The 72,089-nt window shown below is 38.8% G+C and overlaps 3 protein-coding genes across 3 annotated transcripts; 2 read left to right on the top strand and 1 right to left on the bottom strand.

The window, feature by feature from the left end:
- The first annotated feature begins 36,428 nt into the window (after positions 1 to 36,428).
- Positions 36,429 to 38,231, top strand: LOC131998411 (uncharacterized). The gene has a single exon (XM_059370701.1). The coding sequence runs from the start codon at positions 36,429 to 36,431 to the stop codon at positions 38,229 to 38,231; it is 1,803 nt and encodes a 600-aa protein (XP_059226684.1).
- A 6,978-nt stretch (positions 38,232 to 45,209) lies between these two features.
- LOC131998410 (uncharacterized) lies at positions 45,210 to 47,048 on the bottom strand. Its single transcript, XM_059370700.1, has one exon. It carries the CDS (start codon positions 47,046 to 47,048, stop codon positions 45,210 to 45,212), a length of 1,839 nt encoding a protein of 612 aa, XP_059226683.1.
- A 6,592-nt stretch (positions 47,049 to 53,640) lies between these two features.
- LOC131998409 (uncharacterized) lies at positions 53,641 to 64,911 on the top strand. The gene is made up of 5 exons (XM_059370699.1): positions 53,641 to 53,764; positions 61,167 to 61,869; positions 61,926 to 63,501; positions 63,613 to 64,162; positions 64,868 to 64,911. The coding sequence occupies exons 1-5, from the start codon at positions 53,641 to 53,643 to the stop codon at positions 64,909 to 64,911; spliced, it is 2,997 nt and encodes a 998-aa protein (XP_059226682.1).
- The last annotated feature ends 7,178 nt before the right edge of the window (positions 64,912 to 72,089 follow it).

Raw genomic sequence — 72,089 nt, 5'->3', positions numbered from 1 at the left:
GACCAATATGAGGGAAATTGAAGAGGAATGTCGAAGGGCCTAACACAACTCACTGCACCAAATTGCGGCAAAATCGGACAATAAATGTGCCTTGTATGGCCCCACAACCTAAAACCGAGAAATCGGTCTATATGGCAGCTATATCCAAATCTGAACCGATCTATGCCATAATGCAGAAGTATGTCAAGGGGCTTAACTTGACTCACTTTCCCAAATATCGGCGACATCGAACAATTAATGCACCTTTTATGGACCCAAAACTTTAAATCGAGGGATAGGTCTATATGGCAGCTATATCCAAATATGTTCCGATCAGGGCCAAATTAAAGAAAAGTGTCGAAGGGCCTAAGATAACTCACTATCCCACATTTCAACAAAATCGGATAATAAATGTGGCTTTTTGGGCCAAAGACCCGAAATCGGAGGATCGGTCTATATAGCAGCTATATCCAAATCTGATCCGATCAGGGCCCAATAAACGAAAGATGTCGACTGGCCTATTACAACTCACTGTCCCAAATTTCGGAGACATCGGATAATAAATGTGGGTTTTATGGGCCTAGGACCCAAAATCGGAAGATCGGTCTATATGGCAGCTATATCAAAATCTGGACCGATCTCGGCCAAATTGACGAAGGATGTCGAAGAGCCTAACACAACTCACTGTCCCAAATTTCAGCAAAATCGGATAATAAATGTGGCTTTTATAGGCCTAAGACCCTAAATCGGCGGATCGCTCTATATGACAGCTATATCAAGATATAGTCCGACATGAACTGATTTGGCCCATTTACAATACCAACCGACCTACACTAATAAAATGTATTTGTGCAAAATTTCAAACGGCTAGCTTTACTCCTTCGAAAGTTAGTGTACTATCGACAGACAGACGGACGGACAAACGGACGGACGGACGGACAGACGGACGGACAGACGGACGGACAGATGGACGGACAGACGGACGGACGGACGGACAAACGGACGGACAAAGCTAGTTCGACTTAAAATGAAGTGACGATCAAGAATATATATACTCTATGAGGTCTTGGACGAATATTTCGAGGAGTTACAAACAGAATGACGAAATTAGTATACCCCCATCCTATGGTATAGGGTATAAAAACCGTAAGGCATTGCACGCTTTCTCTTGCACTTTTTTGAATCTAAGCGCAGCTTGAAACATCTATCATACCAGTTTGTCTCAAAAAATTACATTCTGTGGGCCATTTGACTCCAAAGTGAGTGGAAGAAATTTCAGCGAATTCGGATAAGACATTCTCCCTTTATGGGCTCAAACCCTTAAATCCAAACTTGGTTTTATATTTCAGCTATATCTAAATATATCCATTCAAGAGTTTAACCTGCATATGGAAAATGGAATTTGTACAAAATTGGATTGCAAATAACAAGCATATGGACTTTGTCTTGAAAGATATACACCTACACTGTTGTAATAAGGACTGGCTAAAAGAATATACCCTCACAACAACAAAAGCTATCAACATTTGTTCTTCCTTTTGTAACCTCTACAAAAAATGGCTATACAACTTTGACAAGAAATTAGAAAACCTACATACACACTCACATCTTTTAATATCCAGTCAACAATTTGAACGATGGAGAAACATCAAAAATAGTTGCTCTTTTTTAAGACGGTTGTTAACTCTTATAACGTGACAGCTGCAGGCTTTAATGTGAAAATGAAAATGCCGCCCAAAGACCGAAAAAAAAATGAACTGGAAAAATGTTACATCGAAATACATGGAATTTGATAACGAGGGTGGAGTCAAGAAGTCGCAGCCTTATTTATGGTATGTTCGATACCATTTTTTAAGTTTTTTGCAAGATTTTTCTAACTAAACTGAAACAAGTAAAGACACGTAAAGCTTGGCCGAGTCCAACTGTGGGTCGCTTATGAACCCAAAGAAGGCTATAGAAGAAAAGTGTACAAGGGCTGCTATATAATATTATGGCCCAATAATTCAAATGATAATTTTTATCTTAAAAAAAGTTTTTATTTTATTTCAAGGTATCCTCCTGCTTGATTTCTAGATTTTGCCATATGCTCTAACCAATTCTCGAAGCACTTTTCACACTCCGATTGAGACACAGCCAAAACATGCTTATTAAACGCTTCAACAATATTTTCTGTCTACAAAAATCACTGATCACGCATTCTTATCTTAATGTGCGGGAAGAAAAAGAAGTCATTGGGTGCTATGTCAGGGCGGATAACCCATCAATTCGTTTTAGTCGGTCAAAAACGTGCTGTTTTGAGCTGATGTGTGAGAGGTCACATTGTCATGGTGAACAATGGTTCTTCTTCTTTCCTTCGTTTTTCGAACTCCTCCCAAGACTTCTGGCAATCAAATTGTCATGTACCGCTCAGAATTGACTGTGCAACGTTGCTCAAGTGGAACAGTCGCCACATGACCTGTTTTGCCGAGGAAACAAGTGTCCATTTGCTTCGAAGTACTGCATCCCCTAAAATCTTTCGTTGACTCTTCTTGGAAGACCCATGGTCGATTGTTGTTTTGTTTTGGGCTAATGCGCATAGATCCACGATTCGCCACCTGTGACGATCTTACGTGTCATAAAGCACTGCGAATTTTTCTACAATTCTTCGCACTAATCGACTGGAACCTTTTGTTGAGCGATTATCAAATTGTGCGAAATTCAACGAGAACAAACCTTTATTATGGCAAGGCGTTCATGCAATATCGAATGCATGCTGGAGAAAGAATCCATTCTACTTTTTTTCAAATTAATTTTTTAAAGTCACTGTAAAAAACACAAATGATGGTCGTATGTCAAAAAGTTCTTAGTATGATTACGCTACAAAATGACAAAGTTGCCAATGGAATTGTTAGATTGCACATGACTACACATAGTGTTACCTAGGCTGGAAATATATATAGCAGCCCTCGTGATAAAGTCCAACAATCTCTCTTTTTATACCCTCCACCATAAGATTGGGGGTGTACTAATTTCGTCATTCCATTTGTAAGATCCCGAAATATGCGTCTAAGACCCCATAAAGTATGCATATTCTTGATCGTCATGACATTTTAAGTCGATCTAGCCATGTTCGTCCGTCTGTCGGGAGCACACTAACTTTCGAAGAAGTCAAATTAGGCGCTTGAAATTTTGCACAAATACTTCTTATTAGTGTAGATCGGTTAGGATTGTAAATGGGCCAAATCGGCCCATGTTTTTATATAGCTGCCATATAAACCGACCTTGGGTCTTGATTTCTAGAGTTTCCAGAGGGCCCAATTCTTCTCCGATTGTGCTGAAATTTTGCATGAAGAGTTCTGGTATGACTTTCAATAACTGCGCTAAAAATCATTCCATAACCTGATATAGCCGCCATATACACCGATCTCCCAAATGGATTTCTTGAGCCTCTAGAGGGAGCAATTGCTATCCGATTTGGCTGAATTTGCATGACGTGTTTTGTTATAACTTCCAATAACTGTGCTAAGAATAGTTTAAATCTGTTCATAACCTGATACAGCTGCCAAATAAACCGAACTTGGTCCTTGACTTGATATCCATATCAAAATATGGACCGACATGGCTCATTTACAATACCAACCGACCTACACTAATAAGAAGTATTTGTGAAAGATTTCAAGCGGCTAGCTTTATTCCTTCGGAAGTTAGCGTGCTTTCGACAGACAGACGGACGGACGGACATGGCTAGATCGACATAAAATGTCGCGACGATCAAGAATATATGTACTTTATGGGGTCTCAAACGAATATTTCGAGTAGTTCCAAACAGAATGACGAAATTAGTATACCCCCCATCCTATGGTGGAGGGTATAAAAATCAATTTGTGTTTATTTGTTTGTTTGTGTGTTCCTTATAGACTCAGAAACAGCTGAAACGAATTTCTTGAAATTTTCACAGAAATAGGGTACTACAATAAATTTTTTGATATCTGAAAGGGGGGCGGACCTAATTTTCAGAAACGCCAGATCTCGGAGATGGGTGGTGCGATTTAAGCTAAATTTTGTGTGCTCTCATATAGTACCCTAAAAATAAAAAATTGTTATCCAAATTTCGGATTGGGTACCTAGGGGGGGCTGCCCCACCCTAAAACCTTCCAAACATATATTTACACTAATCACGACAATATGGGACTCAAATGAAAGGTATTTAGGATAAGAAAACGTATCCGATATCCATTTGTCGAACCAAGTGCTAGGGGGACCACCCCAAGTCCCAAAACACCCCTAAATCGGACATATTTACCGACCATGGCAATATGGAACTCAAATAAAAGGTATTTGCGAGTAGAATACGAATCTGATATCCAAATGTGGGTCCACGTTTCTGGGGGTCCACCCAAACCACCCCCCAAGGAGGACTTATTTACTGACCATGGGAATATGGCTCATAAATAAGAGGCATTTGAATGTAAAATACGAATCTGATATCCAAATATGGGACAAAGTGTTTGGTGGGCCGCCTTACAACAAAAACATCCCCCAAAAGGGACAAATTTACGACCATAGCAATATGGGACTCAAATGAAAGGTCTTTGGGAGTAAAGCACGAATTTGATATCAATATTCTGGAAAAGTGTCTATGGGGCCACGCCACCCCCACAATACCACCCAAATAGTAAGTATTTGCTGACTTTTGTAATATGAGGCTCAAATAAGAGGGTTTTTAAAGAGGAACACGATGCCGATATTTATTTTCAAGGCCAACTCACTGAGTGGCCGCCCGTCCCCCAAAACACCCCCCAAGCCAGTCATGTTTGCCGACTATGGAAATATGGGGTCCAAATTAAAGGTATGTGGGAGTAGACCACGTATCTGACATCAACATTAGGGACCTACTGTCTAGCGGACGTCCCACCACCATAACAACCCCCTAATAGGACATATTTTCTCACCAAGACAATTAGGGTCTTAAAGAGAGTGGAACTAAATATTCATAGTTTTTAGGGCCAATACCCCAAACCGAACATATTTGCTGACTTTTGCAATAAGGAGTTTAAATGAGATTAGAAAACGAATTTGATATCCAATTTTGAGGGCAATTGGGGTTAAAATAAATGATATATAGGTATATGAGAACAGAGCATGTTGCTGATATATTTTCCGGGCTAAGTGTTTGGGGGACCACCCCAATCCCCAAAACAATCCTAAATCGGGCAAATTTACCGACCATGTCAATGTGGAGCTTAAATGAAAGGAATTAGGGGGACCAACTTTCTGGGGGTCTACCCCATTTCCCAAAATACCTCACAAACAGCAATTTTTTACTGACCATCACAATATGGGGCTCAAATAATGGTATTTGGGAGTAGAATACGAATTTGATATCCAAATGTAGGACCATGTATTTAGGGCATCACCCCTTTCCGAAAACACACCCAAAAGTAAAACAAGTAAAAGCGTGCTAAGTTCGGCCGGGCCGAATCTTATATACCCTCCACCATGGATCGCATTTGTCGAGTTCTTTTCCCGGCATCTCTTCTTAGGCAAAAAAGGATATAAGAAAAGAGTTGCTCTGCTATTAAAACGATATCAAGATATGGTCCGGTTCGGACCACAATTAAATTATATGTTGGAGACCTGTGTAAAATTTCAGCCAATTCGTATAAGAATTGCGCCCATTGGGGCTCACGAAGTAAAATAGAGAGAACGATTTATATGGGATCTGTATCGGGCTATAGACCGATTCAGACCATAATAAACACGCTTGTTGATGGTCATGAGAGGATTCATCGTACAAAATTTCAGGCATATCGGATAATAATTGCGACCTCTAGGGGTCAAGAAGTCAAGATCCCAGATCGGTTTATATGGCAGCTATACCAGGTTATGAACCGATTTGAACCTTATTTGACACAGTTGTTGAAAGTAAAAATAAAATACGTCATGCAAAATTTCAGCCAAATCGGATAGGAATTGCGCCCTCTAGAAGCTCAAGAAGTCAAATCCCCAGATCTGTTTATATGACAGCTATATCAGGTTATGGACCGATTTCAACCATATTTGACACAGTTGTTGGATATCATAACGAAATACTTCGTGCAAAAATTCATTCAAATCGGATAAGAATTGTGCCCTCTAGAAGCTCAAGAAGTCAAGACCCAAGATCGGTTTATATGGCAGATATATCAGGTTATGGACCGATTTAAACCATACTTGGCACAGTTGTTGGGTATCATAACAAAACACGTCGTGCGAAATTCCATTCTGATCGGATAAGAATTGCGCCCTCTAGAGGCTCAAGAAGTCAAGACCCAAGATCGGTTTATATGGCAGCTATATCAGGTTATTGACCGATTTGCACCATACTTGGCACAGTTGTTGGATATCATAACAAAACACGTCGTGCAAAATTTCATTCTGATCGGATAAGAATTGCGCACGTTAGAGGCTCAAGAAGTCAAGACCCAAGATCGGTTTATATGGCAGATATATCAGGTTATGGACCGATTTAAACCATACTTGGCACAGTTGTTGGATATCATAACAAAACACGTCGTGCGAAATTCCATTCTGATCGGATAAGAATTGCGCCCTCTAGAGGCTCAAGAAGTCAAGACCCAAGATCGGTTTATATGGCAGCTATATCAGGTTATTGACCGATTTGCACCATACTTGGCACAGTTGTTGGATATCATAACAAAACACGTCGTGCAAAATTTCATTCTGATCGGATAAGAATTGCGCACGCTAGAGGCTCAAGAAATCAAGACCCAAGATCGGTTTATATGGCAGCTATATCAAAACATGGACCGATATGGCCCATTTACAATACCAACCGACCTACACTAATAAGAAGTATTTGTGCAAAATTTCAAGCGGCTAGCTTTACTCATTCGGAAGTTAGCGTGCTTTCGACAGACAGACGGACGGACGGACGGACGGACGGACAGACGGACGGACATGGCTAGATCGACATAAAATGTCACGACGATCAAGAATATATATACTTTATGGGGTCTCAGACGAATATTTCGGGTAGTTACAAACAGAATGACGAAATTAGTATACCCCCCATCTTATGGTGGAGGGTATAAAAATGTTCGACCATGCCAATATGTGGCTCAAATGAAAAGTATTTGAGATTAGAAAACGAATTTGATAACCTTTTTTGGGTCCATGTGTTAGGGGGACGCCTCATCCTGTAAACTCCTCTTAAGCCCATGCCAATATGGAGTTTAAATAAATTGTATTTAAGAGAAGAGCACGATGCTGATACTTTTTCAGGGCCAAGTATCTGGGGGACCATCTCTCCCCCGAAAACACCACTAAATCAGACATCATGAGAATATCGGGCTGAAATGATGTATTTTAAGAATGGAGTAAACCTTACATCCAAACTTAAATTCGTAGACCAATAAAAATAATATGGGATTTAGATAAAGGCACTTATATTGTTAAACTGTTAGTCAAGTTTGCATGGTATTTCACCAAAAGATCTTTAATTGTCGAAAATAAATATTCCAAGGAAACTTTTGTTCCATTTAAAGTAAAAGAAGGCGCAGCGGAGCGGGCCCGGGTCAGCTAATCTTCTATATATTCTCAATATTCACAATGGATCGCATTTATCAAGTTCTTCAAATGACTTTTTCGAAAAGAAAAACACTTTCTCCAAAATTTCTGGCAAATCGAGTAATAATTGCGCCCTTCAGAGGCTGAAAAAGTCAAACTGGCAGATTGGTTTATATGGCAGCTATATCAGGTTATATACCGATTTAGACCATACTTAGATCAGTTGTTGGAAGTCATACCAAAACGACAAATGTAAAATTTTAACCATATTGCATAAGAATTTCGCCCTCTAGAAACCCAAGAAGTCTAATCGGAAGATGGGTTTATATGGCGGCTATATCAGGATTTAGACTGATTTAGACAATAATTAAAACAGTTGTTGGAAGTCAAAGTAAGACACCTCATGCAAAATTTCATGTGTTAGCCCGATCGACATCCTTTTTATACCCAACACCATAGAGTGGGGGTATACTAACCTAGTGACACCTTGAAAAATTGTTCTAGGATCCCATAAAGTATATATATATATATTCTTGATCATCTCGACATTCTAAGTCGATCTAGCTATGTCCGTCCGCCTGTCGAAATCACGGTCGAACGCGTATGGCTAGCCGCTTGAAATTTTACACAGAAACTTTATATGGATGTATTGTAGGTCGTTAGAGATTGCAAATGCATCATAGCGGTTCAGATTTGGAAATAGACTTCTTGAGCTCCTGGAAGCCGCAAATTTTTGTCTGATTTAGCTGAAATCTTGCACATAGTATTCCGTTATGACTTCCAACAACTGTGCCAAGTTCGGTCTAAATCTGTGTATAACCTGATATAGCTCCCATATAAACCGATCTCCCGATTTGACTTCTCGACCCCTTGGAATCCTCAATTTGCATCCGATTTGGTTGAAATTTTGCAAACAGTGTTCCATTATGACTTCCAATAACTGTGCCAAGTACAGTTTATATCGGTCAAGAACTCGGCTATAAATCGGAGGCCCCTTATTATTGAGCTTAAACATGAATCGGACTGCATTCATTGATATGTGAGAAATTTGCCCCTGTTCCTTAGTGGGATGTTCACGGGCAAATTTTGCAATTCCAATTTGGTTTGTTAAGACTTCCAATATTTGTGCGGTCCAAAACGGTCAAGAACATGATATAGTTTCCATGTGAATCGATCTCCCGATTAGATTTCTTGAGCCCTTACAAGCTGCGATTTTTATCCGATTTAGCTTTTAATGGTCATTTAGGCCAAAAATGTATACAGCAGCTCTCGTATGTTCCAGAATGATCCATTGGGATGTATTCGGATAAGGGTGCCATATTGACCGATCTTCCAACACGGTATATGTATGAGGACCACACAGGTTGAGTTCCGATTTAAGTAGCTTAGCTAAAAACTACTCGTCGCGTCCACCGGTTGCGGATAGTGTTCTTCTTCGTATACGGAATAGCTGAAAATGTAGTATCCGCTCTTGCTTAAACTCTGACTGCTTGTCAAACGCGATACGACAAGGCAGTTAATTGAGCCTTTAAATAACTAATGGTCATGCCGTTACCGCAGCGAGCTTGGTTTCCTTTTAGAGTAGGACGAGGATCGCAAACTTTACCTGCGTATATGTGATTACACCAACAACAACAACCAATCTTCAAATTTTATATCTTCATCCCCTTAAAAGCACATTTATTACCCTATTTATTGCAGGTCAAAGTTGTATACGATAGGGCTTCAAGCAAATTTCATTTGCCAACCCTCGTTTATTGCAATTCATACATAAACTGTGGGCCCCACATAACTATACGTAAGCAGAGTGCATTTATTTTAAGACAGAACTAAATTTGACCATGCTTTTAAGTTGACCCGACCCCCTATCCTCAAGAAAGAAATAGTTGAATTTTTTTCTTTTTTTCTAAGTATGTTGTTGGCTGGAATCTCTATAAAGCAGCTAGTATGGTACAATATGAAAAGAATGTACAAAAAAACCTACACTTAAGAGCTAAAAGCGACCAACAAAAACTTTAATATCTGACATTTAACGATGGAAATATGCTAATTTGCATAATTGCAATTTGATATATTTCCGAAACTGGTTTACTAATACCAATTTCAGTCCAGAATGGGAGCAATGAAATTAATGAATTATATTTACTAGCGCAGATAAAAATAATAATAAAACGTTAAAAACGTTGATCATGCGTTAATAGAATGATATTTTTTCGCCATTATTAACGGAGAATACAACTGCCAAAATAAGTGTTGGGAATCATGTAGAGTAAATTAAAAACAAGTAAAAAGGCGTTAAGTTCGGCCGGGCCGAACTTTGGATACCCACCACCTCAGGTATATATGTAAAACACCTTTCATCAAAATTCGGTGAAAATATACTCATATAACTCATACCGATCTGAACTATATACGACACGGATGTCGAAAAGCCGATCATAAGTCACTGTGTCAAATTTCAGTGAAATCGGATTATAAATGCGCCTTTTATGGGGCCAAGACTTTAAATCGAGATATCGGTCTACATGGCAGCAATATCCAAATCTGGACCGATTTGGGCCAAGTTGCATAAACATGTCGAAGAGCCTAACACTAAGCACTGTCCCAAATTTCGGCGAAATCGGACAATAAATGCATCTTTTATGGGCCCTAAACCTTAAATCCAGAGATCGGTCTATATGGCAGCTATATGCAAATCTGGACCGATCTGGGCAAAATTGAAGAAGGACGTCGAAGAGCCTAACCAAACTCACTGTGTGAAATTTCAGCGACGTCGGACAATAAATGCGTCTTTTATGGCCCCAAAACCTAAAACCTAGATATCGGTCTATATGGCAGCTATATCCAAATCTGGACCAATCTGTGCGATATTGCAGAAGTTTGTCAAGGGGCTTAACTTAACTCACTGTTCCAAATTTCGGGGACATCGGGCAATAAATGAGCATTTTATGGGCCCAAAACCATAAATCAAGAAATCGGTCTATATGGCAGCTATATCCAAATTTGAAGCGATCTGGACCAAATTGAAGAAATATGTCAAAGGGCCTAACACATCTCATTGTCCCAAATTTCAGCAAAATCGGATAATGAATGTGGCTATTATGGGCCTTACACCTTAAATCGGAGGATCGATCTATATGGCAGCTATATCCAAATCTGAACCGATCTGAGCCAAATTAAAGAAACGTATCAAAAGGCCTAAGACAACTCACGGTCCCAAATTTCAGCGAAATCGGATAATAAATGTGGTTTTTATGGGCCTTAGACCCTAAATCGGAGGATCGGTCTATATGGCAGCTATATCCAAATCTGGACCGATCTGAGCCAAATTGACAAAAGATGTCGAAGGGCCTAACACAACTCACTGTCCCAAATTTCAACAAAATCGGATAATAAATGTGGCTTTTATGGGCCTAAGACCCTAAATCGGCGGATCGGTCTATATGGGGGCTATATCAAGATATAGTCCGATATAGCCCATCTTCGAACTTAACCTGCTTATGGACAAAAAAAGAATCTGTGCAAAATTTCAGCTCAATATCTCTATTTTTAAAGACTGTAGCGTGATTTCAACAGACAGACGGACAGACGGACAGACGGACGGACATGTCTAGATCGTCTTAGATTTTTACGCTGATCAAGAATATATATACTTTATAGGGTCGGAAATGGATATTTCGATGTGTTGCAAACGGAATGACAAAATGAATATGCCCCCATCCTTCGGTGGTGGGTATAAAAACAATAAGGATGAATAGAGAATTTCGGCTTATTCATTTAGATAGTTGCCATCAATAACATACACCATAACATACGAATAAGTAACAAGTAAAAAAGCGTTATGATCGACCGGGCTGAACTTTGGGTACCCACCACCTCGGGCATGTATGCAAACCACCTTTCATCAAAAACCGGTGAAAATTGCATACATTTCAGCGAAATCCAATTAAAAATGCGCCTTTTAAAGGGCCAAGACTTTAAATCGAGATATCGGTTTATAGGGCAGCTATATGCAAATCTTGATCGATCTATACCAAACTGCAGAAATATGTCTAGGGGCTTAACTCAACTCTCTGTCCCATATTTCGACAACATCGGACAATAAATGCGCCTTTCATAGGCCAAGAACATTAAATAGAGAGATCGGTCTATATGGCAGCTATATCCAAATCTGGACCAATATGAGGGAAATTGAAGAGGAATGTCGAAGGGCCTAACACAACTCACTGCACCAAATTGCGGCAAAATCGGACAATAAATGTGCCTTGTATGGCCCCACAACCTAAAACCGAGAAATCGGTCTATATGGCAGCTATATCCAAATCTGAACCGATCTATGCCATAATGCAGAAGTATGTCAAGGGGCTTAACTTGACTCACTTTCCCAAATATCGGCGACATCGAACAATTAATGCACCTTTTATGGACCCAAAACTTTAAATCGAGGGATAGGTCTATATGGCAGCTATATCCAAATATGTTCCGATCAGGGCCAAATTAAAGAAAAGTGTCGAAGGGCCTAAGATAACTCACTATCCCAAATTTCAGCGAAATCGGATAATAAATGTGGTTTTTATAGGCCTTAGACCCTAAATCGGAGGATCGGTCTATATGGCAGCAGTATCCAAATCTGGACCGATCTGGGCCAAATTGACAAAGGATGTCGAAGGGCCTAACACAACTCACTGTCCCAAATTTCAACAAAATCGGATAATAAATGTGGCTTTTATGGGCCTAAGACCCTAAATCGGCGGATCGGTCTATATGGGGGCTATATCAAGATATAGTCCGATATAGCCCATCTTCGAACTTAACCTGCTTATGGACAAAAAAAGAATCTGTGCAAAATTTCAGCTCAATATCTCTATTTTTAAAGACTGTAGCGTGATTTCAACAGACAGACGGACATACGGACAGACGGACGGACATGGCTAGATCATCTTAGATTTTTACGCTGATCAAGAATATACATATATACTTCATAGGGTCGGAAATGGATATTTCGATGTGTTGCAAACGGAATGACAAAATGAATATACCCCCATCCGTCGGTGGTGGGTATAAAAAATCTATCTATAAATAGATATTTGACAGAAGACTTTACATATTGTGTTGACCTAAACGAATTGGGTCAAGGCTTTATTAGGTTAAATGAGTATAACACAAGTAAAAGCGTGCTAAGTTCGGCCGGGCCGAATCTTATATACCCTCCACCATGGATCGCATTTGTCGAGTCCTTTTTCCGGCATCTCTTCTTAGGCAAAAAAGGATATAAGAAAAGAGTTGCTCTGCTATTAAAACGATATCAAGATATGGTCCTGTTCGGACCACAATTAAATTATATGTTGGAGACCTGTGTAAAATGTCAGCCAATTCGTATAAGAATTGCGCCCATTGGGGCTCACGAAGTAAAATAGAGAGAACGATTTATATGGGATCTGTATCGGGCTATGGACCGATTCAGACCATAATAAACACGTATGTTGATGGTCATGAGAGGATCCGTCGTACAAAATTTCAGCCAAATCGGATTATAATTGCGACCTCTACGGGTCAAGAAGTCAGGATCCCGGATCGGTTTATATGGCAGCTATATCAGGTTATTAACCGATTTGAACCTTATTTGACACAGTTGTTGAAAGTAAAAATAAAATACGTCATGCAAAATTTCATTCAAATCGGATAAGAATTGTGCCCTCTAGAGGCTCAAGAAGTCAAGACCCAAGATCGGTTTATATGGCAGCTATATCAGGTTATGGGCGGATTCGAACTATACTTGGCACACTTGTTGGGTATCATAACAAAACATGTCGTGCGAAATTCGATTCCAATCAGATAAGAATTGCGCACTCTAGAGGCTCAAGAAGTCAAGACCCAAGATCGGTTTATATGGCAGCTATATCAGGTTATAGACCGATTAGAACCATACTTGGCACAGTTGTTGGATATAATAACGAAACACGTCGTGCAAAATTTCATTCTGATCGGATAAGAATTGCGCACGCTAGAGGCTCAAGAAGTCAAGACCCAAGATCGGTTTATATGGCAGCTATATCAGGTTATGAACCGATTTGAACTATACTTGGCACAGTTGTTGGATATTATAGCAAAACACGTCGTGCAAAATTTCATCCCAATCGGATAAGAATTGCGCACTCTAGAGGCTCAAGAAGTCAAGACCCAAGATCGGTTTATATGGCAGCTTTATCAGGTTATGAACCGATTTGAACTATACTTGGCACAGTTGTTGGATATCATAACAAAACACGTCGTACAAAATGTCATCCCTATCGGATAAGAATTGCGCACTCTAGAGGCTCAAGAAGTCAAGACCCAAGATCGGTTTATATGGCAGCTATATCAAAACATGGACCGATATGGCCCATTTACAATACCAACCGACCTACACTAATAAGAAGTATTTGTGCAAAATTTCAAGCGGCTAGCTTTACTCCTTCGGAACTTAGCGTGCTTTCGACAGACAGACGGACGGACGGACGGACATGGCTAGATCGACATAAAATGTCGCGACGATCAAGAATATATATACTTTATGGGGTCTCAGACGAATATTTCGAGTAGTTACAAACAGAATGACGAAATTAGTATACCCCCCATCTTATGGTGGAGGGTATAAAAATAAGGCGGTAACTTTACGCCGATTATTGATCTTGACTTGCACTGAGAATTTACCAAGCATACCTCTTTATTTCGGCCACTAGGTGTGGCATATTAAATTTTTCTGAGAAGAATGAAAATAAATCATTAAGGTTATGGAGACCACCATAGCGCAGAGGTTAGCATGTCCGCGTATTACGCTGAACGCCTGGGTTCGAATCCAGGCGAGACCATCAGAAAAAATGTTTCGTGGTGGTTTTCCCCACCTAAGGCTGGCAACATATGTGAGGTATCATGCCAAGTAAAACTTCTCTCCAAAGGGGTGTTGCACTGCAGCACGCCGTTCGGACTCGGCTATAAAAAGGAGGCCCCTTATCATTGAGCTTAAGCTTTAATCGGACTGCACTCCTTGATATGTGAGAAGTTTCCCCCTGTTCCTTAGAGGAGCAAAATTTGCATTTGCAAGGTTTTGAATGGAGGAGAGTCCAGTATCTACAATTTATACAACTTCTGATAATGATTTTATTTTTTTTTTTAGAAAAAGAAGAAGAGATAGTCTTTTGAAAGTGACACTTCGATCCCCTGAACCCAATTCATGGGTGACATGGGCTTTTATACCCACCACCGTAGGATAGGGGGTATATTCATTTAATCATTCCATTTGCAACACATCAAAATATCTATTTGTGACCCTTCAAAATATATATATTTCGGATCGTCGTAAAATTCTAAGACGATGTAACGATGTCCGAGTGTCTGTCCGTCTATCCATCTGTCTGTCTGCCGGTCCGTCTGTTGTTATCACTCTAGAGCCTTAAAAAATTGAGATATTGAGCTGAAATTTGGCACAGACATGTCTTTTTGATGCACGCTGGTTAAGTTTTTGCACGGGCCGAATTGGACTATATTTGGATATAGCTGATAATAAAATTTGAAACCGTGAGTAGTTTGAGGCTTCCCGACAACTGACTAAATATGGTTCAGATTGGACTATATTTATATGCAGCTACCATGTAGACCGATCTCCCGATAAAGGGACTGAAGACCATAAAAGCTTTATTTATTACCGGATTTCACTGAAGTTTGCAACAGTGAAATCTGACCTAAATAAGGATTAGATCGGTCTTTATTTAGATATAGCTGCCATATAGACCGATCTCCCGATAAAGGGTCTGGAGCCCATAAAAGCTTTATTTATTACCTGATTTCGCTGAAATTTTAAACAGCTGGTTATTTTAAGCCTCCTGTTACCCGACCTAAATATGGTTCAGATCGGACTGTATTTAGATATAGCTGCCATATAGACCGATCTGCCGATATGGGGACTGAAGCCCATAAAAGCTTTATTTATTACCCGATTTCGCCGAAAATTTAAACTGTGAGTTTTTCTGAGCCTCACGATATCCGACCTTAGTATGGTTCAGATCGCTTTATAATTGGATATATCTGCCAAAAAGACCAATATTTTGTTCTACAAAATTGAATAAAGACATACATATTAGACCACTTAATGCCCATGCCGAATTTGGGTGCTTAAGTTATCCAATTTTCACCTGATTGTGACGAAATGGGATTTGCATATGTACTCGAGGTGGTGGGTATTCAAAGTTCGGCTCGGCCGAATTTAATGCCTTTTTACTTGTTTGGAAATCAAGAAACCACCTGTTTGAGATAGTGAGCTAAAATTCCCCACATTTAGGACGGTAAAATAATGGGTTGGGGCGTCGTGTTAGTAGCCCATCACCCGGAAAACTTGAAGAAATTACTGTGATAAAACCAAGAAGTTTGAAAACGCATCCTCCTATTTCGAAGACTCCCTTAAGGACAATAACTTGCATATCTACACATGGAATGTCCGAACTCTTTATAGAAACGGTGCAGTTTATGCACTGAAGTATATATTATAGAAGTACAAAGCAGATTACTTAGATTATTACGCCATACACCGAGAGATGATGCCCTATATAAAAGCTGCCATGAAAAGAGGCATTTGTGGATTTTTGGTTAGTCGGGGACTCAAGCACCTTGTCTCCAGCTTTATTCCGGTGAAAGAGAAGTAAGCCCATGAGCATAGAAAGATACCACCGTGGCGCAGAGGTTATCATGTCCGCCTGCGACGCCAAACGCCTGATTTCATGCATGAACATCAGCAAATTTTTCAAAGGTGGTTATTTCATTACGAATGCTAGCTACATTTGTGAAGTATTCTACCATTTTAAAACTTCTCCTCCAATTGGTGTTGCTACGCCATGCAGTTCGGATTTGGCTTAAAAAAGGAGGCTCCTTATCATTGGGCTTAAACTTTAATCGGACTGCACTCATTGGTGTGAGAGAAGTATCCCCTATTCCTTGATACAAAGTTCATGAAAAATTTAGTAGTTAGCGAAGAAAGAGAACTTGTTAAATGTAAAGGTTGAAAGGTTTCGACTCACAGTTTGGTGCGGTTTATGGGCTGGTGGCATCATAGGACCGTACTTCTTCAAAGATGATGCGAATCGAAACATAACTGAGAGTGTTGCGCGCTATCGTGAGATGATATCCAACTTTGTTTGTCCAAAATGAAAGATCTTGACTTGAATGACATGTGGTTTCAACAAGACGGTACAACATGCCACACAGCACGCGTAACAATGGACTTATTAAGAGGGGAGTTCGGTGAACATTTTATTTCACGTTCGGGACCGGTCAAATGGCCGCCTAGATCGTGCAATTAAGCCTTTAGGCTATTATTTGTGGGGCTATGTTAAAGCTAATGTCTATACAGACAAGTCCGCTTTAATTGAAGGATTGGAAGACAACATTAAAGCATTTATTCGTAAAATGCCGATCGAAATGTTGGAAAGAGTACGCCAAAATTGGACCTAGCGGATGGACCATTGGAGGCACAGTCAAGGTCAATATTGGCATGAAATAATCTTCAAACATTAAATTATATGAACCGTACTATTTGTATACCCACCACCGAAGGATGGGGGTATATTTATTTTGTCATTCCGTTTGCAACACATCGAAATATCCATTTCCGACTATATAAAGTATATATATTCTTGAACAGCGCAAAAATCTAAGACGATCTAGACATGTCCGTCTGTCTGTCCATCTGTCTTTTGAAATCACGCTTTACTTTACTTTAATTGGCTATGAAAGAATATTTCTTCCACTAGCCGAACGTAGAAATCTCTCTAAAATCTCTGACACCAAGTTTCGAGGTGTCTCCCACAACATGATCTTTCAATCGGGCTTTTGGTCTTCCCGGTTTGCGTGTACCACCGTGTTTGCCTTCAAAAGACTTCTTTGCTGGAGCTTCTTCATCCATTCTGACAAAATGACCTAGCCAACGCAGCCGTTGAATTTTGATGCGTGTTAGATAAAGTTACTGACTATCTCAAAGTTTCTCCATGTTCTTTATCTGCTCGGTTGTACAAGGCTTTTTGGGAGTGGAGACCATCCATATCGTCTTATCTCCATTTACTGCCAGACCCATTTTCACTGACTCTCTTTCGATTCTTTCAAAGGCTGCAGTTACTACTTCCGGTGACCGACCTATGATATCGATATCGTCGGCATAGGCAAGTAGCATGTGCTCTCTTGTGATTAGTGTGCCATATCTATTCACTTCTGCATCTCGTATAATCTTCTCCAGCAGGATATTAAAGAGATCACACGATAGGCTGTCTCCTTGTCTGAAACCTCGTTTGGTATTAAATGGTTCCAAGAGATTCTTTCCTATTCTTACTGCAATCAGCAGTATCAGCAAGTGTCATCCTGTAGAGTCTTATTAATTTTGCAGGGATACCAAACTCGGACATGGCTTGAAATACCTTTGAATGTAAAGGAGTATCGAAGGCGGCTTTGTAGTCAACAAAGAGATGGTAGGTGTTGATTTGTCCTTCTCGGGTCTTTTCCAGGATTTGACGCAGTGTGAATATCTGGTCTAGGGTGGATTTACCAGGTCTAAAACCGCATTGATAGGGCCCAATTATCTCATTGACTTTAGGTTTTAATCTTTCACACAGTGCGCTCGAGAGTATCTTGAATGCGATGGGGAGGAGACTTATTCCTCTGTAGTTGGCACTTTCCATCTTGTCTCCTTTCTTGTGTACGGGACATAGTATTCTGAGGTTCCAATCATCGGGTATGCGTTCTTCTAGCCAGATTGCGCAGATAAGTTGATGCATACGCCTTATCAGCATGTCGCCTCCGGTCTTAAATAGTTCAGCGGGTAACCCGTCGGCTCCTGCTGCCTTGTTGTTCTTTAGTCGGGTTACTGCTACTTGGACCTCATTCTGACTAGGAGGTAAACATTCTATACCATCATCAGGGATTGGTTCTGCGGTATCCTCTTCGCCGCCAACATCGGACACTAGCAGTTGGGTAAAAGGTTCTTTCCATATCCTCAGCATGTTGTCTGTGTCAGTTACCAGATTTCCTTCTTTGTCTCTGCAGGAGGATGTGCCTGCACCAAAGCCATCGGTTTGGTGTTTAATTCTTTGGTACAATTTTCCTGACTTCATTCTGACTTCTGTACATCTCAATTCGCTCGCACTTACGTCTTTCCATTTCCTTTTTCTTTCTGCGGAATAGACGTTTCTCCTCTCTCCTTTTCTCCCGATACCTCTCCTTCATCTGGCGCGTTGTTACTGATTGCAGGGTTGCTCTATATGCCGCATTCTTGGCGTCAGTAGCATCTCGACATTCTTGGTCGTACCATGGGTTTTTTGGAGGAGGCTTTCGGTATCCAAGTACGGATTTCGCGGCATTTTCCATGGAGTGGGCAATAGTTTGCCACTGCGCCATTATATCATCGGAACAAGGAGTGATTTCATCAAGCAGTTGCGTCAGTCGAGTGGAGTATGCCGCTGCCATTTGTTGTGTCTGCAGCTTTTCAATGTCCAGCTTCCGTGCAGTGTCAGATCGTCCTTTCCTCGCCATGTTCAAACGGGTGCGAACCTTTGCTGCAACAAGGTAATGATCCGAATCTATATTCGCTCCACGGATCGAACGTACATCTAACACGCTGGATGAATGCCTTCCGTCTATCACAACGTGATCAATTTGGTTTCTCGTGTTTTGATCGGGTGACAGCCATGCGGCTTTGTGAATATTTTTATGTTGAAATCTGGTACTACTAACTACCATATTTTTTGCCGCGGCTAAATCTATCAGCCTCAACCCATTACTGGGCGTTATCTCGTGAAGGCTAAACTTTCCGACTGTTGGACCAAAGAAGTCTTCATTCCCTATTTTCGCATTAAAATCTCCCAGAACGATTTTAATATCATGGGCGGGGCAGCGGTCATATTCTCTCTCTAGGCGCTCGTTGAAAATATCCTTGGTCTGCTCGTCTTTGTCTTCCGTCGGGGCATGGGCACAAATAAGACTGATGTTGAAGAATTTGGCTTTTATGCGGATTTTGGCTAGCCTCTCATCCACCGGAGTAAAGCTGGAGACTAGGTGTTTCAGTCTTCGACTAACCACAAATTCACAGCCAAATTCATGCCTCGTGTTATGACAGCTATAGTATAGTTCGTCACCGTTTGGTGTTGTAGTGACGCAATTCCCAGTCCATCGCACTTCCTGTAAGGCGGTTATGTCTGCCTTGTACTTCTCTAATACATCCGCCAGCGCGTATACTGCACCTTCTCTATAAAGAGTGCGGACATTCCAATTGCAGATTCGCAAATCATGGTCCTTTTTTCGTTTGCGTGGGTCGTCAACGTTGGGGAGGTCCGTTTTTACTATTCCTTTGTTTTTCATAGTAGTTCTATGTTTTCCGGGGGCGGGTTACTGGCCCAGCGCCCCAACCGCATGGGTTTGTGGGATTGCATGTATGTATGCATATAGACCGATCCGCCGATTTAGGGTCTTAGGCCCATAAAAGCCACACTTATTATCCGATTTTGCTGAAATTTTGGACAGTGAGTTGTGTTAGATCCTTCGACATCCTTCGTCAATTTGGTCCAGATCGGTTCAGTTTGGATATAGCTGTCATATAGACCGATCCTCCGATTTAGGGTCTTAGGATCATAAAAGCCACAATTATTATCCGATTTTGATGAAATTTGGGACAGTGAGTTATGTTAGGCTTCTCGACATGCTTTGTCAATTTGGCTCACATCGGTTCAGATTTGGATATAGCTGCCATATAGACCGACTTCTCGATTTAAGGTTTTGGGACCATAAAAGACGCATTTATTGTCTTATGTCTCCGAAATTTGGGACAGTAAGACAGATTAAGCCCCTTGACATACTTCTGCATTATGGTACAGATCGGTCCAGATTTGGATATAGCTGCCATATAGACCGATCTCTCGGCTTTAGGTTTGGGGGCAATAAAAGGCGCATTTATTGTCCGATGTCGCTGAAATTTGAGACAGTGAGTTAAGTAAGGCTCTTCGACGTCCTACTTCAATTTGGCCCAGATCGGTCCCGATTTGAATATAGCTGCCATATAGACCGATCTCTTGATTTAAGGTTTTGGGCCCATAAAGGGCGCATTTACTGTCCGATTTCGCCGAAATTTGAGACAGTGCTTTGTGTTAGGCTCTCCGACATTTTTTCCCAACTTGGCCCAAATCAGTCCATGTAGACCGGTATCTCGATTTAAAGTTTTGGCGGCATAAAACGCGCATTTAAAATCCGATTTAACTGAAATTTGACACAGTGACTTATGTTAGGTTTTTCGACATCCCTATCGTATATGATTCAGATTGGTTTATTTTCGTATATAGCTACTGTAGTTATTAGTATTTGGTCATAATAGGAACATATTTCGATAATTCTGCCTGACCGAACTTAACGCCTTTTTGCCTTTTTATACCCTCTACCATAAGATGGGGGGTATACTAATTTCGTCATTCTGTTTGTAACTACTCGAAATATTCGTCTGAGAACCCATAAAGTATATATATTCTTGATCGTCGGTATATTTTATGTCCATCTAGCCATGTCCGTCCGTCTGTCCGTCCGTCCGTCCGTCTGTCGAAAGCACGCTAACTTCCGAAGGAGTAAAGCTAGCCGCTTGAAATTTTGCACAAATACTTCTTATTAGTGTAGGTCGGTTGGTATTGCAAATAGGTAATATCGGTCCATGTTTTGATATAGCTGCCATATAAACCGATCTTGGGCCATGACTTCTTGAGCCTTTAGAGTGCGCAATTCTAATCCGATTGGAATGAAATTTTGCACGACGTGTTTTGTTATGATATCCAACAACTGTGCCAAGTATGGTTCAAATCGGTTAATGTTTGTTGATATAGCTGCCATATAAACCAATCTTGGGTCTTGACTTCTTGAGCCTCTAGGGGGCACAATTCTTTTCCGATTTGAATGAATTTTTTGCACGAAGTATTTCGTTATGACATCCAATAACTGTGCCAAGTATGGTTCAAATCGGTCCATAACCTGATATAGCTGTCATATAAACAGATCTGGGGATTTGACTTCTTGAGCTTCTACAAGGCACAATTCCTATCCGATTTGGCTGAAATTTTGCATGACGTATTTTATTCTTACTTTCAACAACTGTGTCAAATAACGTTCAAATCGGTCCATAACCTGATATAGCTGCCATATAAACCGATCTGGGATCTTGACTTCTTAATATGCCTGAAATTGTGTACGACGGATCCTCTCATGACCATCAACAAACGTGTTTGTTATGGTCTGAATCGGTCTATTGCCCGATGCAGCTCCCTTATAAATCCTTCTCTCTATTTTACTTCTTGAGCCCCCAATGGGCGCAATTCTTATTCGAATTGGCTGAAATTTTACACAGGTCTCCAACATATAATTTAATTGTGGTCCGAACCAGACCATATCTTGTTTTTTTTTGAAAATCCACCAGGAGTGTCAAAGAGCTACTGAAGCCAGGAATGCGGCATACAGGGTAAGACTGTCGTTTGCCATATGCAATGGTTAAAACACCATTTAAGAGTTCGGCTGCCAGGACCTCATTACTTCAAATTGTTGGGAACATTTCTAACTTTAGTCTAACTAACTAAAAAGTAAAAAAAACTCTGTGGAACTTTTTCGACAGTGTGAAAATTTTGAAATATAGTAAAAATATTGGTTTGTTATCGGAATGGGTCAAATTAGCATTTTAAACTTTTCTTAATACTTCCACTTTGTGAAAGTAAAAAGAATTGATAATGCTTCGACGGGCAAGTTTGAAATGGTAGGATCTTTTTGCAGGAAATGGTAGGATCTTTTTTGGAAAATTTTGCAATTTTTTGATAACAGAAAATATTTTTCATATAGGAAACGAAGCCTTTTTTAAAACGCTTAAAATATTAATATGAGTTCTTATTCTTTGCATATATATATTCGGCATAAATTGTGTGAAATTTGAAGTTTATCCGAACTTTGGATACCCACCACCTCGGGTGTATATGAAAACCATCTTTCATCAAAATCCGGTGAAAATTGCATACGTTATGTCCCATAGCAGTTATATCAAAATATGTACGGATTTGGACCATATACTAATGAGTACTTAAATCGACAGATCGGTCTATATGGCAGCTATATCCATTTCTGGATCGATCAGGGCCAACCTTAAGAAAGACGTCGAAGGGTCTAAGACAACTCACTGTCTCAAATTTTAGCGATATCGGGCAGTAAATGCGCCTTTTATTGCCCCAAAACCTAAAACCGAGAGATCGGTCTATATGGCAGCTATATACAAATCTGAACCGATCAGGGCCAAATTGATGGATAATGTCGAAAGGCCCAAGGCAACTCACTGTCCCAAATTTCAGCAAAGTCGGATAATAAATGTGGTTTTATGGGCCTAAGATCTAAATCGGCGGATCGGTCTTTATGGGGGCTATATCAAGATACAGTCCGATAAAGCCTATCTTCGAACTTAACATGCGTATGGACAAAAAGAGAATCTGCGCAAAGTTTCAACTCAATATCTTTATTTTTAAAGACTGTAGCGTGATTTCAACAGACAGACGGACAGACGGAAGGACATGGGTATAAAAAAACACTGAAAAAAATCAAGTCAAAATTTTGATATGTTAAAATTATAGAACTTATAACTTGTTAACGACACACGATGGTATGGTACATTATGCGTTTTTTTAAAGCTCGTCAAACTCTTTCTCTAGAGTGCTAAATCATGCAAATCGATTCAGTAGATCAAATGTTATGTATTATCTTTAAACATTTTTATCTTTAAACATTTTTATCTTTAAACATTTTTAAACGCTAAGATCAACTGATAAAAAGACTTAGTAGACTTATTTCCAATTCTTTAACGTTTGACCCACTGTGCGACGTTTCTGCTTGTCAAATGTCAAGAATAAAAGCTCTTGTTGGAAAACCGTTTATATTCAACTTATTTTACATAGGCTCCAACAAAGTCTCTTTTTATTGTTTACAAAATTTAACGGCAGTAGCTAGAAAATATCTTTGCTACCATTTATTTTTAGACCATTTATTGATTTACAATCACGATTATTAACGAATAACACTACCCCACATCACCGCCACATCGATTTAAAATTATCCCAAAAATAATCTGAATATCGAAAATTTTTTTTTATTTTTTCACAAAACAAGATTTAAGATACAAAAACGGCGCGTATTACAGTTGCAAAGTGGTAGCAAAACGTCGATAAGGAAAATTTGGCTTTGCAAAATACCTTCAACGCGACCTGTGTCTGATTTTGTTCATGCTGTGAGTGGCATAGTTAATAAGGCCCAAAATAATTTAAAATGCCAAAGAAATATTTACAGATTATTGATTATGACCAAAGATAGCCTGTGGAAAACATTTTAATTTTTCGCTTAAATGAAGAAAAATGGTTTCAGTATGAGGAAAATTATTAACTGTGACATATGGGGTCTGGTAGGGCTGGTGGAAAACGAACCCACTTTTAGGCCGGTTTGGCCCTTATAGTACTTAGGAGGAGGGAATAAAGCAAAGGAAAGAGAAGAGAGCCAGTAAATTTCATTCTTGTTCTTATTGAATAAGATGCCAAGTTTAATTCAATCTTGTAACATAATTCGAACTCAATATTTCATCAATAATAAGCAGATCTCAGTTGGTTATTCAAACTCTTTCATAGTTTATTCAAACTCTTTCATAATTTATTTATATAAAAGCCTTAAATTTTCTGTGAAGCTTAAATATGATCTATATGGTGTGTTGATACATGTTAGTACAATGACTGTTAGAAAAAAATTAGTTTTACGTTAAATTTAGTTATAGATTCATATCGTAGTTTAAACTTAAAAATGTCTTAAGAATTAATTTTAGTGCAATATTTATGGAATTCAGGTGCAATATTTAAAACATTAGAAAAATTTTAATTTTTAGGCAAATTTTATAGGTAAGAACAATTTTTCCTGGTTGTCCATTTTATGGGTAGGCAAATTTTAGAAAAATTCGATGTTAATATAGGCAATTATGTAGGTTTAAGTTCATGTTAGGTTAATTTTAAGTAGGTTTTGTTAGCTAGGTTTAGAATTTTTATATTTTTATTAAAGTTGTTTCCCCTTGGGGTGTGGCTTATTCAAAATGGCTTCCTTTTTCTTTTCAAATGGCTTCCTTGTTACTTCAAACACGTGGATGGCAAAAACATGGCGTTAGGAATATCTAGGGGAGCTGGGTCCAACGAAGATTCAGGACAAATTAGACAATTGGAGGCAAAAATATGACGTCATATACTTTAGCGGGGTTCATAGAATGTTCTAGTTCCATAAGACAATCAGCATGGTCTTAAATATGACTAATTTTGCACTGTGATAGAATGCTTGGCGTTTTGGGTGGTTACTTAAAGTTTTCAGTCTCTCGGTCCCCATGAGACTCCCGTGGTACACTGCCTCCTTGGCGGGTATCGAAGCCGAGAGACTGAACGTAGGAAATTACATAAATAAATGGAGTTATCCTAGAAAATTAAAATGAAATTTAGATTCGGTAAATTCTCCTATGACAGGCAAATTAATTACCTTTCTATGATGACTAAAACCAAAAAAAAAAACCTGTATATCTTCCTCTCCACAAAAAAAAAGGAAAAAAAAATGTCACCACGGCTTTAATTCTTCCTCAAATGATTTCGTCGAAACCCAAAATTTATTTAAAACTACTGGTTTAACTCTTTCACTTTGTCCTTTGTCACTATCCACGCAAAAAATAATTGCCGGAGTAAACTTCACTTTAACGTGTTGAAGCCGAATTTAGAACAGAACAATTGACAGACTTTGAAGACAAAGCAAACCTTAACTCGAAGCAGATTCTGACCTTGGCATTTGTACATAATGTACGACAAATATATATTCGTACACATATACGACATTACTTCCATTGGAATACATAATGTTTAATTGTTGTAAAATTCGGACCAATCAACTATTCAAAATCAATCGCAAAAATCTGTGTTGGCAAGTGACAACATGTAATGGAGATGAGTGCGTGACACCAAAAGACGTGTATCTGGATTAACTAAATTTTTGCTCGAGAGTATATGTAAAGAAATCTTGAGTGAACCTAATAAAAATCATTCGTATGTAAATACGTAATGATCACCTTAACAGTCCATCCCTATCATTACCATGTCCTCTTTAGTGTAAAAACACTTCGGGTGATCGCATGAGGGAGAGTGATGTTACACCCACGCGCTCATCTCTAATAACCATTCCATGCACACGCAACGAGAGCAACAAAAAAAACAAAACTTGTACTTAGACTTCCAAGAGTCTGTACATATCTACGCATGTAAAAATGTATGTACGTAACATTGTAACAACGGTGTAATAGAAATTAGATCGGCGATGTTCTGCGAATAGGGAATCCAATTCAGAAAAAAAAAAAATAAAAATAAATAAAAAAAAAACACCAAAAAAAAAAATCAATTGTTACAAAACAGGTTTTGTGGGATTGCATTAGCCGATACAACAAAAGCTGAAGTTATGTTCGGATATCTTTGGCATGAAATCTACCAAGTGGTTTGCCGGTCAAATCGACTAAGTCATAATAACAAGAACCATGTTTAGCTACAACCTTTGCTTTTTCGAACTGATTCGATAATTTGCTATTAAAGTGATCAACTGCCTTAGACTGTGCAAAGTTTCTACGGTAGACTATCTGTCCTACGTCATAACTAACTGGTCTAGAACGCAAGTTGTATGTTCGGGCGTTTTTCTCATATGATTTCCTAATGTTCTCCTGAGCCTTTTGCCTTATTAAGTTAAGTCTGTCATCACCTTTCACATCAAACGAAGGCTCCTCTAAAAGATCTAGTTTTCGAAGTAAAGAGTAAGAATGACCATTTGACATCATATTTTGACCAAATAAAACGTAGTAAGGTGAGAAGCCCGTGCTTACATGTACGGAACTTCTTAAAGCAAAGCTGATTGACGACAACTTCTCATCCCAATCTTTCTGATTAGGTTTCACATATGCACGTATCGCTGCTAACACCGATCTATTTACTCTCTCGCTGGCGTTGGCTTGTGGGGAATAAATAGCCGTAAGATTATGGTTAACACCATATGATTCCAAAAAGGATTTAAAAAGATTCGACTTAAATTGAACACCGTTGTCCGTTGTTATGGTCTCAGGGACACCAAAAATATGAAAGATCCTTTTCTCCAAAAATTCGACAATAACATTGGCAGTGAACTTTCTGATAGGCTCGAGGAAATGAAATTTCGATAGCTGGTCTAAAACGATAATAATACCTATGTTTCCTGAAGAAGATCGGGGATATGGACCAAGTAAGTCTAAATATAATCTCTGAAAAGCTCTAGAAGGAGAAACGTGTTGTCCCATTGGTGGGCGTAAAATCCTATTTGAGGCTTTTGTTTGCTTACACACTTCACACGACTTTACATAGTCAGAAACTTGTCTAATCATTTTCGGCCAAAAGAAGAACGACCTTAACCGAGCTAAAGTTTTTCCAATGCCACCATGGGCTGAAAGGGGATGATCGTGAGCGCGTCTTATCAGATCCTGGGTCAAAGCTTGGGGTACCCAAAGTTTCCACGACAACTGTTCCTGTACCGGATTTCCTGTGGCATATTCTACTCTCTTATATATGTAACCATCATCAATGCGAATATCAGGCATGTACTTAAGCTTAGGCTGTAATTTCTCTATTAAAGACAAATATTCTGTTGAACGAAAAGCCTCGGAATTCATGTCTATCTCTACCGAATTTTCAATAGCTTCTATGAAAAGATTTTCAATATCTCCTAAGGCTATCTCCTCATTATCCTCCGAAAACATTCGCGATAAACCATCGGGAACTACATTTTGACTTCCTTTCCTATGTTTAATGGTGAAGTTAAATCCTTGCAATTTTAATGCCCAACGCGCAAGTCGTCCATGTAGGTCTGTCTGTCCCATTAACCACTTGAGCGAAGCATGGTCAGTAATAATCTCAAATTCGTGTCCTTCAACGTAGGCACGGAATTTCTTTAGAGCCAGGACTGCAGCTAAACATTCCTGCTCGGAAACCGAATAATTCTTCTGGGGAGACGTCAACTTCTGACTCATATACGCGATCGGTACTTCATCGCCATCATCAATTCTTTGAGCAAGAACTGCTCCTATTCCATATTTGCTCGCATCACATTGAATAGAAAAAGGACGAGAAAAATCCGGGTTGTGCAACACCGGTGCTGTACAAAGAAGGTCTTTCAATTTCACAAAAGCGTCTTTAGCTTCGTCATTCCAAACAAATTTTCTTCCTTTCTGTAACATATCGGTGATTGGTGAGGAGATTGAGGCAAAATCGCGTACAAATCTTCTGTACCAACCACAAATTCCTAAAAATCTACGTAATTGCCTAATGGAAGTTGGCAACGGAAAGTCTTGTATCGCCTGAACTTTATCCGGGTCAGTTTTGATAGTACCGTGGCCTATAATATGACCTAAATATCTGACTTCCGAAAGCATAAACTTACTCTTCTCCATGTTAATGGTCATGTTAGCTCGTCTCATACAAAGTGCTATCTCGTGCAAAAGCAAAACGTGCTCCTCGAAGGTTTCAGTGATCAAGAGGAGGTCATCCAAATAAATAAATACTTTTGTACGCAAGTGAGCGGGTATCACTTTGTCCATAAGTCTGGACATCGTCTGTGGTGCGTTACATAATCCAAACGGCATGGTGACGAACTGCTAAAGCGGACGGCCGGGCACAGTGAAGGCGGTCTTCTCCCTTGACTCTTGATCTAATGGTATTTGCCAAAAGGCGTCTTTCAAGTCAAGACTCGTGATGAATTTTGCCTTTGGGAGCCTGCTGAGAATACCATCGATCAAGGGTAAGGGATAAGCATCCTTAACTGTGACACTGTTCAGTTTACGCGCATCCAAGCACAATCGAACCTTCCCAGGCTTATGCACCAATGCCACAGGTGATGACCATGGACTCTGCGACTCCTCGATCACTCCTAATTTCAACATGCGGTCTATTTCCGCGTATAACAATTTTTCAACGGCGGGCGAAACGGCAAAATGTCGTTGCTTAATGGGTTTTACATCCGCGGTGTCAATGTAATGTGTAACCAACGAAGTCCGTCCTAAACCTTCCTTAGCATAAGATGGGAACGAGTTAATGGCTGCATTCAACCTAATTTTCTGGTCTTCCGTTAAATTCTCTGACAAATCATTAGCTACGATCTCACTACAATTTCTATGTATGGGTTTCGGAACATTATCCGAAAATAAATCACTAGCAAGTCCAAAAGCTCTAGCAAAATCTACACCTAAATATAAATTCTGTGTCAAATCTGGTATGATATAAAAGGCTATATCTCTGGTTTGTCCTCTAAAAGCTACTTTTGTTGTGACACAACCAGCAACGTAATGTGAGGTTCCATCTGCTGTGTTCAAAGCACATTTAAATCTCTTATAATGATATCTGTTCTCCTCCAAAAATCTGTTGGCGTAGTCTGAGGCTATACACGATACTGATGCACCAGTATCAATCATTCCTACTACATCTTCATCAAAAATCCTTACGGTTGCAAAAGGTCTCAAATCAAAAGTCTTCTGGCTAGTGATAAGGGCTGAGCAAATCAATTTTCTAGAGGATAATACCTTCCTCCAAAATCTTCTCAATCTTCTCGTCGATCTTTTAACTTTCCTTACTATCTCAGAAACAAAAATCTCTTCGTTAAAGATTCTCGATCTGGCTTCTCTATACTCCCTAAGGCTAATGTGATAAGGTTTCAAATGTCTTGGCAAGTCATATGTGGGGGTGTCTTGACAGGGTGGTAAATTGTCTTGGCAGGGTGTCAAATTGTCTTGGCAAGTTATTAAATTGTCTTTCGAATATTCATCTGTCTGGCATTCTGCGGATATTAACACTGGGTTCCCCTGGACTGAACTGTTTTGTTCGTCCGGGTTCCTGAAAAGTTTTTTGAATTCCTACTGCACTTGGGGCAATTGGGCTTAAAAATGTCTGGAGCGCCGCATCCAAAACAAAAAATTTTCCGTTCGGCTAAACAATCATCAAATCTATGACCTGTCTGGGAACAATTCCAACAGATTGTGGGACTTACTTCCTCAATATTAACTTCTATTTCCGAATCATCTATTATATTCGTTTGTAATTCTGACACATTTCTTCTGGGTGGAAATGTTCGGTTCGATCTATGTCTATTAAGCTCCTCCTCTAAAATTTCATGTTTACGCACGTACTCTCTAAGCTCCGAAATTGAATAAATTGAAAAATGCAAAAGCTCCTTGCGTACTTCCGGTCTAAGGTTTCTTTTCAAAATCTCAACTAATTCATGCTCACTTAAAGGACTCTGTAGTCGATCAGAAATTTGCAAAACTGCATCATAAAATGCATCAAAACGCTCATTCATTCTCTGTTTTCTACTTCTAATTTGCTCTTTTAAATCAAAATCTGTGCGTCTGTCACGAAACTGATTTCTCAATTCATGGCACAAAGTATTCCAATCAATTCTATTAGTGGTTCGGTGAAAACGCCAAAACCAATCGGTGGCTTTTCCCGAAAATAACAAATCGATATGACGACATAAGGTGTCAAAATCGCCTCTCAAATTCTGAATCGTAAGAGAATATACTCTGTAAATGAAGTTGTCTACTGATAAACCTTCTTCTTCCTCTCCTGTAAATTTGATACGCCAACTGGCAATAATACTAGACACTTTATCAGGAGTCAAATTCACATTAGGATTATTTCTGTTACGCCTATTTTGGTTCAGATTGTCTTGGTTACGATAGAAGTTTGCAGAACTACACCTGTTACCATTGGGTTGATTCAGGGACATTGTGGCAAGCTGATTCCGAATCGCTTCGTTAATCATCTCTTGTAAGGAACGATCGCTAACTCCCGGGTTCTGTACTGGTCCTTGAAACCCAGCTCTATTATCTCTATAGGTGGTACAAATTGATTCGAATTTCTAGGGTCATTCCCAATAAAATCATTGAAATTGTCTGCTTGACCATTTTGGACAGGCAATGAATTCCTGTCAGCTGCATGGCTATCCATGTTTACAGGCCTATTTAAAGCTCCTCTTGAATTACGAAAAATATCTGCAATACTGTTACGACTTCCAGATTCTGGAGGGGGAAAATTCAAATTAAGGGTATCTTGAACTAAAAATTGATCTAAAGGATTTTGGTTATCATTAGCTGAAATCATATCCTGGTTTGTCGGTTGTCGCAGTTCGACGTTTGACTTATTTTTCCCTGCAGGGTTCTTCCTAGCAGAAACGGGCTTCGGAACAGTACCCTGTCTGGTAGTAGTGGCACTATTCGAAGGATTCTTCGTGGTTTGGCTCATTGACGCCAAAATATCAAACGGTACGAGTCTATTCTGTCTACAAAGCTTTCCACAAACTGGACACTCTTGGGTTTCATTTAACACACGGACTATACAATCCTTATGAAAAATATGCTTGCATGGGGAAGAAACAATTACTTCGTCTAACTCAAAATCTTTACTGCAAATTATGCATTGATTAGGGTTGTAGTTTTGTACTGAGCGAGGTATGTCCTCGATACTATGAACCAAGGACATAATTATCGATTATTTTAAAAATAAATATACAAAAAAAAAATAACTGTGAAACTTTACAAACAGTGTTAGGGGTATAATTTTGCTCAAAAACTAAATTCTGAAGCAAAAATAAAACAAAATGTACGTGACTAAAGAAAAATTGTATTAGGCTGTACACACTAAAATTCATCAAAATTGTCAAATCCAAGATTCAGAAGTGGACAATCTAAGCAATGCCAATCATGCTACAAGAATTGTAATTCCTATGCTTCCTCTTCCTAAATTCTCAAATAAATTAGTAATCTAATATGCACAAGTTAGAAATCTGTACTGCTTCATCTGCCTAAACATAAAGGAGTGAATAACTAGGAAATCGTAATGGACAGTAGAAGGATATCACACCCTAAATAAAGTATTTCCGAAAACTTTTCCTAGATATTTCACTCTTGATCTAAAATCAAAACGAGACAAACACTATGCAATTCTGCAGAAACAAAAAAAATCTAACCTTTAAAATGAAAGATGTAAAAAAATGAGGTTTCCCAAAAACAAAGGACTGAACTAGGTGGAGAGGTTCATGTTTCTGGTATATATGGATATATAGCTACTGGATCCGATGTCTTCGGGCCCCACGTTGGGCGCCATTTTATTTTAATGTGTATAGAAATTTTAGTGTCTGTGTTGAGGTGTAATTTACACAGCTTGTTTCAATCTGGGATTTCTCCCAAATTTACCTTACTTGGTAGCTCGGATTTCAGCGAAGCCCCTAAATCTAAAACCGCAGTCAAAAAGACAGATAATACCAAGAATTTTGTCATCGATTGGAACGTCACGCGCGTGCTCGGCTGACTAGCTAGTTCGGGAGATGTGGGCGGGGTACTTGTTCCCTCGAAATGACGAAACATCACAAATAAAAAAAAATATCACGCGCGCTTAAAGTGCCCTTAATGGTTTTAATACAATTTTTCATAATCACAATACATAAGAGAAAGATGGCATTACTCTTGGCCTCACAATCCAGCACGGAGGCCTTCATGCAGCATTGACGTGGGAGCAGGCGGTATATAAAAACTGTAAGTCTGATCGTTTTGATACATGGTAGACATTTTTAGTTGATTTTGTTTTTGTCCTTTCTTCTTTCTCTATGGCCGCTATTGGTTGTTCGGTAGAGAAAGACGAAAGCTAGAAAGCTCTCTTTTTTTTACCATTGCCATTTTTTTTTCTCTATAAATATATAAGCTAGAATTTAATTATAAGACATGTGAGTTATAATAAAAGGTGAAATATTTGGAATTTGAATATGAGGACTTAGATTTTTGATGTGAACTTCGCAAGCAGACTGTAGGGGTAGTGCTAAAGGGGTTTTTCTTAATTTCTTAGGCCATAGAACAACCATGGATGGGAGGGTTATGAGGCCAAGAGTAATGCCATCTTACTCTTATGTATTGTGATTATGAAAAATTGTATTAAAACCATTAAGGGCACTTTAAGCGCGCGTGATATTTTTTTTTATTTGTGATGTTTTGTCATTTCGAGGGAACAAGTACCCCGCCCACATCTCCCGAACTAGCTAGTCAGCCGAGCACGCGCGTGACGTTCCAATCGATGACAAAATTCTTGGTATTATCTGTCTTTTTGACTGCGGTTTTAGATTTAGGGGCTTCGCTGAAATCCGAGCTACCAAGTAAGGTAAATTTGGGAGAAATCCCAGATTGAAACAAGCTGTGTAAATTACACCTCAACACAGACACTAAAATTTCTATACACATTACAATTGTTTATGCACCCATAGAAGCTATATCCAAATATGATTCGATTTAGATAAAATTCAGCACAGACATTGAGAGGTCCAATTATTAAAATCCACTCTTCAATTTTGGTTCAATATTGGTCTTTTGGTAGCGATATCCAAATATTGACTAATCGGAACCATAAAGCACTCCGATGTCGAAAGGCCTAACATAAATCACTGAGTCAAATTTCAGCAAAATCGTACAATAAATGCGCCTTTTATGGGATCAAAACCTTTAATTGAGAGTTCGGTCAGCTATACCTAAATCTAGACCAATCTGTGCCATCTTCAAAAAGGATATTGTACATCGACGATCTAGCCGTCCATCCGTCTGTCCGTTTAAATCACGATACAGTCTTTAAAAATGGAGATTTTGAGCTGAAACTTTGCACAGATTCTTTTTTTTTTGTCTACAAGCAGGTCAAGTTCGAAGATAGGCTATATCGGACTATATCTTGATATAGCTCCCATATAGAACGATCGAGCGATTTAGGGTCTTTGGACCATAAAAGCCACATTTTTTATCCTATTTTGCAGAAATTTGGAACAGTGAGTTCTGTTAAGACCTTCGACAATATTATTCAATTCGGCCTATAAAAGGCGCATTTATTGTCCGATGTCGCCGAAACTTGGAACAGTGAGTTAAATTAAGCCCCACGACATACTTCTGCATTATAACGAAAATCGATCAATATTTGGACATAGCTATCAGATAGATTTGGACATAGACCGAACCGCCGATTAAGGTTTTGAGCTCTTAAAAGCGCATTTATTATCCGATGTCGCCGAAATTTGGGTCAGTGAGTTGTGTTAGGCTCTTCGACATTTTTCTGCAACTTGGCTCAAATCGGTCCAGATTTGGATACAGCTGCCACATAGAGCGATATCTCGACTTAAGGTCTTGCGCCCATAAAAGTTGCATTTATTGTCCGATTTTGACAAAATTTGGGACAGTGAGTTGTGTTAGGCCCTTTGAAACCCTTGTTTAATTTGGCCCAGATCGTTCCAGATTTGGATATAGCTGCCATATAGTCCTATCTCTCGATTTAAGGCTTTTGGGCCCATAAAAGTCACATTTATTATCCGATTTTGCCAAAATTTTAGACAGTGAGTAGTGTTAGGCCCTTAGACATCATTCTCCAATTTGGCCCAGATCGGTGCAGATTTGGATATAGCTTTCACATAGACCGATCTCTCGATTTAAGGTTTTGGGCCCATTAAAGGCGCATTTATTGTCCGATGTCGCCGAAATTAGGGACAGTAAGTTATGTTAAGCCGCTCGACAAACTTCTGCAATATGGCACAGATCGGTCCAGAGTTTGAAATAGCTGCCATGTAAACCAATCTCTCGATTTAACACCTGGTTACATAAAAGGCGCATTTTTATATCCTGCACCTTAGGATGGGGGTATACTAATTTCGTCATTCTGTTCGTAACTACTCGAAGTATTCGTCTCAGACCCTATAAAGCATATATATTTTTGATTGTCGTGACAATTTATGTCGATCTAGCCATGTCCGTCCGTCCGTCCGTCTGTCTGGCGAAAGCACGCTAACTTTCGAAGGAGTACAGCTAGTAGCTCTAATAATACTTCTTATTAGTGTAGGTCGGTTGGTATTGTAAATGGGCGATATCGGTCCATGTTTTGATATAGCTGCCATATAAATTCTTGTCCGATTGGAAATTTTGCACGACGTGTTCTGTTGTGATATCCAACAATTGTGCCGAGTATGGTTTAAATCGGATGATGACCTGATATAGCTGCCATATAAACCGATCTTGGGTCTTGAATTCTTGAGCCTCCAGAGGGCGCAAATCTTATTCGATTGGAATGAAATACTGCACGAGGTGTTTTGCTATGACTTCAAACAACTGTGCTAAGTTTGGATCAAATCGGTCAATAACCTGATATAGCTGCCTTGGGTCTTGAATTCTTGAACCTCTAGAGGGCACAATTCTTATCCGATTGGAATAAAATATTGCACGACGTGTCTTGTTATGATATCCAACAACTGCGCCACGTATGGTTCAAATCGGTCCATAACCTGATATAGCTGCCATATAAACCGATCTTGGGTCTTGACTTCTTCAGCCTCTAGAGGGCGCAATTCTTATCCGATTGGAATGAAATTTTGCACGACGTGTTTTGCTATGACCTCCAACAACTGTGCTAAGTTAGGATCAAATCGGTCCATAAGCTGATATAGCTATCATATAAACCGATCTTGAATTTTGACTTCTTGATCGCAATTCTTATCCGATTTTAATGAAATTTTGCATGACGTATTTTATTATGACTTTCAACAACTGTGTCAAATAGGGTTCATAACCTGATATAGGTGCCATATAAACCGATCTTGGATCTTGACTTTTGAGCCTCTAGATGTCGCAATAATTATCCGATTTGCCTGACATTTTTTACGACGTGTTTATTATGGTCAGAATCGGTCAATAGCCTGATAGAGCTCCCATATAAATCGATCTTTCTATTTTACTTCTTGAGCCCCCAACGGGCGCAATTCTTATTCGAATGGGCTGACATTTTACACAGGTCTCCCACATATAATTTAATTGTGGTCCGAATCGGATCATATCTTGATATCGCTCTAATAGCAGAACAAATCTTTTTGTCTAAGAAGAGATGCCGGGAAAAAAACTCGACAAATGCGACTCATGGTGGAGGGTGTATAAGATTCGGCCCGGCCGAACTTAGCACGCTTTTAGTTTTTTTGTCTGATTTTGCCGAAATTTAGGACAGCGAGTTGCATTAGGCCCATTCTTGAGCATGGCCCAGATCGGTCCAGATTAGAATATAGCTGCCATATAGACCGATCTCTCGATGTAAGGACTTAGTCCCATCATAGGCGTATTTATTATCTGATTTCGCTGAAATTTGATATAGGGACTCGTGTTAGGCTTTTCGACATCCGTGTTCTATGTGGTTCAGATCGATCTTTATTTGGATATAGATGCCAATATGATCAATATTGAAACTAAATTGAACAGGTACGTATTTACAGACCACTCAATGTCAGTGCCGAATTTGGGTGCATAAATAATGCAATTTTAACCGGGTTTGGTTTGTATATATATCCGAGGTTGTTGGTACCCAAATTTGGCCCGGCCGAACTGAATGCTTTTGTTTTTGATTTTTATATGCTTAGAGACGATTGGTTGAAGAAATCTAACATCTATGAGAGCTGGTATGCCCTAGATGGCATTTAGTAATGATAATCGTTCCAATCCCACTAAATTTTGAAATTCTCATGAGATTAACAAAAATATGTAACTTCAAACAAGTAGGAGTACAGTCATTTTATTCAACTTTGTCCCGAACAACCCACTAAACCTTGTTGGACATGTCACTGTAACATTAGACAACTTGTAAGTCATAAAATAAACACATTAGCCACAAGTGTACTAAGTGGATTCTATCGTTTAATACATATTTAGTCAAGTACTCGCTACCATTAGCGCTCATCCGTTCAGTCAGAATAGTTTAGAAATGGCAAGCTCCATAAATTACACACTTTTCATGGGATTTCTTCAAACTGCTGCGTTGCAGAATGACATGGGCCTAGCTTTAGTAGAGCTCCTAAAATTCATAAAAGCGGAACGTTATTATGATACACTCATTTATATGGACCATGGCGATCTATTGGGCACTCAAACAATGCAATTAGATGACATATCAAAGAATTTGGTTTATCCTATGATGCAGCTTAAAGGGAACACTTCATATTTTCTGTGGCCTAATTTCAATCGAGAGTTTTTGGCTTTAGTTCCCATAAGTGGGGAAGAGTACAAGGATCGAGAATTACTTCAAACATTATGGAAATCCCTGAGGAGGATTCGACGAACCAGATTGTTGCTAATTTTCAAAGAGGAACAAGATGATGATTACCTCAACAGTGTTGTGGAATTTTGCTGTGACAATAAGGCCGTCAATACTTTGGCCGTTAGGGAAACATTCCTGGAAACATCAGTATTATATATGCCCCAAATATACCCTGAGTTTAGAGTGACAACAAAGGTTTTCACATCAGGTACGTTGTATCTTGACCCAGTTCGAAACATGCATAGGTCTCCCTTACGCTTGGGCATTAACAAGGAAAGCCAGAAGGCTTTTGTGGCCAGGAAAGTTGGAGATGAATATATTTTAGGTGGTAATGTTGGTTTATTCTTCGGGGCCTTTGTAAAAGCCCGCAATGCTACCATAACATTTCCTCACTACAATTATTCGGATGAAATGTCCATGGTTACCTTGGAGAAATTTGTTGCAAATGGCACCTATGATATGTCCATGGAGCCCTACTACAACCTTTATGTGAGCGATGTGATCTACAGCGACATCTTGGACTTCATGGATTGGTGCATCATGGTGCCCATGGAGGAGGCCATACCGGCATATCTTTTCTATGCAAGAATATTTGATCTTATTGTAATTGCCACCATTTGCGGCACTGGTTTGATTTTGGCTATATTTGTAGCACTTACGTTTTTGCTGGAAGGGGCTTCGGTTTCCCTCTTGGATGTCTTCTTCAACATCAAGATCTTTAATGGAATGCTGGGGCAGTCCTTTTCAATGGAAACTCATTTCACTGGTATTCGTAGTATTCTCTATGTCCTGACCTGTTTGGGTGGTCTGATAGTGAATACCACCTTTGTCACTTACTTGCAAACCTTCAATGCTCATCCGCCTACCTTCAAAGCGGTGAGCTCAGTTGCAGATCTTCGTTCTTCGGGTTTAAAATTGGCGATCTATAAAGAAGAATATCTTATGTTAAAGGCCAATATGGACGCAGCTGAGTATGAACCAGTGGTCAAAGCGATATCTTCTTACAAGGAGTATTTCAAGTTAAGAGATAGCTATGACTCCAGATATGCGTATCCAGTACCATCGGCCCAGTGGACGCAATACGAGGAGCAGCAGAAATTTTTCTCCAAGCCCAGATTTCGTTTGACAGATATGTGTTTTGTCAAAATGGTTGGTTTCATGATCCCAATGCAGCCCAATTCCATCTTTGAGGAGGCTGTCAATACTATGATAGGTCAAGTGAATCAAGCTGGCTTAGTTCTACAATGGAAGACCATGGCATTTTTGGAGGCCGTTCAATCGAAACGTCTTACATTGATAGATGCAAGTAGAGTTGAAGCATTTGAGCCTTTGACCTTGGAAGATACCATCCTATTGGATTGCCTATTTCTGCTCATGATTTCTATTGCATTTCTATGTTTCATTGGAGAGTTGTACTGGCCACGGCGTGGTTTCTTGCTCAAGAGGATATGGAGAAGAATATATTATTAAACTCGATCAAATTAATGTGAAAAATATTTTGTCTAATATTTTCGTATAGTGGAAGGGACTTTTATTGAAATAAATTACTTTGGAAACAATAATTTTAGTTTTGAATAAAAATCCACCAGTAAAGCTAACCAGAGTTGTTTAATCAAGTTGAGCAAGTAAAAACGTATGTACGTTGAATTTTGGATACCCACCACCACGGATACCCAACTCTATAACTATATCCATAGTTGAATCTAAATTTGGGCTGATATGCATCATATTTGATTCAAGCACTGAAAAATCTTATACAAGTTACAGTTTCAGCGAAATCGGGCAATAAATCCGCTTTGTGTAGGATTAAAGCTCTGATTTGGAAGATCAGTTTAAATAGAAGTTTTATTTAAGAACGGTCAAGGGGTCGAATTTAATTTATTTTTTATTATACCCACTACTGAAGGATGAGGGTATATTCACTTTATACCCACAACCGAGGGATGGAGGTATATTCATTTTATACCCACCACCAAAGGATGTGGGTATATTCATTCTATACCCACCACCGAAGGATGTGGGTAAATTCATCTTGTCATTCCGTTAGCAATATATAAAAATATCCATTTGCGACCCTATAAAGCATATATATCCTTGATCGTCGTTAAAATCTAAGACGTTTTAGCCATGTCCATCCGTCTGTCTTTTGAAATCACGCTACAGTTTTCTACAAGTAAAACCGAGCTAAGTTCTGCCGGGCCGAACCTTGGAAACCTTATTCAGAGTAAAAATTTATATAAAATAAATTTGGCATAATTTTGTTCTAGAAACCAAACTTCTGTCAACCCAGCAAAAATAAAAGCTTCTAGCAACCGAACAAGGATGATTGAGAGACCGGTTTGCATGGGAGCAATACCAAGTTATAGACTGATTTCGACCGTATTCGGCACAGTTGTTGGAAGTCATAACAGCATGTAAAATTTCAGCCAAATCGGGCAAACATTGCGGCTTGTAAGGGCTCAAGAAATCAAATCGGAAGATCGGTTTATATAGGAGCTATATCAAGTTATAGACCGATTTATACCGGTCTACAACTTGATATTAATCCGCCCCGAGCCACTATGGACAAACACCTAAGCCAGTCCATAGTGGCATGGGGCGGATAAATATTTGCACCCTTGTTTCAACCTAACCTAAATGTCGATGTAGATCGTTGGGGATTGCAAATGGGCCAAATCGGTTCAGATCGAGATATAACTCCCATATAAATCTATCTCCCGATTTAACTTCTTGGACTCCTGGAAGCCGCAATTTTTGTCCGATTTGGCTGAAATTTTGCATCGACATTTAGTATTTCTGTAAAATTTCAAGCATCTATTGGTTGCCCAAAAAGTAATTGCGGATTTTTTAAAAGATAGTAAATGCATTTTTAATAAAACTTAGAATGAACTTTAACAAAAATATACTTTTTTTACACTTTTTTTCTAAAGCAAGCTAAAAGTAACAGCTGATAACTGACAGAAGAAAGAATGCAATTACAGAGTCACAAGCTGTGAAAAAATTTGTCAACGCCGACTATATGAAAAATCCGTAATTAATTTTTGGGCAACCCAATAGCTTTACGCGTTCGACCTCCATCGTGATTTCGACAGACGGACATGGCTAGATCGATTCAGAACGTCTAGAGAGGATCAAGAATATATATACTTTTTGGGGTCTTAGATGAATGACTAGATTAGTATACCCCATCCTTTGGTGGTGGGTATCCGATTTGGATGTACTTGGCACTTGGCACTTGGTGGCAGAACTTTCAGCCAAATCGAAAAAAATACGGTATGCATGGGCTTAGGAAGTTAAATCGGGAGATCGGTTTATATGGAAGCCATATTCAAATCTGAACCGATATGGCCCATTTTCAACATTAAGAAGAATCTGCACAAAATTTTAAGCCGCCAGCTTTACGCGTTCAACCGTTTTCATGATTTCGACAGACTGACGGACGGACGGAGGGACGGGCGGACGAACATGGCTAGATCGACTCAGAATTCCGAAACGATCAAGAATATATATACTTTATGGGATCAATATTTCGAGGTGTTACAACCGAAATTAGTATATCCCCATACTATGGTGGTGGGTATAAAATATATGCCGTGTGAGATCGGATTGAGATGTGTCTTTGAAATTTGACATGGTTAAAGCTGAGGTAAAGTCGAGAGGACATGTGCAAAATTTCAAGGCTCCAGGTGTTCCGGGCGCCTCTTGACAGGCCCCTTAACTTGGTCACCTCGGCATTTCGAAAACCTCTTTTCAGCTGCAACAAATGGAGAATTAAGACCCCATAAATATATCAATAGTTTATAACAATGCAAAGACAACTCACGCATATATACAAGCAAAAAGGAGAAATAACAATGAAACAATCTCATATATAAAACCAGTAAGGAAGGGCAAATGTCGGGCGGTGCCGACGTTATAATACCCTACACCTACCCTTTAAATACAAAAGTGGGACTTTATCTATTTCTAAACCAATTTTGATGGACCTCTGCGGAAGTATTCAGATAGGTTATTAAAATTACTGTATCAAATTTCGAGCAAAGCAAATATGTTCAAAACAAAAATTATAACTACGGTTGACAAATGACGGGAGATGGGAGCTATATCTAAATCTGAATCGATTTCGATCAAACTTTATGGATATTGTGGAATTTTTCGAGGAAAGCGTTGTACAAAATTTTGGGAAGATTGATCAATAAATGCGCTTGCAGTGGGTCTAGGAGTGAAAATCGGGCGATATATATTTATGTGAGCTATACCTAAATCTGTACAAATTTCCATGAAATTCCCCAGTAATATCGAGAGTCACAAGAAAATCCATCCTGCAAAATTTCGAGAGAATCGGTTAACTAATGGCCATTTTATTGCTGTATTACTACATATCGGACGAACATATATATGGGAGCTATATCCAAATCTGAACCGATTTCTATAAAATCCACCAGTAAAATTGAGAGTCATAAGGAAATCCTTTCTACCAAATTTCAAGAGAATCGGTCAACAAATGACCATTTTATTGCTGTATTACTGTAAATCGGACGAACATATATATGGGAGCTATATCCAAATTTGAACTGATTTCTATAGAATTCACTTTTAATATCGAGAGACATAAGGAAATCCTTCCTGCTAAATTTCGAAAGAATCGGTTAACAAATGACAATTTTATTGCAGTGTTACTGTAAATCGTACGAACATATATATGGGAGCTATATCCAAATCTGAACCGATTTCTATAATATTCATCATATAATATGAAGAGTCATAAGAAAATCATTCTTGCCAAATTTCGACAGAATCGGTTAACAAATGACCATTTTATTGCCTCATTACTGCAAATCGTACGAACATATATATGGAAGCTATATCCAAATCGTCTCTAAGCCGAAAAACATGCCCGTACCAAATTTGAAGACAAACAGATGAAAATTGCGACCTGTAGTTTGTACAAATTAATATGGACAGACGGACGGACAGACAGACAGACAGACGGACATAGCCAAATTGAATCAGAAAGTTATTCTGGATCGATCGGTATACTTATTGATGGGCCTTTCTCTCTTCCTTTTGAGTGTTACAAACTAATTCATTAAGTAATAAAACCCTATACCACAGTAGCGGTGTAGGGTATAATAACCGAACCGGGCCCGCTCCGCCGCGCCTTCTTTAACTCTCTAATATCTTTTTAAGGTGGGAAAACTTCGCTCTGAATGCGGATATCAAATTCATGCCATTGTAGCCTATGACGATGAACGCTGGCGAATCTTAGAGAGAACATCGGATAAAGCAGTGTTTATCCCCTCTTAATGTTGGCGACATTTGCGAGGTACAATGCCATGGATGGTCATTTAAAAAATTTTCCCCAAAGAGGTATCGCACTGCGGGACGCCGTTCGGACTCGACTATAAAAAGGTGCCTTATCATTGAGTTTAAACTTGAATCGGAAAGCGCTAATTGATGTGTGAATTTGCCCCTTCTCGATTCCTGCTAGTAATGTTCTCATTATGGGACGGATGGCACCTCAGACATTTCGACTCAAATATGGATATCAAATTCGTGCTGCACTTCCTTTAATCCCTTTAATTTGAGCCCCATATTGTCATGGCTGGTAAAAATTAACCGATTGGAGGGTGTTTTGGGGCTGGGGCGGCTACCGGCACTTTGCACTGAAAATAGTTATCAAATTCGTTCTTTATTCTCAACGGAAATGAAGTTCAGTTTTGGGAATGCTATACGGAGTACCCCAAAAAAACTCTGCTCCTAAATTGAATATCAATTTTTTTCTGCTCTCAAATACCTTTCATTTGAATCCCATATTGTCAAATAACCCATTTGACGCATCTTTAGGAGGAAAAGCGCCACCTAGACTTGAACGCAAATTTTAATGTCATATTCGTAATCTACTCCCTTATACCTCTCATTTGAGTCCCATTAAGCTATGGTCGACCTCCAATTACTTAGACCCAATGCCATATTTGTAATCTACTGCCTAATACTCTTCATTTGAGTCCCATATTGACATGAACTTCGAATATATCTGTTTATAGAAGTTTTATGGTTGGGGGGAGGGGGCCCGCTGGGTACTTGGAAGCAAATTTTAATACCATATTCGTTTTCTGGTCTCCAGTACCTTTCATTTGATATAGACTGAAAAATGGCAGAACCGATTTTCTCGAATTTTTTCCATATTGTGCAAGTTGTTCAGAAGGGAAACATAGGCTATATAATTTGATGGTATCGGAAGGGGGACTAACCCTCCCCCTTATGCCAAAAACACAACCCAAAATCAAAAGAGGACCGATCGGGACAATATAGGTATCAAATGAAAGGTATTGGAGAGTAGAATACGAATATGGTATTAAAATATGAGTCTAAGTACCCGCGGGCCCCCCAAACTCCCCCAAACACACATATTGGACGTTCACTTCAATATGAGGCTCAAATGAAAGGTATTCGGGAGTAGATTTCGAAACTGGCATACAAAATGACATCAAAGTATAGGGGGTCACACCACCCCCCAAAAACGCCATTATAACCATTATGACTATATGATACTTGGCTGAACCGAGTTTCTTAAAATTTTCATAGATTGTGTACGTATGTCTGGAAGGCAACATGGGCTTTACAATTTTTATACCCTCCACCATAGGATGGGGGGTATACTAATTTCGTCATTCTGTTTGTAACTACTCGAAATATTCGTCTGAGACCCCATAGAGTATATATATCCGATCTTGGGTCTTGACTTCTTGAGCCTCTAGAAGGCGCAATTCTCTTCCGATTTGAATGAAATTTTGCACGACGTGTTTTGTTATTATATCCAACAACTGTGCCAAGTATGGTTCAAATTGGTCCATAACCTGATATAGCTGCCATATAAACCGATCTTGGGGCTTGACTTCTTGAGCCTCTAGAGTGCGCAATTCTTATCCGCTTAGAATGAAATTTTGCACGACGTGTTTTGTTATTATATCCAACAACTGTGCCAAGTATGGTGCAAATCGGTTCAAAATCTGGTATAGCTGTCATATAAACCGATCTTGGATCTTGACTTTTGAGCCTCTAGAGGGCGCAATTCTTATCCGATTTTATTGAAATTTTGCACGTAGTGTTTTGGTATCACTTTCAACAACTACGCTAAGTATGATTCATATCGGTTCGTAATCTGGTATAGGTGTCATATAAACCGATCTTGGATCTTGACTTCTTGAGCCAATTGAGCGCGCAATTCTTATCCGATTTGGCTGAAATTTTGCATGAGGTGTTTTGTTATGACTTCCAATAACTGTGCTAAGTATGGCGTAAATCGATATAGATCCTGATATAGCTGCCATATAAACCGATCTGAGATCTTGACTTCTTAAACCTCTAGAGGGCGCATTTCTCATCCGATTTGGCTGAAATTTTGTACAACGGCTTCTCTCATGACCTTCAATATACGCGTCTAGTATGGTCGGAATGGATCAATAGCTTGATACAGCTCCCATATAAACCAATCTCCCGATTTTGCTTCTTGAGCCCGTACAAGGCGCAATTCTTATCCGAATGAACTGAAATATTACACAATGACTTCTACAATGTTCAGCATTCATTTATATAACTTGATATAGATCCAATAGCATAACCATTCTTATTCAATATTCTATGTTTGTCTAAAAAGAGATACCGCGCATAGAACTCGACAAATACGATCAATGGTGGAGGATATAAGATTCGGCACGGCTGAACTTAGCACGCTCTTACTTGTTAGATATCGGGTGAAGGCGGGATTTGGAAGTGCAGCACGAATTTGATATCCATATTTGAGTCGAAATGTCTGAGGTGCCATCCCTCCCCTAATGAGAACATTACCCTACGGAAGAACATTAACACCAGGAACCGAGAAGAGGCAAATTCTCACACATCAATGAGTGCTTTCCGATTCAAGCAAGGTGCCGCTGTGCGACACCTCTTTGGGAAACATTTCCTAAATGACCACGCATGGCACTGTACCTTGCAACTGGTGCCAATATAGTTCGATGTTTTCGCCAAAGTTCGAACGCTTATTCGAATTCAATATCCGCATTTAGGGCGAAGTGTCCCCACCCTAAAAAGATATTAGAGAGTTAAAGAGGGCGCAGCGCAGCGGGACTGGTTCGGCTAGTATGTATATATAATTGTATGATCGCTTACACCTTAGCTGATATGCAAATAAAGAAGCTTGTAATAAAAGAAAATTGCAAATCCGTTTATTAATAATACAAATTTTTTCATAGATCCGATTTTAGCAACAAATTTAATTGAATATACAAATGTCTTAATTAAACCAAGGTTTTCATTTTTTCTGTGCACTAAGTACCCTGTACAACAGAAGTGATGCAGCGTATAAAAAGTTTACATTTACATGCAAAGATGGTGGGTACAAAATTTCATTCGGGGACTGTAAAGCAGATTGCCACTTATGATTAATCAACCTTGTTTTAATATATTTATTTTGCGAAATAAAACGCAGGCACATTCCCTTCGCTGGAACCAGCAAACTTCTCCAATAAAACATAGGCTAGAGATTGCAATCATTGCCACGTAAACCAAAGCGAATAATTTCATATCTTCAATCTTCATTGGAACAAAGCCTCTCAATATGCTGGTATCCAATAAGGTGATGCGTTTCATGCGAACGCCTTCAATGAAGGCCAATGCTTTCCAATAGGTTAACAGGCCAGTTTCGAAAATTTGAGCACTCATGAAATTAACAGCCTCTTCAAACATCGAATTAGGTTCCATAGGTACTCTCAAGCCCGAAGTTTTAACAAAACAAATATTGGAGAGACGAAACTTTGGCTTGGAGAAAAACTTCTGTTGCTGATCATATATAGACCACTGCGGTGAGGGAACCGGGTAAACGTAGCGCGTGTCAAAGCCGTCTCTTAGTTCGAAAAACTCACTCTGATTTGAGTATATTTTTATCCTTATCCGAGTCAAGATGGTTTCATCAAAATATGCCACCGAGGCTATTTCACCCTCAAATAGAGCCATTTGAGTCTCAGACGCGCGAATATCATCCCAGGTATTTAAAGCCTTCTCGGCAGGGGGTTCTGTATTGTATGTTTGCAGATACGCCACATAGGTGGTGTTAACTATAATTCCCAGTAAGAAAGCCAGCAAGCATAGACAACTGCGAACTCCGGTAAATCGGGTATCCGTTTGAAACGACTGTCCAAGCACTCCGTTGAAAACGTAAACTTTGAGCGCAACAATTTTTAAATGCAGTGAGTAGCCTTCCAGCCAATAGGTAACTGCTATCAAAACAGCCAAAATTAGTACCACACTTACAATTAGCAAAGCTATGCGACGGCTGAAAATTTTGCCATAGAACATGTAGGCCGGAAAAAATCTTTCGGTGGGGACCATTACGCACCAGTCTTCGAAATCGTAAATATTGCTAAAGACTATGTCACTGCCAAGGTTGGTGAGATACAGACTCATAATCATATTGTAGCTGCCGTTTGCCAAAAATAGTTCCAATATTTGAAAAGGTGCCGAGTCAGCATCAAGGTTGTACCCCGGTAACGAGATCGTAGCATTATGACATTTGGCAAATTCCTCGAAGAAATGCCCCAGATGGCCGCCCAGGGTTAATTTGTTATCTGCATTTTCGATAATATAGGCTCTGGTGTTTTTCTTGTTTAGCCTTAAGAGCAAAGGAAACCCAAACATATTCTTGACTTGATCATGATATAGAATCTGAGGCGACAAGATCTCAAAAGTTCTCGTTAAAATTTCAAATTCGGGAAATAACTTTGGTGTGTAGAAAACCTGCGTATGCAAAAAGTTTTGTTTTAACGCCACCACGTTTATTGCACTATGGTCACAACAAAATTTCAAAATTTTCCAAATATATTCATCATTTGCTGTTTCTCCAAACAACAGCAATAGACGACTTTTGACATTGTTTCTCAATATCATCCAAAGATTTTCAAGCATTTCTTCATCACGAGATCCTATACCGGACATTGGCATCAATGTAAAAACTTCTCTATTTAGCCAGGACGCCAAATGTAAAGAAGCATTCCATTTGAGTTGAATCATTGGCACATTCAGCCCTTGGGCTATAGTGCTTATGTCACATGCTGGCAGCGTTGCTTGGCATTGAATTTCATCTTCACAATTAGCATAGATAATTGTATGAAAATACTGTTCCTTTTCGGCATGCCTTATAAGTCCAATCAAAGCTTCACTAAACTCACGTTGTAGCGTAAGCAACTGCAAAAATCCAATAATATCCGAGGAGTTTGTTGAAGTGAACATTCTCAAAGCCTACTCAACTAATTATAACAATGCCTTAAGCCTTTTGTTTTATAATAACCAAAAGGATTTCCTCAACAAGTTTAAGGTGTTGATTAAATATTTTCATAACCATCATCATAGGTTTTGGTGGGGTATACCAATCTAATCCTTTACTTTGTAACACGTGCATTTCCTCATACCTATGAAATGTATGTTCTCTATCTTCTTGATATTTGTGGTATATTTAGACATGTCCATTCGTCTGTTGTTGTCACAACAGCGCACAGTGGGAGAAAATCCAAAAAAATTAGAAAATAAGTAAAAGCGAGTAAAGTTCGGCCGGGCCGAATCCTATATACCCTCCGCCATGGATCGCATTTATCGAATTCTTTGAATAACTTTTTCAAATAGAACAAGTAAAAGCGTGCTAAGTTCGGTAGGGCCGAATCTTATATACCCTCCACCATGGATCGCATATGTCGAGTTATTTTCCCGGTATCTCTTTTTAGGCAAAATAAAGGATATAAGAAAAGATTTGCTCTGCTATTATTATTAGATATGGTCCGGTTTGGACCACAAATAAATTATATGTTGGAGACTTGTGTAAAATGTCATCCAATTCGAATAAGATTTGCGCCCTTTGGGGGCTCAAGAAGTAAAATAGAGAGATCGATTTATATGGGAGCTGTATCGGCCTATAGACCGATTCAGACTATAATAAACACGTATGTTAATGGTCATGAGAGAATCGGTCGCACAAAATTTCATTCAAATTGGATAAGAATTGCGCCCTCTAGAGGCTCAAGAAGTCAAGACCCAAGATCGGTTTATATGACAGCTATATCAGGTTTTGAACCGATTTGAACCATATTTGGCACAGTTGTTGGATATCATAACAAAATACTACGTGCCAAAATTCATTCAAATTGGATAATAATTGCGCCCTCTAGAGGTTCAAGAGTCAAGACCCAAGATCGGTTTATATGACAGCTATATAAGGTTATGGGCCGATTTAAACCATACTTGGCACAGTTGTTGGATATCATAACAAAACATGTTGTGCAAAATTTCATTCCAATCGGATAAGAATTGCGCACTCTAGAGGCTCAAGAAGTCAAGACCCAAGATCGGTTTATATGACAGCTATATCAGTTTATAAACCGATTTGAACCATACTTGGCACAGTTGTTGGCTATCATAACAAAACACGTCATGCAAAATTTCATTCCAATCGGATAAGAATTGCGCACTCTAGAGGCTCGAGAAGTCAAGACCCAAGATCGGTTTATATGGCAGCTATATCAAAACATGGACCGATTTAGCCCATTTACAATACCAACCGACCTACACTAATAAGAAGTATTTGTGCAAAATTTCAAGCGGCTAGCTTTACTCTTTCGGAAGTTAGCGTGCTTTCGACAGACAGACGGACGGACGGACGGACATGGCTAGATCGACATAAAATTTCACGACGATCAAGAATATATATACTTTATGGGGTCTCAGACGAATATCGCTTTATATGCCACCTATATCAGGTTATATTCCAATTTAAACCATAATTGAAAAAGTTCTTGGAAGTCATACCAAAACGACATATCCCATATTTCAACCATATTAGATAAGAATTGCGCCGTCTAGAACCCCAAGTAGACTAATCGAGAGATAGGTTTATATGGCGACTATATCTGGATGTGGATTGATTTAGACCATACTTGACATAATTGGTGAAAGTCAAAGTAAAGCACTTCATGTAAAATTTCTAGAAGCTCAAGAAGTCAAGACCCTAGATCGGCTTATATGGCAACTATATCAGGTTATAGACCGATATGAACCATTCTTTACACAGTTGTTGGAAATCATATCAGAACACTTCATGCAAAGTTTCAGCCATATCGGATAGGAATTGCGCCTTCTAGAGGCTAAAGAAGTCAAATCGGGAGATGGGTTTTTATAGCGGCTATAACAGGTTATGGACTGATTTAGACCATACTTGGTACATTTATAGGGAATTATACCGTAACACTTTATGCAAAATTTCAGCCAAATCGGACAAGAATTAGGCGCTCTAGAAGACTGATAGACGGACGGACGGATATGTCTAGATCGATTCAGAACGACAAACCCATCGAAAACGTATTTACTTTATGGGGTCTTCTCGTGTTAGATCGTTTGGGATTGCAAATGGGCCATATCGGTTTAGATTTTGATATAGCTTCCTTATAAACCAATCCACAATCTCCAACTGAGTCCCTGAAAGCCACAAGTTTCGTCCGATTAGGCTGAAATTTTGCACTTGGCGTTCCTTTATGACTTCAAACAACTGTGCTAAGTACTGTCTTAATCGGTCAAAAACCTGATATAGATCCCATATAAACCGATCTCCCGATTTGAATTCTTGAGCCCTTTACTTTAATTAGCTATGACAGAATATTTGTTCCACTAGCCGAACGTAGAATAGCGTTTCAAGCGCCTTGATCTTCTGCGCTCATTCCAAAATCTCTGATATCAAGTTTCGAGGTGTCTCCCACAACTTAATCTTTCCATCGGGCTTTTGGTCTTCCCGGATTGCGTGTACCACCGTGTTTGCCTTCAAAAGACTTCTTTGCTGGAACTTCTTCATCCATTCTAACAACATGACCTAGCCAACGCAGCCGTTGTATTTTGATGCGTGTAACTATGCCAACGTCGTCATACAGCTCGTACTGCTCGTGGTTCATACGTCACCTATATTCTCCATTAACGCAAACTGGTCCATATATTTTACAAAGAATCTTTCTCTCAAATACTCCAAGCACTGCCTCATCTGCATTCACAAATACCCATGCTTCAGAACCATATAACAACCCGAGTAGTATCAGTGTCTTGTATAGTGTAATCTTTGTCTGTCGAGAGGTGGCCTTGTTTCTAAACTGCTTACTTAGTCCAAAGTACCATCTGTTTGCCAGTATTGTTCTTCGCTTAATCTCAAAATTGGTGTCATTCGTTTTGGTTACGGCGGTGCCGAGATAGATAAAGTTACTGACTGTCTCAAAGTTGTGGTTCTCAACTTTCTCCATTTTCTTTATCTGCTCGGTTGTGCAAGGCTTTACTATTTCCGGTGACCGACCAATGATGTCGATGTCGTCGGCATAGGCGAGTAGCATGTGTTCTCTTGTGATTAGTGTACCATATCTACTCACATCTGCATCTCATATAATCTTCTCCAGCAGGATATTAAAGGGATCACACAATAGGCTGTCTCCTTGTCTGAAACCTCGTTTGGTATTAAATGGTTCCAAGAGATTCTTTCCTATTCTTACTGCAATCAGCAGTATCAGCAAGTGTCATCCTGCAGAGTCTTATTAATTTTACAGGGATACCAAACTCAGACATGGCTTGAATTACCTTTAAACGTAAAGGAGTATCGAACGCGGCTTTGTAGTCAACAAAGAGATGGTAGGTGTTGATTTGTCCTTCTTGGGTCTTTTCCAGGATTTGGCGCAGTGTGAATAACTGGTCTAGGGTGGATTTACCAGGTCTAAAGCAGCTTTGGTAGGGCCCAATTATCTCATTGACTTTGGGTTTTAATCTTTCACACAGTACGCTCGAGAGTATCTTGTATGCGATGGGGAGTAGACTTATTCCTCTGTAGTTGGCACATTGCGTCTTGTCTCCTATCTTGTGTACGGGACATAGTATGCTGAATTTGCAATCACCGGGTATGCGTTCTTCCAGCCAGATTGCGCAGATAAGCTGATGCATACGCGGGTAACCCGTCGGCTCCTGCTGCCTTGTTGTTCTTTAGTCGTGTCACTGCTACTTGGACCTCATTCTGACTATGTGGTAAACATTATAAACCATCATCAGGGATTAGTTGTGCGGTATCCTTTTCGCCGTCAACATCGGACACTAGCAGTTGGGTAAAATGTTCTTTCCATATCCTCAGCATGTTATCTGTCAGTTATCAGATTTCCTTCTTTGTCTCTGCAGGAGGATGTGCCTGCACCAAAGCCATCGGTTTGATGTTTAATTCTTTGGTAGAATCTTCGGACTTCATTCTGACTCCTGTAGATCTCAATTCGCTCACACTAACGTCTTTCCATTTCCTTTTTCTTTCTGCGGAATAGACGTTTCTCCTCTCTCCTTTTCTCTCTTGGCTCTCTTGGTCGTGCCATGGGTTTCTTGGAGGAGGCCTCCGCTACCCAAATATGGATTTCGCGACATTTTCCATGGAGTGGGCAATAGTTTGCCACTGCGCCATTATATCATCGGAACAAGGAGTGCTTTCATCAAGCAGTTGGTTCAGTCGATTGGAGTATGCAGATGCCATTTGTTGTGTTTGCAGCTTTTCAATGTCCATCTTCCGTGCAGTGTCAGATCGTACTTTCCTCGCCATGTTCAAACGGGTGTGAATCTTTGCTACAACAAGGTAATGATCCGAATCTATATTCGCTCCACGAATCTGCCAAATTAATGTTTTAAGCTCGCTTAAACCACATTAAATATCCGATTTCGCTGAAATTGGGAACGGTGAGATGTGTTAGGTATTTCGACATCCGTGTTTAATGCGGCCCAGATCGGTTTATAGTTGGATGCTGCTGCTATATACTCCCATCTCCCAATTTAAGGCCTTGGGCCCATAAAAGGCGTATTTATTATCCGATATCGCCAAATTTGGCACAATTAGTTTTGTTAGGACCCTCGACATTCGTACCGAGTGTGGTCAAGATCTAGCTTCATTTGAATATAGCTGACGTATATGCCAATCTCTCGATTTAAGTTCTGGGGCTGACATTTGGTACAGCAAGCTGATTTTATTTCTTCGACATCCCTGTTTAATATGGCCCAGCTCTGTATGTGTATGAGTACAGCTGCCGTTTAGATCGATTTCATGATTTAACGTCTTGGGCTCATATCGACGGCTGTATTATCCCATTTCTTTTAAATGTGACACAGTGAGCATGATGAGATTTTCGGCAGCCTTACCATATATGGTTCAGATTGGTCTATATTTGTATATAGCTGCAATATATACTGATCTCCGGATTTAAGTTTTGGGCCCATAAAGATGCACTTATTATTGTGTTAGGTTGTTCATCATTCCGATCATCATCGGGTTATAGTTGGATATTGCGGCCAAAAAATACCGATCTACCCCGGCACGAGATAGTTGTAGGCACCAACGGATGGAATATTGATGTTCGATCTGTGTGGTGTTCATAGCTGCCAAGAGAAAATTAGCTCCGAGTTACCGGGCGCGTATACAGGTTGCGGATAGTGGATTGCTCCATAGGGAGTAGCTGCAATCGAGAGGAGAGTCTCAGTGAGGGGCCGGTCAGCACCGGCTGTTGCACAAATACTGAGTTCCTATGATGCTCGATATAATAGGGCAGGTTATTGGCACCTTTACATAACCAATGGCCACCCTATTCCCGCGGCGATCGGTCCTTTGGACCCGAACGAGCTTGCTCACCTACAGAAGCTTGATGAGGATCGCCACCTTCACTTGAAAATGAGGCTACAACAACAACAATCGATCTCCCGATTTAAGTTCTTGGACGCATAAAAACAGCGTTTGTAACCCAATTTTACTGAAATTTGGCACAGCGAGGTTTGATCTTGGGTCCTTAAAAGCGCGCTTATTATTCCATTTAGCTGCGATTGGGCACAGTGAGCTATATTGGGCTTTCCAACGTCCGTGCCTTATATGGTTCACATTTATTAACCGATTTCGCAGAAATTTGGTACATTGAGTTATACTAGACCCTTACATATCTTTTACGAATATGGTGGAGCTCTGACCATACCTAGATATAGCTGCCATATAGACCAATTTTCTATTTTAGTGTCTTGAAGATTGAATTGTACTAGACTCCCCGACGCTCGTGCCTAATGGGACTATATTTCGATTAAGTTGCTATGGATTCATAAATGATGTTTAGTAATTAAAGGTGATTTTTTAAGGGATGTAGGAAAGTATTTCAAAAAAGGAAAACACTTAAAATTCAGAAAAATAAATGAAATCCTTATTTGAATCGCTGGTATGGTCCATATAATTGAATGTTTGAAGATTATTTCATGGTCAATACGCTTATTCCAATTTTGGCATAATCTTTCCAATATTTCGGCCGGTATCTCATGCTTCAATGATAAATACATGCTTAAATGTTGTCTTTCAGTGCGTCAATTGAAGCGTGTTTGTCTGTATAGACATGAGCTTTAACATAGCCCCACAAAAAATAGTTAGACTATTTTAGCCGTTAAATTGCACGATCTAGGCGGCCAATTGACCGTTTTTGAACGTAAAATGTTCACCGAACTCGACTCTCAGTAAGTCCATTGTTACGCCTACTATGTGGCATGTGACACTGAGAATTTATTAGTCCATCCATACAGGTCAGGACTCGTTGAGCAAGATAAAGCCATGCACTCATTTCCCATTTCGATTATTGCATCCATGGCGATGAGTATCCAAGTTTCGACCAGGCTGTGCTTAGGGTGGTTTTCTTTGGTTATTTGTTGTTGTCAAAACTCTTTATTTGTTTATCTGTTACAACTGCCCACAAAAACTGCCTTCAACCATCATATACAACTTAAAGCACCATGGCTAATGTATTTGTTAATTATTCAAATGGAGAAAACGCATTTGTACGGCAATTGGCTAGTGCCGCCAAAGGACAAGCGGTTATTAGTGGATTCACTGCTTTGGATAGACTTAATTGATATGATTGTTATAATCAGAACAGTGATGGCTAGTAAGTACATTAAGTGTGCACTATACCAGATACAGTTGCATGGCTATATACAGTGAGGCACGAAAACTTTGTTTTTATACCCACCGACCCCCTAAAGTATATATTAGAGTGTCCTAAAAAACCACCTATTTTGAAGCTCATACACCCATTTTCCTTCACAAATCAAAACAAGTTATGGTTCATTTCGGACCATAATTGAATTGAATATTGGAGACCATAGTACAATAGAAGTCACTATGTAAAATTTCAGCCAAATCTAGTAAGAATTGCGCACTTTAGGGGGACTCTATAAGGCTATAAACCGATTCATACCATATTCAACACGTATCATAAAGGTCATGGGGGAACCCATTGTACAAAATTTCAGCCAAATCGGATAATACTTGCGCCCTTTAGAGGCTCAAGAAGTCAAGATCCCACATCGGTTTATATGGCAGCTATATCAGGTTATGGACCGATATAAACTAATCTTAGCACAGTTGTTAAAAGTCACAACAAAACACCCCATGCCAAATTTCAGATAAATCGGATAATAATTGCACCCTCTAGTGGCTCGAGAAGTCAAGACCTCAGATCGGTGTATATGGTAGCTATATCAGGTTATGTACCGATTTGAACCATTCTTAATACAGTTGTTGGAAGTCATAACAAAACACGTCATGAAAATTTCAGCCAAATCAGATAGGAATTGCGCACTCTAGACGCTCAAGACGTCAAGACCGGTTTATATGGCAGCTATATCAGGTTATGGACCAATTTCAACTATTTTTAGCACAGCTGTTGAAAGTCATAACAAAACACCTCATGCAAAATTTCAGCTATATCGGATGAGAATTGCGCGCTCTATTGGCTCAAGAAGTCAAGATACAAGTTCGGTTTATATGACAGCTATACCAGATTATGAACCGATTTGAATTATACTTAATACAGTTATTGAAAGTGATGCCGAAACACTACGTGCAAAATTTCAGTCAAATCGGACGAGAATTGTGCCCTCTTGAGGCTTAAGAAATCAAGACTCGAGATCGGTTCATAAGGCAGCTATATCAAAACATGGACCGGTTTAGCCCATTTACAATCCCAACCGACGTTCACTAATAAGAAATATTTTTTCAAAATTCCAAGCGGCTAGCTTTACTCCTTCGAAAGTTAGCGTGCCTTCGACAGACAGACGGGCGGACAGACATGGCTAAATCGACATAAAATGTCGCGACGATCAAGAATATATATACTTTATGGGGTCTCAGACGCATATTTCGTGGTGTTACAAACGGAATGACGAAATTAGAATACCCCCATTCTTTGGTGGGGGGTATAAAAACAAAAAACCCCTTTTAAAGAGTATCGAAAATGTAGCTTTTAAATTTATAGTACAGCTCACAATGATCGCGATTTCGCCCTGTGTGAGTCTTAAGACAGACTGCCATGTAAACCTAACCTAACCATAAATAAAACCCAAAAAAGTAGTATATTCTTTATCGTCATGACATTTAAAGTCGAACTAGCCATGTCCGTCCGTAGACCAACGGTCTGTCTATCGGTAAAACTATTCGCTCGAAATTTTGCCCTTAAACTTCTTATAAAAGTAGGTTAGTTGGAATTGAAATGGGTGAAAATGGTCCCTGTTTTGATGCAGCTGCCATATAAACCAACCTCCCGATTAGACTTCTTGAGCTCCAATTTTGTGTATGTCGTTTTGGTATGACTTTCAAGTTGAAAGTTTCAATAACTGTAACAAGTATAGTACAAAGCGGTCCAAAACCTGATATAGCTGGTATATACACCGATTTCCCAATATGACTTCCGAGTCTTTGGAGGGCGCAATTAATACTCGATTTGCTAGAAATTCTGGAAGTGGTATTTTTCGATGACTTTGAAAAAGTCATTCAAGGAACTTGCCTTGATGAAGAGTATATAAGAATCGGCCCAGCAGAACTTTACCTAAACTTTGTCCTCATGAGTTCAGAAGGAAAATAGTATTTGTAGAATTTTTTAAAAATTTTTACAAAAGAAATTTTAGTTTTTTTACCCACCACCGTAGGATAGGGCATATATTCATTTAGTCATTCCGTTTGCAACACATCGAAATATTAATTTCCGACCCTACAAAGTATATATATCTCGAATCGTCATAAAATTCTAAGAGGATTTAACGATGTCCGTGTGTCTGTTCGTCTGTCCGTCTGTAAGTTGTAAGCACTTTATAGCCTTCAAAAATTGAGAGAGCTGAAATTTGGCACAGATACGTCTTTTTGATGCATGCTGGTTAAGTTCTCGAACGGGCCAAATCGGACTATATTTAGATATAGCTGCCATATAAACCGATCACACGATAAAGGGTCTGAAGCCCTTAAAAGCTTTATTTTTTTACCGATTTCACTGAAATTTTAAACAATGAGTAGTTTCAGGCCTCCCGACATCTGACCTAAACATAGATTAGATCGGACTATATTTAGATATAGCTGCCATACTGACCGATCTCCCGATAAAGGGTCTGAAGCCCATAAAAGTTTTATTTTCTTACCGATGTCGCTGAAGTCTCAAACAGTGAGTGGTTTTAGGCCTTGCAACATAGGACCTAAATATGGTTCTGATAGGACTATATTAAGATATAGCTGTCATTTAGACCGATCTGACGATAAGGTATCTGAAGCCCATAAGAGTTTAATTTATTACCCGGTTTTGCTTAAATTTGGAAAAGTTAGTAGATTAAAGCCTCTTAGCATCCGATCTTAATATGGTTAAGATCGGAGTATATTTAGCTGCTATATAGACTGATCTGCTGATAAAGGGTCTTTATTTTACTTTTTATCAGATTTCGATGAAATTTGAAAGAGTGAGTTGTTTTAAGCCTTCCGACATCCGCCCAAAATATGTTTTAAATCGAACTATATTAAGATACAGGTGCCATAGGGACCAATCTACCGATAAAGGTGGATCTGAAGAAGGTCTGCTCATAGAAACTTTAGTTATTAACCGATTTCATCGAAATTTGAAATAGTAAGTTGGTTTAAGCCTTCCGTCATCCGACCCCATATATGGGGGTCTTAATACCATAAAAAGAAGGTTATTGTCTAAATATGTTATTATTATACCCGCACCATAGGATGGAGTATACTAATTTCGTCATTCTGTTTGTAACTACTCGAAATATTCGTCTGAGACCCCATAAAGTATATATATTCTTGATCGTCGCGATATTTTATGTCGATCTAGCAATGTCCGTCCGTCTGTCCGTCCGTCCGTCTGTTTGTCGAAAGCACGCTAACTTCCAAAAGAGTAAAGCTTGCCGCTTGAAATTTTGCACAAATACTTCTTATTAGTGTAGGAGACCCCATAAAGTATATATATTCTTGATCGTCGCGACATTTTATGTCGATCTAGCCATGTCCGTCCGTCTGTCCGTCCGTCCGTCTGTTTGTCGAAAGCACGCTAACTTCCGAAGGAGTAAAGCTTGCAGCTTGAAATTTTTCACAAATACTTCATATTAGTGTAGGTCAGTTTGTATTGTAAGTGGGCCATATCGATCCATGTTTTGATATAGCTGCCATACAAACCGATCTTGGGTCTTGACTTCTTGAGCCTCTAGAGTGCGCAATTCTTATCCGATTGGAATGAAATTTGGCACGACGTGTTTTGTTATAATATTCAACAACAGCGCCAAGTATGGTTCGAATCGGTACATAACCTGATATAGCTGTCATATAAACCGATCTTGGGATCTTGACTTCTTAAGCCTCTAGAGGGCGCAATTATTATCCGATTGGAATGAAATTTTGCACGACATGTTTTGCTATGATATCCAACAACTGTACTAAGTATGGTTCAAATCGGTTCCCAACCTGATATAGCTGCCATATAAACCGATCTGGGATCTTGACTTCTTGAGCCTCTAGAGGTCGCAATAATTATCCGATTGGAATGAAATTTTGCACGACGTGTTTTGTTATGATATCCAACAACTGGTTCAAATCGGTCAATAACCTGATATAGCTGTCATATAAACCAATCTTGGGTCTTGACTTCTTGAGCCTCTAGAGTGCGAAATTCTTATCCGATTTGAATGAAATTTTGCACGACGTGTTTTGGTATAATATGCAATAACTGTGCCAAGTATGGTTCAAATCGGCCCATAACCTGATATAGCTGCCATATAAACCGATCTTGGGTCCTGACTTCTTGAGCCTCTAGAGTGCGCAATTCTTATCCGATTGGAATGAGGTCGCAATTATTATCCGATTTGCCTGAAATTTTGTACGACGGATTCTCCCATGACCAACAACATACGTGTTTATTATGGTCTGAATCGGTCTATAGCCCGATACAGCTCCCATACAAATCGATCTCTCTATTTTACTTCTTGAGCCCACAAAGGGCGCAATTCTTATTCGAATTGGCTGACATTTTACACAGGTCTCCAACATATAATTTAATTGTGGTCCAAACCGGATCATATCTTGATATCGCTCTAATAGCAGAGCAAATCTTTTCTTATATCCTTTTTTGCCTAAGAAGAGATGCCGGGAAAAGAACTCGACAAATGCGATCCATGGTGGAGGGTATATAAGATTCGGCCCGGTCGAACTTAGCACGCTCTTACTTGTTATATTTTTAAATCGATTTTAAACATTAATAGCTTATTTAAATTTATCTCAGATCATTATAATCGAAATAATCAATTTCAATTACTTGCCAAAAAATAAGCATTAATCATTTATGGTACTATGACTTGGATTGTGGAAATTAACAACTGCCGTTTACTGTGCACAGTGTCGTGTAAGGTGAGCGCGCATGCGTATGTACCCCATGTCCATGGTTATGTTCAACAGTTGTGAGCAAACCGAATTGGATGTTTGTACATCAGAAACTGTGTTCGTCTCTGGTTCGATTTAATTAAAAACTCCTAGCTTTGACAGCTTATAATATATAGTGTATATTTGTACATATGGCTGATATCATAATTATCGACGATTTTAAATCGGTTGATTTTATCATATTTTTTTTTTTTTTGCAGGTTGTTGTTGCAGCCAGGTGGCGGCGGCGGTGGATAAGATGACGGCAGCGGTAATACAAGCAACTACACATATAGGAGTATTTAATAAATTTATTTGTGTACTAAAAACTTAAAAAGAATCGAAAATCTTTGGGGGAAAAAATTAGTGATAAAATAAGATTTTTTACAGCAACTGGTTTTATTCACTCCAACGCCGCAAATGTAACGATTGCCGCAAATGCCTCTATTGCCCAAAGAGCTGTTGAGTATCTCAATAAAATATCGATTAATCTTAGTCCAAGATTTATGCGACAAAATATTTGAATTAATTAAAATAAACACTTTATGCCTTTGGGTTTCACCGTTGATTGCCAATGAAGATACCATAGATGATTGCCTGCTATTGATTGAAAAATTCCAGCAAGGAAGTGTTGCCGATATCACAGCTTAAAGTTTAATAGCTGAGATAGACTTACAAAAAGGCAAGATTAGAGTAGATTTACTGCAGACAAAATGTTTTACATGCTTTTATGGAAATTCCTGCTAGACTACAATCAGCGATTTGATGTGTAATTACCACTTAGTATTAATTTAGGAAATTTGTATGTAAACCACTAATGTAGTAAAGAACATATTTGTTAATATATATTTATTATTTATGTCCTATAAAAATGATAAAATAAAAGCTAAGCTCTGATAATACCGTGCAGTAGAAATTTATTGAACAATTACAGTATTCAACGTTTAAAAATGTAACAAGTAATAATGAGTAAAGCTTGACCAGCCCGTTTTTACACTTTAGAAAAATTCAGTTTTGTAGAATATAAAGAATATACCAAAAACAAGTAAAAGGGCGCTAAGTTCGGACGGGCCGAACCTTGGATACCCACCATCTCGGTTATACATGTAAACCACCTTACATCAAAATCCGGTGAAAATTGCATACTTTATGTCCCATAGCAGTTGTATCGAAATATGTTCCGATTTGGACCAAATACTAATAAGTACAAGTCACTGTTCAATTGTGTATAACAAAATATTGGTCTTTATAGTAGCTATATCTAAAACCAGTAAGGAGAGCAAAAGTCGGGCAGTGTCGACTGTATTAAACCCTACACCTACCCTATTAGTACAATGTTGGAGCTATATCCAATTCTGAACCATTTTTGATGGACCTCGGCGAGCAAAAATATGTTCAAATTGTAAAAACTACGGTTGATAAATGACAACATTATTGCAAATTACCCAAAATCTGGCGAACATATATATGGGAGCCATAACTATTGGTTGCCTAAAAAGTAATTGCGGATTTTTTAAAAGAAGGTAAATGCATTTTTAATAAAACTTAGAATGAACTTTAATCAAATATATAATTGCCATTTTGTTCGATAACCTTTTGCCATCTTCCTGGCAAATTTAGTATTCTACGCTCATAGAACTCTGGCCTTTATCTGCGATTTTATAGCCTCATCATTGCCGAAAGTTTTACCATTTAAGGAGTTCTGCAAAGATCGAAATAAATGGTAGTCTGATGGTGCAAGGTCAGGGCTATATGGTGGATGCATCAAAAGTTCCCAGCCAAGCTCACTCAGTTTTTTGGCGAGTGACCAAAGATGTGTGCGGTCTAGCGTTGTCCTGGTGGAATATGACACCTTTACGATTGACCAATTCTGGTCGCTTCTCCTTGATGGCTGTATTCAATTTGTCCAATTTTTGACAGTAAATATCCGAATTAGTCGTTTGGTTCCTTGGAAGCAGCTCAAAATATCCCACACTCTTCCAATCCCACCAAACAGACAGCGTAACCTTCTTTTGGTGGATATCAGCCTTTGAAGTGGTTTGAGCTGGTTCACCATGCTTTTCGACTATCGTTGTTGTAAACAATCCATTTTTCATCTCCAGTTATGATTCGTTTTAAAAACGGATCGAATTCATTGCGTTTAAGGTGCATATCACAAGCGTTGATTCGGTTTGTTAAATGAATTTCTTTCAATACATGTGGTACCCAAATATCAAGCTTTTTCACCAGTCCAAGACTTTTTATGTAATAATGAACGGTTGATTTTGGTATATTGAACTTCTCTCCTAGCTCACGCTCAGTTACATGCCGATCCAATTCGATTAATGCTTAAAATGTTCTTAAAATTTGTCAACGCCGACTATATGAAAAATCAGCACTTACTTTTTGGGCAACCCAATAATACTGAACCGGTTTCAGTTGTTCACTGACAGTTAAATAGTTCAGTCGTGTTTTAATGGATCTCCCTCCTAATACACTTTGCGCCAAGTGCTTTAAGGCTTTAAGTGCCAAATCGATAGCCTGCCACGTTTGTAGAGCTAAATATCATTTTTTCTGTGCGGACATTGATGCAAATATTGCCGAACTTTTTATTAAAAACGCGAACTTAGTTTTCAACTGCAATGATTGTTTGCGTCTCACTTCTAATCTAATTGCTGGCATTTCATCTTTAAAAACTGAAGTAAGAGAACTCAAGCTCTTAATCGACTCTTCACTGAGAGCAGAAGTGCACGAATTGAAGCAAATAATAGAGAACAACAAGCAAACTGAAAAAAAACAACGGCATCAACATAACTCCAATCTTAATACTGCAGCAGTGAGGAGCCGTGATGTTGTTGGTAAGGTTCAAAGTACAAATGCCCCTGTCGCTGCTGCTGTCGAACATTCGTTGAACGTAAACAACAGCCAACATGTTGTGCCATACGCGTCATCTGTATCATCGCTTAACACAGTAGATGCTAATGCTGTTGATAATGATGATGCTGTGTTTGAAGCCAACGTCCTACCTAATTCTAATTGGGTGCGTGTCCAGAGGCGTAGAAAAAGAAAGGATAAGGTCATTTATGGTGAAAATAATACAACAAATGAATTGGATGTTGTTATTTCTAAGAAATGGGTGCATATTTCATCTTTTAAGCCATCAGTTACGAGCGAGCATATCACTGACTTTATTCAAAAGAATGCTAACATTGCAAAGTCTAATATGGAGTGCTATGTGCTTGTGAAAAAAGATGTTGACATCAATAGTTTAAAACGCGTCAACTTTAAGCTTGGTGTTACATCTAATCATTACGATGACGTCATCAACCCAAAGTTATGGCCTACTGATATTAGAATTCGTCCATTTATAAATTTTCAAAAAATGGCAGTGGAATCGCTTCCCCATTGATTAATGAGGTGCATGGTTTAAAAATTTACTACCATAATCTGTCTGGTATGCGTACGAAATCCAAGGATGTTTTTGATTTCTCCAATCAATTGAACTATGATGTTATTGCTCTTGTTGAAACCTGGTTGAACGATGACTTTTGTGATGCTGAGTTCTTCGATCTAAATTTATTTGCTGTTTACCGTAAAGATAGAAATGTTTCAAGGACTGGATATTCTAGAGGAGGTGGTGTGCTCTTGGCCGTTAAATCTCAATACAAGTCAAACTTATGTGGTTTGGATGATGACAGCGGATTATTAGACCAAATTGCTGTATGCATAAATGGTTTAAATCTTAGCGTTGTATTATGTTTGTCTTACATACCTCCAGGTAGTAGTGCATCTATTTATTCGAAGCATATTGATAATATTTTTGCTATTGAAGTAAGCATGGGGTCGAAAGCTAATATTTGTGTTATGGGTGATTTTAATTTACCTAACATTTGTTGGTCAAAATTTGACGACAATCATTTTTTAACGCCCACTAATGTAAACAAGGATTACGAGGTCAATTGTATTGATACTTTATTAAGTTTAAATCTTGTTCAAATTAATCATTTTTCTAATCAACTTCACCGATTTCTTGATCTTATTTTTGTTCCAAATGATTTTAAATTTAATGTTTATGAATGTTTGGCTCCAATTTCCCCATCTAATCTACATCATATGCCTATTGTTGTTGAAGTAGGTTATTTTAACTTTCTAAAATCATCACCGTCTCAAAATCTGGCTCTAAATTATAACGTTTGTGATTTTAATATGTTGAATTCAATTCTTGGCTCCATTGATTGGATAAAAATATTTAATGATAAAACATCATCAGTTTGTTATGATTTTTTTATAGAAAAAGTCTCTGATATACTTAAATCTAATGTTCCGTTTAAGAAAAATAAGCCACATAAACTGCCTTGGTATACGACAGGTCTTAAGAAACTTAAAAATTTACGAAATAAATTTCATAAGCGCTTTTTGGCGCATGGTGATCCAGAAGATTTGGTCCAATGCAAGCATTATCAACGTGAATTTAATTTTTTAAATAAATTCCTCTATAAGCAATACATTCTGGATAAAGAGAATGAAATTAAAGCCAATCCTAAAAGCTTTTGGTCTTATGTTAACTCTAAAAGGAAAACATCTGATATCCCATCTACTCTCACATATAATGGCTGTACATCAAAATCTGGTGTGGACGTGGTTAATATGTTTGCTTCTTTTTTCAAATCTAATTTTGATTCTCCCGTAACAAGTAGCGCGGCAGTCCTTGATTCTGTATCTGCTATTAATTTGGCAAATATTTCTGTTTCGGATGAAGATGTGTTGGACGCTATTTTTAATATTAAGAATAGTTTTAAACACGACGCCGATGGCCTTTGTGCTTATTTTCTAAAAAAGTGTTCTATTTGTGTAGCTCCAATTTTAACTTTCATTTTCAATCTCTCTATTAAGGAGGGTATATTTATTAATAGATGGAAAGTAGCATCAATTACCCCAGTTTTTAAAGGTGGCAGAAAAGACGATGTAACTTGTTACAGGCCAATTGCTAAATTGTCGTGTGTTTCAAAAGTGTTTGAGCATGTTATTCACAAAAAATTGTTTTTTATTTGCAAATCATTTATTTCTCCCCATCAGCATGGATTTTTTTCAGGAAGATCAACTTCAACTAATTTGGTTCTCTTTACAGAATATTGCCTATCTGCCTTTGAACGTGGCTGTCAAGTTGAAGCCATTTACACAGATTTATCAAAAGCTTTCGATAAAGTATCACATTCTATATTGCTCGATAAATTACAAGAATTAGGGTTTCATTCCAATTTTCTTTCTTGGATCGCTTCATATCTTCACAACAGAGTGTGTACAGTAAAGGTGGAGAGTTTTGTATCTTCACCTTATATTCAAACTTCCGGTGTGCCTCAGGGTAGTATCTTGGGGCCACTTCTTTTTATTTTATTCATAAATGGCATTTCCTCATGCTTTTCAACATCTAGATTTCTGCTCTATGCTGATGATTTAAAAATATTTCATAAAATTGAGTCTATGTCTGATGTCTTCGATTTACAGAATGACTTGGACAATCTGCTGAGTTGGTGTATTAGCAACAAGCTTCTTATAAATTTATCGAAATGTGCTCACGTCTCTTTTTACAGATTGCGTCATCCAATCCAAACTTCATTTAAAATTGGTAATTGTGTACTTAAAAAATCAACTTCAGTTCGCGACCTGGGTGTGATTTTTGATTTCTCCTTGTCCTTTGTTCCACATATTGACTATATAATACCTGATGCTTATAAGGTCCTTGCTTTTATTAAGAGAAATTGCTTTGATTTTTCTGATCCTAACACTTTCAAGATATTATATACAACTTTTGTTAGATCAAAGTTGGAGTATGCCGCCATCATTTGGGATCCTTATTGTATTTCGCATATCGGTCGTATTGAACGAATTCAAAAACTTTTTTCTAAATTTGCCCTTAGGCCTTTGTTTCCTTTGGAGCATCCACCATATCGGTCGCGATGTTTGTTACTGGGACTACAGAGTTTGGATTGCCGTAGAAAATTTCAGTCTGCTTTATTTATTTTTGATTTGATTAATAATCGTGTCGATTCTCCCGATTTGTTGGCTTTAGTTCCGTTTTCTGTTCCAGTAAGGAGTTTACGATTTACTGATTTATTTAGTATTAAATTTCATCGTTGCAATTATGCCCGCAATGGACCACTAACACGCTCATTTTTAAATTTAAATCGAATTAATTTAAATTTTCAAAAAGAATCGAAGCCAAGTATTGATTTTAGCACATCTAAAGAAGTATTTAGGTCAAGTTTATATTGCGCTTTTCCCCTAACATAGTTTTTGTAAATATATTTATATTTTTTGAATTTAATCTTAGTCTGTAAGGATATGAATTCCATTGACTATAATAATAATAAATAAATAAATAAATTCACTAGTAATGTCGAGAGTCATTAGAAAATTATTCCTTCCAAAATTCGAGAGAATCGTATTACAGTAAATCGGACGAACATACGTATGGGAGCTATATCCAAATCTGAACCGATTTTTTTCAATTTCAATTCGCTTCGTCTCTAGGCCGAAAAACCCGCCCATACCAAATTTCGAGAAAATCGGTTAACAAATGACCATTTTATTGCAGTATTACTGCAAATCGGACGAACATATATATGGGAGCTAAATCCAAATCTGAAGCGATTTTTTCCAATTTCAATGGGCTTCATCTCTGGGCTGTAAAACGCGCCCATACCAAATTTGAAGACAATCGGATGAAAATTGCGACCTGTAGTTTAAACACAAATTAACATGGACAGACGGACAGACAGACAGACAAACGGACAGACAGACAGACAGGCGTACATAGCTAAATCGAATCAGAAAGTGATTCTGAGTCGATCGGTATACTTGTCAATGGGTCCATCTCTCTTCGTTTTGGGTGTTACAAACTAATTCACCAAGTTGTAATACCCTGTATCACAGTAGTGGTGTAGGGTATAAATAAACTGATCTGATTTATATACAATACGACACGGATGTCGAAAAGCCTAACATAAGTCACTGTGTCATATTTGATTGAAGTCGGATTATTAATGCGCCTTTTATGGGGCCAAGACTTTAAATCGAGATATCGGTCTATATGGCAGCTATACCCAACACTGGACCGATTTGGGCCAAGTTGCAGAAAAATGTCGAAGAGCCTAACACAACGCACTGTCATAAATTTCGGCGAAATCGGACAATAAATGCGCCTTTTATGGGCCCAAAACCTTTAATCAAAATATCGGTCTATATGGCAGCTATATTCAAATCTAGACCGATCTGGGCCAAATTGAAGAAGGACTTCGAAGAGCCTAACACAACTCATTGTCTCAAATTTCATCGATATCGGACAATATATGCGCCTTTTATGGCCCCAAAACCTAAAACCGAGAGATCGATCTATTTGGGAGCTATATCCAAATCTGGACCGATCTAGGCCAAATTGAAGAAGGATTTCGAAGGGCCTAACACAATTCACTGTCACAAATTTCATCGATATCGGACAATAAATGTGGTTTTTATGGGCCTAAGACACCTAATCGGAGGATCGGTTTATATGGCAGCTATATCCAAATCTAGACCGAATTGACGAAAGATGTCGAAGGGCCCAACACAATTCACTGTCCCAAATTTCGGCAAAATCGGGTAATAAATGTGGCTTTAATGGGCCTAAGACCCTAAATCGGACGATCGGTCTGTATGGGAGCTATATCAAGATATAGTCCGATATAGCCCATCATCGAACTGAACCTGCTTATGGACAAAAAAATAATCTGTGCAAAGTTTCAGCTCAATATCTCTATTTTTAAAGACTTTAGCGTGATTTCAACAGACAGACGGACGGACATGTCTAGATCGTCTTAGATTTTTACGCTGATCAAGAATGTTTATACTTTATAGGTTCGGAAATGGTTATTTCGATGTATTACAAACGGAATGACAAAATGAATAAACCCCCACCCTTCGGTGGTGGGTATACAAATTTAGTCGAAGGGCATAATTTAGTTCTACATACCAAACTTCTGTCAAAGCAAAAATTAAAGCTTCGAGGAAGCGAACAAGGGTGATCCAAAGACAGGTTTACATGGAACCGTATTTGGACCGTATTTTGCTCAGTTATTAGGTCGTAACAGAACACCGCATGGAACATTTCAGCCAAATCGGTCATAACTTGCGGCGTGTAACAACTCAAAAAGTCAATTTGGGAGATCGGGAGATTGGTTTAAACGGGAGCTATATCAGGTTATTGACCGATTTGGAGCGTACATAACACAGTTGTTGGAAGTCAAAACAAAACACAACATGCAAAATTTCAACCAAATTTGACAAAAATTGCGGCTTGTAAGGGCTCAAGAAATCAAATCGGGAGATCGGTTTATATGGGAGCTATATCAGGTTATACACCGTACTTGGCACAGTTGCTGGAAATCATAACAGAACACTACATGCAAAATTTTAGCCAAATCGCACAAAAAATGCGGCTCTTAAGGGCTCAAGAAGTCAAATCGGAAGATCGGTTTATATGAGAGCTATATCAGGTTATAGACCGATTTGGACCGTACTGAACGCAGTTGTTAGAAGTCACAACAGATCATTACATGGAAAACTTCAGACGAACATTGCGGCTTGTAAGGGCTCAAGTAGTCAAATCGGGAAGTCGGTTTTTATGAGAGCTATATCGAAATCTGAACCGATATAGCCCATTTGCAATCCCCAACAACCTACATCAGAACTAAGTATCTGTGCAAAATTTAAAGCGGCTTGCTTTACGCGTTCGACCGCTATCGTGATATCGACAGACGGACGGACGGGCAAGGCTAGTTCGACTCAGAACGATAAGACTATCAAGAATTTATATACTTTATGGGGTCTTAGACGAATATTTCGAAGTATTAAAAACGAGATGACTAGATTAGTATACCACCATCGTATGTTGGTGGGTATAAAAACACCCTAACCTCCCACCACCAAGTCGGTAAATAATTCACAAATTGCAGTACATCATATCAAAGTGTCCTGCACTATGCAAGATAGCAAGCAGTACGTCATCCTGACCCGTTGACTTGTAAGCTTCCACCTCATTCACCGCCCAAACAATCTTCTCCTCCGTTATCATGTCCAAAACCATGGACAGTGACTCGGCACTGTGTTCTGTAAGAGGGCCATCGATACCGCACGGGTTCATCAACCCACCAGCTACTGTAATGGCCACTTATTTGGAGATGAAAATTTGACTTTTTTTCTTTCCCACCTGGGGCACTTTTTTTTTTTTTCCTTTAAAAACCGCTTGCGAGTGTTATGGAACTTTATATATCAATACCCGACTTCTATTTCTACCAATCATCGACTTATATTTTATAGATGCATTGGAATATGTCGTGAAGTTCATTTGTTCATTTTTGTCTTCCACTGTGAACACATTGATCTAATCAAATTTTAGAGTACCGCTTTTTCCATTTTTTATTTTGATCATGGGCAGACGTTTTATGTCATTGCTTTGATATGTTTCCATATTCACACATTTGCGTTCCTATGCGTTCACATGCGTTTATGTGCCTACCAGTAAATATCAAAACGACATGCGGCTTTCAATTATTTGTTTTGATCTTGATACAGAACTTCTTGCGGGACTAACTGTCAGGCAGATTTGGCAAAGCACATTTTTTTTCTGTAAGCCTCGTATAGTGATTTGAACAAATTTGGAAGAAATACGAATTTTAATTTTTATTAGACTCAATTGGAACCCAACGATAAATTTTCCCTCAAATCTCTCTGTGGTGCACATAATGGTGGCACTATGGTGAGAATAGTGATCGTGAATGTGGCAACTTTAGAAATATTGGGAATTTTTTTTTTTTGACATCGAGTTTTTGTAAAGAGGAAGAAGCTACTTGCTTCTAATGACAACTTCGAGACTTCCTATTTGCTGCGAACTGTTAAAGTGATCACATCGTGTAGAAACCACATAAGTTTTCCCAGTGCGAGAGTTTAATCGTTTGATCTGTTTCGGCAATAGATAAGAATTTCAACAGACGAAACCCGTCAACGCTATTTAGTTCTTGACCTTTGGAACTTCCTCCTTTGCCACGGTGAGATAGGATACCTTTTCAATCCCGTCTTGAGTTTTTGACTCTATCATCCTTTGATGTCTGGCTACCCACAGGGTATGCACAGACTCAATTTTTTTACTTGGAGGAAAAGGGGAACAATTGGTAAGATATGCAATGCTTTTCACCAAGAATCGAAGTGTCCAACTAGAGCGTTTCCCATTTTGTACACAGCTCCCAAAATCTTCATACGCTGCATTTTCTTTGGGTGCACAGGCTTTAATTTCTTGGCTCCCCAAAGGACAGATTTATAAAGTTTACTGGTGCATTTAACCTCAAACTGGGGTGGACCTTGTGAGGCCCAATTATATTTTTTGAAAGCTAGTCTGGACACCATCCACTATATGTAGAAGATCCAGGCATATTATCCATAATTCCATATATGATGTCAAGATAGGTGCCGTTTTGACTTAACCTACAATGTCTACACGATGAACCATGTGCCTGGCTATGTATGCAGTCAGCGATGAGAGTGATGTGACCTATGTCCAATTTTAATAATCATTCGCCAATTTGAACAATATTAATCAAACGAGGATTCAACGCGTCTGTTGAATGCTGTCTCTTTGGCATTGGCCATAAAGGAAAAAAAAACTTCATTTACCTACATCATCACGACGTCAGACTCGTCTTTGCAAGGCAACATCTTTATATCCAGAACCAACAAATATGATTCCACAACAAGGAAATATTAAGTATCACAAGTCATTTGATATTTTTCACTAAATTCATTTCAATAAGCATATCATTAAAATCTAATTTAAATATTACAGATTAGTTATTAAGTTGAGTTACATCTTTTGAGCGAATAACCCTAATTGTAAAAAGGCATGAATGAATTTATTTCCTAAGCACCAGCTTATGAAACAACAACAACAAACAGCACTGAGTACGTGGGAGGCCTTCTTCGAATCGGTGATGCTTGGTAAGTTTTTTTAAATCTCTTTATTCATGCTTTTATTTTCTCTTGCGAGTTGTAACTCTCATATTTGTGGATCGTAGACGAAATGAGTAAGGGAGAAGTAATAGTAAAATACGTAACCTACCTCTGCCAGTGAAGAGTAGTTAAAAGAAAAAAAAACACATAAATTTGATTCCACATTACTCTCCGTTGCATTCATTTCTTCCGCAGTTCACAAGCATCTTTTCCCATGCTAGTTTAGTTTTTTCTTCTAATTTTTATATCTTTTGAATACGAAAGATATCTTAGTGTTTAACCCTTTATGGGACAAAAAAATTTGACTGTAGTAAAAAGTTAAGATGAATAATTTTTTTAAATTGGTTTTCAATTTAGTTTACAAAACGTGAATTATATTAAAATGTTCATAAATGATCAATTTCGGTTAATATTTTAATAAAGAATTTTGTAAGAATGAATTCTTAGAAGGTTTTAAAACGTTTTCTTGTTAAACCGGTCTTTTAAAGTGGGATAGGCATATTTGGGGTTCCTTAACATAATGTTTTTTTGGTCAAATAGGAACATCGGTAGGCGAGGGTAAAGAGACCAACTCCAGTCTCGATCTATGGAGTTGACAGTTTAAATGATTAAGAACTGATACCACCCGTTTGGCTTTATGTTTGTTTTATATAGGTGTTTAGAAGGGGAATTTGATTTTTCTAAACATGTTGGTCCACTTAAGTATCAAAACTAAAATAAATCGGGAGTCTATAATAATTGTTTGTAATGGGAAATGAATTAGTTAGAGCAGGACCCGAACCCCCCACCCGACTGACGGCTAGCTGTTCAAAGGCTCCCATGTCCTAACTCTATCTGATTTTCAAGATGACTTTCTAAAATTAAACAATTCTCATCCAATTCCTATTCGGGACATTACAATAAATTTGGCGCCCAACGTGGGGCCGATAGGCAACCTATGTCTTATTGGCTCTTTATTTTTTTTATTTATTTTTTTTCTATAGTTCCAGAAGTACTTTAGAGTTCAAACCTACAAGTAAATTTTGGGTATTTCTCTGTATATCTGTGAGACATTTGCAAGAATACTTGATCGAGTCTAGGTGGACCTTTAGATACTTGAGGTTTATTTTGTTCGAGCATTCTAACCCTTAGTTTTTCATCAATATTTTCTTGTAAGGGATCCAGATTCTAGAGATCCTAAACATTTACTTTGCTTTTATGTTTTTTTCGTTGAATTTTTTTACGGACTTAGGAATCAGCTCCTATTGTGTACCTTGGATTTTATTGCAAAGGCCTAGCCCATTGTTATAACCAGGCGGACAATAGTGGAAGGTATTTGTGATTAGAGTAGCTGGTGTGTCTGTATAAAGGAGATGGGTAAGGCGTATTAGCTCCATAGTCCAATTTGTTTTCACTTCGTATCAGTTTTTTTCATTTTCTATCCCACTTTGAGTTAAGGTTTAACAAGAAAATAAATAATGATTTGCATATTTCGGTAATTTTACAAAAAAATTGTCATATTTGCTGCGAATTTCGGCAGTACTTTTAATTAAGGAAATATTTTTGAATATTAAAGATGTCGCTTCCACGAACCCCTACTATATCAGGAGCACCCGCTGTTCCATCAGACCAAAGTTCTTTAGAACCAGTTTTGATAGCACCTTCTTTTTGTCAGACTTGCAACGAGACAATGTTTGAGGGCGAAGATTGCATAATTATTAACGTATGTTCTCATCAATTTCATCGCGCCTGCATTGAACCTTGTTTGGCTGACTCATCGGAATGTCCGATATGTCACCGCTCTTGTGAGCTCAATGATATAAGACAGGTTATAATAGTTTCAAAGGAATCTCTTCCGTCCAAAGTGAAAGGGAAATCCAATAGAGGTAGAGGCGCTCTCGCTAAGAGCTTTTCGACCCGTAATACTAGACGGAATCCCTTGAATTTTTCTTTTAATGCTAATATGAATACTGAAACTGCACCGGCAGGACCTATTGCGAGTGTAGCTCCCGATGACAACGGCGAGGACGGTTTCAATAGTGAGCCAATTGTCAATCACATTTCTATTGACTATGGCGAAATTAATAAGATGATAGAATTGAATGTGACCCGTGTCTTACAGAACATGAACATAGTACAAGCAGATACTCGGGATATGCCTAGAAATGTACTTTCAAACCAGTATAGTGACGTTAGAGCTTCAGACAAAGTTTTAAACGCAGCGAATCGTCAATCATCACCTGCGGGTTTAGATGTGAATAACGTGTCTCGGCCTTCGATTTCTGGATCTAACAGTACTATTGCCCCTTCTGATAAAATAACGTCGATTATTCAGAACTGGAACTTAAAGTTCGACGGTTCATCGGCTGGTCTGAATGTCGATGAGTTTCTTTACCGAGTTAGGTCACTCACGAAGGATAATTTCAACAATGACTTTACTGTTATATGTAAGAATCTTCACATTCTTTTAATAGGAAAGGCTAGGGAGTGGTTTTGGAGATACCACAAGAGAGTTGTTTCCGTAGAATGGGATGATT

The sequence above is a fragment of the Stomoxys calcitrans genome, unplaced genomic scaffold (genome assembly GCF_963082655.1).
Source record: "Stomoxys calcitrans unplaced genomic scaffold, idStoCalc2.1 SCAFFOLD_69, whole genome shotgun sequence".
Classification (NCBI taxonomy): domain Eukaryota; kingdom Metazoa; phylum Arthropoda; class Insecta; order Diptera; family Muscidae; genus Stomoxys; species Stomoxys calcitrans.
The sequence above is the reverse complement of the archived record's forward strand: the minus strand, read 5'-3'. Positions and strand labels throughout refer to the sequence as shown.

Coding starts and splice junctions, on each gene's coding strand:
- LOC131998409 (XM_059370699.1), top strand. CDS start 53,641: ATGGAGAAAACGCATTTGTACGGCAATTGGCTAGTGCCGCCAAAGGAC. Junction 53,765..61,166: donor AATCAGAACAGTGATGGCTA/GTAAGTACATTA, acceptor ACGCGAACTTAG/TTTTCAACTGCAATGATTGT. Junction 61,870..61,925: donor GATGACGTCATCAACCCAAA/GTTATGGCCTAC, acceptor AAAAAATGGCAG/TGGAATCGCTTCCCCATTGA.
- LOC131998411 (XM_059370701.1), top strand. CDS start 36,429: ATGGCAAGCTCCATAAATTACACACTTTTCATGGGATTTCTTCAAACT.
- LOC131998410 (XM_059370700.1), bottom strand. CDS start 47,048: ATGTTCACTTCAACAAACTCCTCGGATATTATTGGATTTTTGCAGTTG.